This window comes from Giraffa tippelskirchi, chromosome 2, assembly GCF_054371585.1.
Source record: "Giraffa tippelskirchi isolate mGirTip1 chromosome 2, T2T-mGirTip1v1.2.pri, whole genome shotgun sequence".
NCBI classification, from domain to species: Eukaryota; Metazoa; Chordata; class Mammalia; order Artiodactyla; family Giraffidae; genus Giraffa; species Giraffa tippelskirchi.
The window spans coordinates 336,377-397,324 of record NC_137276.1 but is presented as its reverse complement, the minus strand read 5'-3'; the positions used below and the strand labels follow the sequence as shown (position 1 = coordinate 397,324).

General features: G+C 55.7%; 5 protein-coding genes and 1 pseudogene across 14 annotated transcripts; 4 read left to right on the top strand and 2 right to left on the bottom strand.

Annotated features, from left to right (window-relative positions):
- The first annotated feature begins 7,181 nt into the window (after positions 1–7,181).
- Positions 7,182–15,208, top strand: PAOX (polyamine oxidase). 4 transcript variants are annotated; one of them, XM_081572735.1, is made up of 8 exons: positions 7,182–7,398; positions 7,953–8,439; positions 9,081–9,280; positions 11,116–11,134; positions 11,279–11,374; positions 12,019–12,125; positions 12,591–12,748; positions 14,833–15,208. In XM_081572735.1, exons 1-8 carry the CDS (start codon positions 7,215–7,217, stop codon positions 14,974–14,976), a joined length of 1,395 nt encoding a protein of 464 aa, XP_081428861.1. In that variant the 5' UTR covers positions 7,182–7,214; the 3' UTR covers positions 14,977–15,208. The 4 variants fall into 4 exon arrangements, with proteins under 4 accessions (XP_081428861.1, XP_081428858.1, XP_081428860.1 ...); XM_081572732.1 differs by having other exon boundaries at positions 11,116–11,368; positions 12,013–12,125; XM_081572734.1 differs by having other exon boundaries at positions 11,116–11,368; positions 12,013–12,125; positions 13,163–15,208.
- A 2,529-nt stretch (positions 15,209–17,737) lies between these two features.
- MTG1 (mitochondrial ribosome associated GTPase 1) lies at positions 17,738–32,348 on the top strand. Of its 6 annotated transcripts, none has more exons than XM_081572728.1 (11): positions 17,738–17,873; positions 18,737–18,801; positions 23,795–23,899; positions 25,881–25,961; positions 26,428–26,484; positions 26,675–26,765; positions 27,929–27,990; positions 28,257–28,353; positions 28,579–28,660; positions 31,551–31,641; positions 31,885–32,348. In XM_081572728.1, the coding sequence occupies exons 1-11, from the start codon at positions 17,762–17,764 to the stop codon at positions 31,891–31,893; spliced, it is 852 nt and encodes a 283-aa protein (XP_081428854.1). In that variant the 5' UTR covers positions 17,738–17,761; the 3' UTR covers positions 31,894–32,348. The 6 variants fall into 6 exon arrangements, with proteins under 6 accessions (XP_081428854.1, XP_081428850.1, XP_081428855.1 ...); XM_081572724.1 differs by having other exon boundaries at positions 31,551–31,663; XM_081572729.1 differs by having other exon boundaries at positions 18,737–18,814; positions 23,808–23,899.
- Positions 32,349–32,697: 349 nt separating this feature from the next.
- Positions 32,698–36,113, bottom strand: SPRN (shadow of prion protein). 2 transcript variants are annotated; one of them, XM_081572731.1, is made up of 2 exons: positions 35,994–36,113; positions 32,698–35,258 (listed from the first exon to the last, which is right to left on the bottom strand). In XM_081572731.1, the coding sequence occupies exon 2, from the start codon at positions 35,240–35,242 to the stop codon at positions 34,811–34,813; it is 432 nt and encodes a 143-aa protein (XP_081428857.1). In that variant the 5' UTR covers positions 35,243–35,258; positions 35,994–36,113; the 3' UTR covers positions 32,698–34,810. The 2 variants fall into 2 exon arrangements, with proteins under 2 accessions (XP_081428857.1, XP_081428856.1); XM_081572730.1 differs by having other exon boundaries at positions 36,005–36,113.
- Positions 35,241–39,246, top strand: LOC145538383 (uncharacterized). The gene is made up of 3 exons (XM_081570331.1): positions 35,241–35,292; positions 35,739–36,672; positions 36,843–39,246. The coding sequence occupies exons 1-3, from the start codon at positions 35,241–35,243 to the stop codon at positions 37,231–37,233; spliced, it is 1,377 nt and encodes a 458-aa protein (XP_081426457.1). The 3' UTR covers positions 37,234–39,246.
- Positions 39,247–42,270: 3,024 nt separating this feature from the next.
- LOC145538382 (olfactory receptor 226-like) lies at positions 42,271–43,206 on the bottom strand. The gene has a single exon (XM_081570330.1). It carries the CDS (start codon positions 43,204–43,206, stop codon positions 42,271–42,273), a length of 936 nt encoding a protein of 311 aa, XP_081426456.1.
- Positions 43,207–58,912: 15,706 nt separating this feature from the next.
- Positions 58,913–59,876, top strand: LOC145538381 (olfactory receptor 287-like; annotated as a pseudogene).
- Positions 59,877–60,948: the final 1,072 nt, after the last annotated feature.

Genomic DNA, 60,948 nt, shown 5'->3' with positions numbered 1-60,948 from the left:
ATTTCAGTACTGTCCGTTTGGTGATGTCCATGTGTAGAGTTGTCTCTTGTGTTGTTGGAAGAGGTTGTTTGCTATGACCAGTGTGGTCTTGGCAAAACTCTTTTAACTTTGCCCTGCTTCATTCTGTACTCCAGGCCAAATTTGCCTGTGACTCCAGGTATCTCTCGTCTTCCTACTTTTGCATTTCAATCCCCTATGATGAAAAGGACATCTTTTTTTTTTTTTTGGTGTGGTGTTAGAAGGTCTTCATAGAACTGGTCAACTTCAGCTTCTTTGGCATCATTGGTTGGGGCATAGACTTGGATTACTGTGATATCGAATTTTTTGCCTTGGAAATGAACTGAGATCATTCTGTCATCTTTGAGATTGCACCAAAGTACTGTATTTGAGAGTCTTCTGTTGACGACGAGAGCTACTCCTTTTCTTCTGAAGGATTCTTGCCCACAGTAGTAGATACAATGGTCAACTGAACTAAATTCATCCATTCCTGTCCCTTTTAGTTCACTGATTCCTAAGATGTCGATGTTCATTCTTGCCATCTCCTGCTTGACCACATCCCACTTACCTTGATTCATGGATCGAATATTCTAGGTTCCTATACAATACTGTTCTTGCAGCATCAAATTTTACTTTCATCCCCAGACACATCCACAACTGAGTGTTATTTCTGCGTTGTCCCAGCTGCTTCATTCTTTCTGGAGCTGTTAGTAATTGTCCTTCACTCTTCTCCAGTAGCATATTGGACACCTTCTGACCTGAGGGGCTCATCTTCCAGTGTCATATCTTTTTGCCCCTTTCATACTGTTCATGAGGTTCTCACAGCAAAAACAGTGGAGTGGTTTGCCATTCCCTCCTCCAGTGAACCATGTTTTCTCAGAACTCTCCACTATGACCCATCCATGTTGGGTTGGCATGGCATGGCTCACAGCTGTATTGAGTTATACAAGCCCCTTCACCATGACAAAGCTGTGATCTATGAATGGGCATGATTCTATGTATAGTAAATGTCCAGAATGGGTGAAGCCATAGAGGCAGAAAGTAGACCGATGGTTGCCGGTAGCTGCAGAAGGGGCTGGGGGGCACTGCTAAAGGGCACGGGGTTTCTTTATGCAGCGATGACAACGCTCTAAACTTGACATGGTGATGCTTGCACAACTCTGTATACGTCTTGTAAACCAGTGAATTGTTCACTTTAAATGGGTGAAGTGTATGGCATGTGAATTATAATCATAAAAGCTGTTTATAGAAATGAACAGCCTGATTTAGTTAAGCCACAGATAATGTCACTGGGTAGTTACAGCCTCTGTTGCCATAGGTGGCCCTTGGGCATCAGAGGAAGCCCATGACTTTGTACTAGGCAGACTGAAATGAGGTGTGTGTGTCAGAGCTGCTGCTGGTGACCTGCGACCCAGCAGAATAGTCCAGCAGCTGGCCACGGCCACATGAGCAGGCGGGCCAGTGACGACAGACCAGCTGCAGGTCAGAGGGTTGGCTGTAGTCACTATAGCATTCAAGTGACAGTACTACACTGAGGAGACAAAAAGCATGCATGGCACACCCCTACAGCTCCTGGGTCCAAGGTGCTCCCTTCCCGGGAGTCAAGAGTGCTGCCCTCGCCCCCGGGCCGTAAAGTCAGTGTCACAGTTTTGTAACTCTGCCTTTCCGCCTATCACCAGGCCTTCAGTCCAGATGCGGTCAGGTATGAGTGGGACGAGGGCATTTCTACACCTTGGCCACCATGCGGGTACTCAGCCACGTAGTCCCTGCCTCCGTGGTGCAGAGTCCTGCCAAGCAACAAAAGCCTCCAAGAGGCTGAGCCAGAATTAAGTTCGAGCCCCCCAGACTCCTTCCGGCTGTTCCCACCCAGGGATGGTCAGGGCCGAATCTCGAATTTTCTAAATAGGCCTAGGTAAGCCCTGTCATCCTGACCTTTACTAGAGAAAGGCTGACTGGCAGAGAAGAGGGAGGAGGTGAGGAGGGCAGCGTGGAAAGATTCTGCTCTGACCATCCCTGGGTGGGAACAGCCAAAACAGGGTCAGGGGCCATTCACCTGGCTGGGCTTCAGCTTAGCTGACCCTTGGGTGAACATCTCAGGAGGGCGCTCTGCATGTCAGGTGGCAGAATGGGGGTAAAGTTCCCCCTGAATAAAGGGACACCTGGGCCAGGGTGGGGGCACCCCAAGAGGGGCTGTTTCATTAGACTTGCAGGGTCACCTGGCCCTTTCCTTCTTAGTCGCAGGATGTCAGGCTGAGCGACCAGGCCAGAGGTGCGGGCAGCATTATGGGCTGGGCTCAGGCCCGGTGCTTTAGCCAGCAGGTGGCACCCCTGAGCCCGGGCCGCCTCTGGGTTCCCGAGGTCACTGCCACCTCCAAAGGCGCGAATCTCGGCTCCCTCGCAGGCTTCAGGCTTCGGGCTGCGCCTGCGCCGCGGGGACAAACGAGGTGAGCCCCCTCCTGGGACCAGCATGAAGGTGGCCCCCCGACTCGCCGCGAGCGGGGGTGCTTCAACCGGGCGCTTTCCCTGCGGGACAAGCTTGACGCGAGCCTGGAGGGCACCAGCCTCTCGTGGTCCCCGGTAGGGGAGGGGTGCGGGGATGCGGAGCAGCTTGGAGAGGCGGGACTTAAGAGAGACAGGAAGGGCAGGGGGTGCTCGGCGGCGGGGCGGGGCGGGGCGGGGCGTGGAGTGTTGAGTGAAGAGCCCGGGACAGCACACGTACCGCAAACTCGCAGCAAAGTCATCAGGCCTCTCCAGAGCCGCCCTCCGCCCCTGCCGTCCCGCAGGCAGCGGGCTGTTACTGGCAGTCACGCCTTGATCTGCTTGGCAGCCTGTAAAGACCAGCCACAGAAACTGTTCAGTATCAGGAGCCGGTCAGCCTGTAGTCTGGGCACAGGTGGAGAGTTTTCAGAGCTTTGCTACTGGTCCATAGTGACACCTCTCCTCAGTTCAGTTCAGCTGCTCAGTCGTGTCCCATTCTTTGTGACCCCATGGACTGCAGCACACCAGGCTTCTCTGTTCATCACCAACTCCCAGAGCTTGCAAACTCATGTCCATCGAGTCAGTGATGCCATCTAACCATCCCATCCTCTGTCGTCCCCCTCTCCTCCTGCCTTCAATCTTTCCCAGCATGAGGGAGTTTTCCAGTGAGTTGGCTCTTCACATCAGGTAGCCAAAGTACTGGAGCTTTAGCTTCATACCTCTCCTAGATAGCTCTTTTAAAAGGCAGGTAAATGGCAACCCAATCCTATGGACAGAGGAGTCTCTCAGGCTACAGCCCATAGTGTTGCAAAGAGTAGGACATGACACGGCTTATCAATTAGATAGCAGTAGCCGCATCCCTTGCATGCATGTCTCACTGGAGGAAAAGACCACATTCAGTTCAGTTCAGTTCAGTTGCTCGGTCGTGTCCAACTCTTTGTGATCCCATGAACCATAGCAAGCCAGGCCTCCCTGTCCATCACCAACTCCAGAAGTTTACCCAAACTCATGTCCATTGAGTCAGTGATGCCATCCAACCATCTTATCCTCTGTCGTCCCCTTCTCCTCCTGCCTTCAATCTTTCCCAGCATCAGGGTCTTTTCAAATGAGTCAGCTCTTCACATCAGGTGGCCAAAGTATTGGAGTTTCAGCTTCAGCATCAGTCCTTCCAATGAACATTCAGGACTGATCTCCTTCAGGATGGACTTGTTGGATCTCCTTGCAGTCCAAGGGACTCTCAAGAGTCTTCTCCAGCACCACAGTTCAAAAGCATCAACTCATTGGTGCTCAGCTTTCTTTCTAGTCCAATCTCACATCCATACATGACTACTGGAAAAACCATAGCCTTGACTAGACGGACCTTGGTTGACAAAGTAATGTCTCTGCTTTTTAATATGCTATCTAGGTTGGTCATAGCTTTCCTTCCAAAGAGTAAGCGTCTTTTAATTTCATGGCTGCAGTCACCATCTGCAGTGATTTTGGAGCCCAAAAATAAAGTCAGCCACTGTTTCCACTGTTTCCTCATCTATTTGCCATGAAGTGATGGGACCAGATGCCATGATCTTAGTTTTCTGAATGTTGAGTTTTAAGCCAACTTTTTCACTCTCCTCTTTCACTTTCATCAAGAGGCTCTTTAGTTCTTTTTCACTTTCTGCCATAAGGGTGGTGTCATCTGTATAGTTATGTGACCATTTTCTGTCTTCCTCCCACTGGGCTCCCATGAGGGCTGGGATTCTGTTCCTGTTACTCAGGATTGAGTCCTCAGCACCTTTATTACTTGCATAGGTACTGTCTTCTCAAGTTTGAGAAGCAATTCGATCTTAAACCTCATTCCAGGCAGTGGCACTGGGTAACTGGCAGCAGCCTGGGAGGCATTCTCTGCAAACCAGGATCCCAGGAGGGAACAGCAGGTGGGAACAGCAGGCACAGCTGGAGGTGGGTCTGCTGCACCCAGTAGACGGACCCTCCCCACTCTTGTCCACTCTTTGGCTCCCATAATCCTGGCAGCAAGGCTTATATGCTCTAAGCAGAAGACTGGAAGACCCTTCCCAGGGAGCCTGACCAACCCAAGAGGAACGACTTAGAGACGTGGATGATCGGGGTTCCCCAACTAAAGCCCCTCCCAAGGAGCACCCCCGAGTCAAGCTCAAATTTGACAAGCCCCACTCCCAAACAGCCATCTGGTCTATCGTTCCTGTCACCAGGAGACAGACAAACATCACCTGACATCTCAGAGAGCCAAAAGAAACAGGAAGAAGGACCCAGAGCACAGCGACTGAGCAGGACACAGCACTCACATCCCCAGTCTGCCGAGAAGGTGAAGCATGAGGAGACCCTTCTTTTCTCTAGAAACAAGTACCACAGAAGCAGAGCAGTAAAGATGGGAAACGAGGACACGTGAGCATTCAAGGGCCGGGCTCAACCTCGGACAGCCTAAAGCAAGGACTTGAGAAAGAGCTAAGAGCAAACCAGTAGGGAGTTTGCTCAGGGACGAGTCATCAGCAGAAACGATTGATTGGTGCAATAATGACATCATTTGCTAGGACTGAAGTAGAGGAATTTCCAGATTGAGGGCCCTCTGAGTGGGGGGCACAATAAATAAAAACCATGGAGCATGGGAGCACCACATTGTGAAACTTCAGATCTTAATTTTTCTTAAAGTTTTTAATTTTTTTGGCCACGAAGCACAGCATATGCAATGTTAGTTCCCCAACCAGGGATTGAACCCGTGCCCCCTGCACTGGACACGTGGAGTCTTTTTTGTTTAATTAATTATTTTCGACTGTGCTGGGTCTTCATTGCTGCACACGGGCTTTTCCTAGTTGCAGTGAACAGGGTCTACTCTTCGTTACGGTGTGTGGGGTCCTTAGTGTGGTGGGTTCTCTTGTTGCTGAGCTCAGCTCTAGGCCTCAGGAGTGGCCCACGAGCTTTGCTGCTCCACGGCACGTGAGATCTTCCTGGACCAGGGGTCACACCCGTGTCCCCTGCACTGGCAGGCGGATTCTTCACCACTGGACCACCAGGGACATCCCCAGAACATCTTAAAAACTTCCAGGGAGGAAAACACCCCCATTGCTTGTAAGGGATTAGAAATTAGAATGGCATGGATTTCTTCACAGCACCCCTAGGAGGGAGGAGAAAGGGAGCAGTGCCTTCAGAGTCCGAAGGAAGAGGCTTCGGACTTAGAATTCTATGCCCAGGCAAAGTACAGATCAAGTGTGAGGACAAAGTGAAGGTATTTTCAGCTTCGCAAAGTCCTTTAAAGAATGATCCCAGACACCTCTTCTGGGCTTTACCAAAACACGAGAGTGAATGCGAGAAGAACAAGACTATATGACTGAGGAGGGCAACACAGGGAGAGAGAAGGGGCTCCGTGGAGATGGAGGAAGACTCCAGACTGAAGGAGAACCTGCCCGGACTGAAGCTAACTTCCCTCCCGGCCCATCCCCGCTCACGGAGGCACCGCGGGTAGCGGTGGGAGCCGCAGGACCAGGGGTGGGAGGATGATGTGCTTACAGGGCAGCCCGATGGCCCTTTTAGCAGAAAGCAGGCGCTTTCTAATCGCTGCAAGGCTGTAGGGGAGACCTGCCCGAACCAGAATCATTCTCCAGAAATGCCTGCAGGCTCGAGCTTGTTTCCGGCTCCTGGGGTCAGAGCGGTGGGCGGGGGCGGGCCTCGTTCTCCACTCACTGTTTATCGTGCACTTTGTACTTCACGTGTGTGGCACTCGGTGCATGGAGACACGTAACTGTGGACACACTCACACCAGGGTCGTCGTCTCTCCCCATCCGCCCTGACACCTCGGCACCACGCTCCATTGGCTTTGGAGATGAAGGCGCTCGCTCGCGCATCGGAGGCAGAAAAGAGGCTCCTCCTCCGCCTCCTGGCCGCCGTTCCCACGTCTCCTGAGGACCAGGACACGACCCAAACAGGCCAGTCGGCCGCCCCGATTCTCCCTCGGTAGGGACGCTCGCGCACACCGCCGGCACCGGTGGATAACACACCGACCCCTCCGCGCTGGCCCTCGTACCGCGGGCGGCCCTCCGCCACCTTCCCGCGTGGTGGGCCAGACCTCGCGTTCCAACCCACCGGCGCGCGCAGCGGAGCCAGACCCACGCGGGGGGCGGGCCGGGCCGGAACTCCTTGCTCCCCTCGCCCCGCCCCTCGCCCGCCTTCGCCCATCCTCCTCCGGCCCCGCCCCTCCTTTCCCCTCTGGCCACGCCCCTCGCCTATTTCCCCCTCCGGCCCCACCCCGCCCCTTTCACCTCTGGCCCCGCCCCTCGCCCCTTTCCTCCTCTGGCCCCGCCCCTTGCCCTCTTTCAACCTCCCGCCCCGCCCCTCGCCCATCCTCTTCTGGCCCCGCCCCTCGCCCCCTTTCACCTCCCGCCCCGCCCCTCGCCCATCCTCCTCCGGCCCCGCCCCTCCTTTCCCCTCTGGCCCCGCCCCTCGCCCCTCGCCCCTCGCCCCTCGCCCCTCGCCCCTCGCCCCTCGCCCCTCGCCCCCTTTCACCTCCCGCCCCGCCCCTCGCCCATCCTCCTCTGGCCCCGCCCCTCGCCCCTTTCCTCCTCTGGCCCCGCCCCTTGCCCCCTTTCACCTCCCGCCCCGCCCCTCGCCCATCCTCCTCCGGCCCTGCCCCGCCCCTTGTCCCGCCCCGAATCCCCGCCCCTCCTCTGGTTTCTTTCCGGCTCCACGAACCTCCTAGCGGCGGGGACTCTCGGGAACCGCCCGGGACGGCGCCAATGCAGTCGGGTGGTCGTCAGGCGGAGGCCCCGGGCCGCGGCCCGCGGGTGCTGGTGGTGGGCGGCGGCATCGCGGGGCTGGGGGCGGCGCAGAGGCTCTGCCGCCACCCGGCCTTCTCACATCTTCGGGTTCTGGAGGCCACGGCCCGCGCCGGTGGCCGCATCCGCTCGGAGCACAGCTTCGGTAACAGCCTCTCCCGGAACCCCTTCCCGGAGCCCAGCCGATGCCTCCGGAGCCCTGCTGTCTCCTGGCTCGGCCTACGTCCAGGGTTAGGCGTCCCGGAACCCTTATCCGGCCCCTTGAGCGAATCCCCGCTTTGCCCCACGTAATTACCGAAGTTCACTGCTCCCTGAAACTCAGCTGCCCGCAGTGAGCAGGGTCGGCCGCTGCGGCGGAGGGGAACCCGTGACTACACAGTGGCCCTGGTTCTGACCGCGGGAGATAGCCGCCGCCCCCAAGCCCCCCACCTCCAGCCTCCAGGTTGCTCCTTGGTGCCTCTTCTGCCCCGAGGCCTTCCTCCAAGTATCCTTCCCAGGCACGTTCAGGCCAGCACCCCCTCAGGGGGTGTTCCCCTAAGCCAGGTCTGACGGGCCCTGCCGCCAGAGCCTGTGGTCCTCTGGGACCGGGTGGCCCCCTGGCTGATTTTCCCAGCGTATCTGGGAGGGGCAGGGCTGAGTGCGGCAAGGGGAGGGACTCAGGGCAGGGAACCTCAAGGGGGCCTCTCCTGCCGCTCTCAGGTGGCGTGGTGGAGGTAGGCGCTCACTGGATCCATGGGCCCTCCCAGGGCAACCCGGTCTTCCAGCTGGCTGCCAAATACGGGCTGCTGGGGGAGAAGGCCCTGTCCGAGGAGAACCAGCTGATCGAGACCGGGGGTCACGTGGGCCTGCCCTCTGTGTCCTACGCCAGCTCCGGCGTAAGTGTGAGCCTTGAGCTGGTGGCGGAGATGGCCAGTCTGTTCTACAGTCTCATAGACCAGACCAGGGAGTTCCTGCAGGCGGCTGAGACCACCCCGCCCAGCGTCGGGGAGTACCTCAAGGAGAAGATCCGTCAGCACATGGCCAGCTGGACAGAGGGTGAGGAGACCAGGAAGCTCAAACTGGCCATCCTGCAGAACTTGTTCAACGTGGAGTGCTGCGTGAGCGGCACCCACAGCCTGGACCTGGTGGCCCTTGCACCTTTCGGGGAGTACACTGTGCTGCCAGGGCTGGACTGCACCTTTCCTGAGTATGTGCCTGCCCCACCCGGCCACAGACCCCTCTGTGCTTCCCCGGACTCCCTCCATGCACCCCCGGGGGTCCCTACCTGTACCTCAGGCCAAGCTTTGGGAGGCAGGGGATGGGGGGAGGGACAGGGGCTGTTTGTCTTCCCTGTTTTAGGGAGATTGGTCATTTATTTCCATAGTTTTGATCACTTATGAAAAAGAAAAGAATTCTCAAGAAAAAATGATTAAAAGAAGGAAATGCATCTTGTAATGCCTTGCTCCCCCCAGGTTTAGGAGGCCTCCTGCCTGTAAGCACTGTGGGGGCTTGGACCTCAGAGATGGGCAGACAGGCCTCCTCTGTGTTGAGGTGGCTGTCCCCTCACGTGGCCCTCATGAGACCGTCAGGACTCCCCTGCACAGGGAGGGCACAGATGCCCAGAATGAGAGCCCTGGGCTGGGTGAGGAGGGACCTGCTCTGCACGAAAACCTGGGGAGCTTTGCTCATGTAATCCTCCCGTGAGACCCCCTCACTCCCTGCCCTCCTCCCTGGCTGAGCTGGGACCAGAGCCCCCTGCAGCTCCCTGATCTGGCGTGAGCTTGGAGGGTTGCAGAGCCTCGCCTCCAGGGTCTGGTCCTGACCACGGGACACCTCTGTTTCCCCCAGGGGCTACCAAGGACTCACAGACCGCATCATGGCCTCCTTGCCCAAGGACGTGATGGTTTTTGACAAACCCGTGAAGACCATTCACTGGAATGGGTCCTTCCAGGAAGCTTCTGCTCCTGGGGAGACACTTCCTGTGCTGGTGGAATGTGAGGATGGAGACTGCTTCCCAGCCCATCACGTGGTCGTCACCGTGCCCTTAGGTAAAGCCTGCTGTTCTGGTCAGTTCCTCCAGTTCCCTTTCAGGTGCCCTGGCCTCTGGCTTTCTCCAGCCTCATTCACTCTGGGGCTCTCATTGGCTGCTAAGCTCACGTTTTCATTCTGAGTTTGAGTTACTCTACTGTGCTTTGTAGCAATTGTCTGCTTTGAAATAAAGTTCACAAGAAGGGGAAACACAGGTCAGCAGCTGTGTTGCTCATTTGGAGGTAATTCACGGAAAGGCTGGGACGCCGCCAGAGGCTCACCACACTGCTTTCTTAGCAAGGTGGAGAGGGCGGAAAGCCAGGTCTTATGTCCCAATGGTAATCGAGGAAGGAGTTGTGAGCATAATCCTCTTTAATCCTATTTAATTTCAGATCTGATGCTTTAGATCTAGTAGTAGGAGCTGGCAATCTGGTAAAAGGTGGAGATAACGGAAAGCAAGTTTGTGCCTGTTTATCTCATCTGCTCCTCTGGCAGCTTGGGAAATCTCTGCCCCACACCCTATTTGACAAATGATAACACAGAGAAGTCACTTAACTGCCCAAGTTCACAAAGCTGATGGTCGCCAGCATGGCTGGAAGGTGAAGGGCAAGGGTTTCCCCTGCCCCGATCCCACCCGTGGGCACGGATTCTGCCTGTCCCCTAGGGAAGGGTTGGCTGCGGACTGGCTTGCTCAGTGCCGGCTCCTTCTTCCCACAGAGGACTCACACCGCACGCGTTCTTGGCACAGTGCTCCGCTCCTCCGTTTCCAAGTCAGCACAGACAGGTCTGCCACAGTCCTTGTTCTCTTACACAGAAGGCCTTGTTCATGCACAGCTGTGCTGTGGGCTCACTGAGCCTGCTGCAATCAGTAGGTGCATCATTATGGCTGTGTCGTCACCGTTCACAGGGGGCCAGGCACCTGTCCCATTTGTTCTTTATAGCCACACTGTATTTTCTCATGTGTAGGTACCATTAATTTGGAGGAGGAAATGGCAACCCACTCGCGTATTCCTGCCTAGAGAATCCCATGGACAGAGGCGCCTGGTGGGCTGCTGTCCATAGGGTCGTGTAGAGTCGGACATGACTGAAACGACTTAGCATGCGTGCACACATTAGAGAAGGAAATGGCAGCCCACTCCAGTGTTCTCGCCTGGGGAATCCCAGGGACGGAGGAGCCTGGTGGGCTGCCGTCTATGGGGTCGCAGAGTTGGACACGACTGAAGTGACTTAGCAGCAGCAGCAGCAGGTAGCATTAATTAATCCTGACACAAACTTAGTTTTCATGTGTTCTGTTGCACACAGTGTGTTTGGATACAGATGTGTAGGACCAAGTCCAGTCCTGTAGGAACTGGTGGGTTGAAGCTCTACAGCGAGAGGGTGGCTGAGGGGAGATGGTCCCCTCTGCAGTGTTCACGGCAGGTGCCTTGTTTCCTGTCAGACTGTCGGTCTTTTTCTCATGAACTAGCGAGGTTGGCTTGTGCTGCGAATGTTTCCTCTCCTTGTGGTCTGACTTTGGGCTAAACGCTGATCAGTTTTCCTGTGGCTTCTGGGTGAAGCCTGTGTGTTTCACTGTTCTGCAAACTAACCCTGGGCAGCCCGAGAGGCAGCAGGCTCAGGCCTGCCCCGCAGAGCGGTCTGGGGCTGGGCCACCTGATCCTGCGTGGCCAGGTGTTCTTGGGGCCTGCCCGTCCTTCCACTGAGTGCTGGCTGTCGGGGCTCCGGCCTGCAGGGAGCCTGCGTGGGTCCCAGGATGCCTTTCTCTGACTCCTCTGATGGGCTCAGGGTCCATTCCTGTGGCTGTCGATTCCCATTTAAGAGACTGACATAGTGTAAGGTGTCCAATTTTGAATTTCAGGTTTTTTTAAGAAACATCTGGACACCTTCTTTGAGCCGCCACTGCCCACTGAGAAGGTGGAAGCAATCAGGAAAATAGGCTTTGGGACCAACAATAAAATCTTCCTGGAGTTTGAGGAGCCCTTCTGGGAGCCAGACTGCCAGCACATCCAGGTGGTGTGGGAGGACACGTCGCCCCTGGAGGATGCCGCCCCCGAGCTGCAGGATGCCTGGTTCAAGAAGCTCATCGGCTTTTGGGTCCTGCCTCCCTTCCAGTATGTGTTCTTTCTGGTTTTCTCCGAGGAGGCCTGGGTGTGAGCTCTCTGGGGGGTCCGGCACTGTGTTGATTCTCCTCGGGGCGTTTCTGGAGGGTTTAAATGAGGGGGGACCCCGGGGGTACCCTAAAATGGTGAGACAGGCCCCCTGGGCCCACTCCCTGCAGGAACAGACAGAGGCCACTGTGTGTGGCTCATCAGCCGCTCTCGGGACCTGGAATGTTCAGTAAATCCTTGCAGTTGTTTTCCTTGTAAGAGACACACTTTGCTCATTTATGAGACGTGTTTGCCGAGGACCCAGGGGTATTCACCCCTGGCAGCCAAGCTGGGGTCCGCATGGTGCGCCTGGTCCCCTCCAGCCCATCGTGTGGGTTTTTTTTTTTTTTTTTCCATGCGGGGTTTTATAAAGATAAGTAGAAGGGTCAGGACTTGATACAGAGTCCCCGACCGTGCTAGGGACAGCTGTCCCCACCGGCGTTCGACAGTGGACACAGCAGGAACCATCTTGGTGCCCTGAGAGTTCTGACCTTGCAGACCCCGTGTCGAGGGACCCCGGGGCTTCGAGGCCACACCGACGGAGCCACCGGCCACGGCCGAGCAGGTGGGTGGGGCGGGCCTGGTCCAGCTCTGCTTCTCTCCGGCAGGGCCAGCCACGTGCTCTGTGGTTTCATCGCGGGGCTCGAGTCCGAGTTCATGGAGACCCTGTCGGATGAGGACGTGCTCAGGACTCTGACGCAGCTGCTCCGCAGGGTGACAGGTACTGACCACAGGGGCCACGCTGCGGCCTCCCACCCGAGCGGCTGGTCTGTGACTGGGACCAAAGCTCCCCCAGAGAGGAACTGGGTTCGGCCCTGAGTCTCTGGGGACATCCTTCCCATATCAGCTGGCACTAAGAGTTCTCCTCCCTGGGGCACTGAAATGGCTTTGCAAGCACTTCCCACTTCTCTTTTCTAAAAATCTGCCACCAAGATGGACGCGAATGTCCGCAATCAGAGCTTTACAGGAGAGACGCCAAGGCTTGGGAAAGGCAGCCGTGTGTGTCGGCAGCCGTGTGTGTCGGGACGCTGCTTCAGGGGCCTCCTGAGGGGAGCCCTGCGCTCACACCCCCTGGGCTTGGCTCCCCAGCAGTGGTCTTGCTGTTAACTGCTCGATCTTTACGGCGGGAGGCTCCTTGTGGACGGGTGGGTGGGCTGCTGGCTAACCTGTGCATCTCTTGGCCCAGGGAACCCCCGGCTCCCCGCGCCCAGGAGTGTGCTGAGGTCCTGCTGGCACAGCGCCCCATACACCCGGGGCTCCTACAGCTACGTGGCCGTGGGCAGCTCTGGGGACGATATGGACCAGCTGGCCCAGCCCCTCCCTTCAGACGGCAAGGGGGCGCAGGTAGGAGGAAGCCGCCGGCGAGGGCACCGGGTCCCAGGGAGGGCTTAGGGCCAGGACAGGCCCCGCGAAGGCTGGGCTGCCGGCAGTCAGCGGGCCGGGACCCTGTGACTCAGAGTCCATTTTCCTTTTGAAACGTGTTATTTTAATCAGAATTATACATCCCTGTAGCTTGAAGTGTCAGCATTCTATAATGATGGCTAACAAAATAGAATAAAAACAAAATATAGCATTCTGGTGGGGACACACCGCTGACCCTTCCCAGGCTGTATTTCAGGCTGGTTCTGATTGCTAAATAATACATTAAGCTACTGCCTTTTTAAAATTGAAGTTTAGTTGATTTACAGTGTTGTGTTAGTTTCAGGTGTCCAGTGAAGTGACTCAGCCACTTGTATATATGTATGTATTCTTTCTCAGGTTCTTTTCCATTGTAGTTCTACTACTTTTTACAAAGGAGCTTCCCTGGTGGCTCAGTGGTAAAGAATCTGAGACATGGGTTCAATCCCTGGGTCGGGAAGATCACTTGGAGAAGGAAATAGCTACCCACTCCAGTATTCTTGCCTGGAGAATCCCATGGACCGAGGAGCCTGGTGGGTTACAGTCCATGGGGTCACAAAGAGTCAGACACGACTGAGTGACTAACACCTTCACTTTTTACAAAGCACTGAATTGTGGAAAACTTTCAACACTGCAAAGGTTGGCAGAACCTTTGGGTTCCTGTCTCCAGCTTCACAGCTGTCTGCTCCTGGCGTCTCCCGGCCCTCCTAACTCACCTTCTAGTAAGCATGTCCCACAGGTGATGTTGTTTTATCTGCAGCTGTTTCAGTGTGCATCTCTAAAAGATCGAGGACGTGTCTTAAAATACGTAACTACAGCACTGTTATCACCCCTCGGAATTCGCACATCCTCCAGCATTCCCTGTTCGGTTTTCTATGTGCCTTTCCCCCCATGCCTCACAGCATGTGGGATCTTAGTTCCGAGACCAGGAATGGAACCCGGGCCCCCTGCACGGGAAGCGCAGTCTTAACCACTCTACTACCAGGGAAGTCCTTCTAAGTGCTTTTTGATAACTTCTTGATGCTTCACTTTCAGGAAATGCTGATGGAATTCTGACCACAGCAGGCAAAGTTTTAGCTTTCTTCCACTCCCCCACCCACCCAGCCCTCAGGCCTCTCCCCACCCTCCCAGGCTTGACAAAGTGATTTTGTTAAGACTGCTGTTTGCACACAACCTTGCTTGCTGTGGGCACTGTCCACGCCTGAGCTGCCTTCTTTTTGGTGGTGGAAACAACCACTCCCCGGGCTGCTGAATTCTGTAGGTGGGCGCCGTGGGACAGCTGTTTCTGCCCATGGTGTCCAGGGCCTCAGCTAGGGGTGACTCAGGGCCGGGCTGGGTCATGCGGGCTGCTTCTCTCACACGTCTTCCCTGAGCAGAGCTGGCATGTTGGCCAGAGTGCCTGCCCAAGGCCTCTCTGAGCAGCCTGGGCTTCCTCACAGTGTGGCGGCCTGGGCGTGGTCACGCTGCCCTGCGGCTGCCTGGGGCGTCTGTGAGGGCCGTCTTTGAGGGCAGCTGCCTCGCTCCAGTGAAGCTGGAAGAAGAAGTCCCGCACTCAGGGGCTCAGAGCCCAGCTGTGCTGCCCTCCGGCGTGTATTCAGTCATCTGGGATTCTCCTGAATTATCTCATCATGGTTGTTTTTTTTTTCCCCTTTTTCTTTTTCTGGATTTCTGGTTGGATGGTGTATTTCTGAGCTGGCCCTAGAATTTTCTTATCTTTTCCCTGCTAATTTCCATCTCTGGTGTTTTGTTCTGTGTTTTGGGCGATGTTCAGATTTTCTCCAGGACTGCCTGAGGGGTCTTCCACTTTGCGATCCTGTTGGATCCGGGTGTGCCAGCTCTGAGGGGTCCTCACTGTTTTTGCTCCTTCCCGTGGCGGTGGCCGGGTGCCGGTCCTTGTTTCCCAATCGCATCAGGATGCTGGGTTAAGGCAGCAGCAAAGAGCCACATTTGCCATCACTTCTGCAGCCAGGGGACAGGTGTGGGGCTGGTGGCCGAGGCCTGGCATCCAGCTGACCCCCGCTTCTTTCCAGCTCCAGGTACTGTTCGCAGGCGAAGCCACACACCGGACGTTTTACTCCACCACGCACGGGGCTCTGCTGTCTGGCTGGAGGGAGGCTGACCGGCTCATGACGCTGTGGGACCCCAAGGCCCAGTGGCCCGAGCCCAGGCTCTGAGCCTGGCTCTGCGCTCCCACTGCTGGGGTGGGGGAGGCTGGCCCCACCTTGTCCTTTGACGGACAAGGTTCAGGCCGGCTTGGGATGTTGTCACCGGGGGTCAGCTCCCTCATTTCTCAAGTTGCTGGATTCCAGCCAGGGCTGAGCTTGAGCTGAGCGCAGTCTTCCTGGAGGAGGGAGATGTGGGATGCTGCCGCTGCCGCCGTTGGTGGCACATAAAGTGTGTAAAACAGCCTGTGTCCAGAGTCTGCTTATGCCTCAGAGCCGCAGCCTGGGTGGCTCTGTCCTCGTCTTGCCCCAGCCCTGGTCACTGCGGGGCTCTGTGCCCCCAGCACATGGCCCGCCTCCCTCGGACACCCTGGACCCTGGGTGTGTTCCCAGGTCCCCGCGTTCTCATTGTGGTGGCAGCGGAGCTGGTGGGCCTCCCCGGTGTGAGTCCACAGACCCTTCACCAGGCACCGGCTGCCCTGTGGGCTGGGTGAGGGCCAGCGAGTGGGAGACGGGAGTTCACGGGGGATGGGGGCACCCTGTTCTGATCTGCGGGCCCAGGGCTTTCTGGAGGAAGTGAACAGTGAGGCCTGAAGGGCACAGAGGGACGGGGTGCCCTGGGCAGTGTTGGGATAAATGTGGGAAGCCCTTGGGGGGCCTGGGTGCTGTGCTCAGCTGCCCCCATCTCATTTCACTGCATCCTCAAAGTGTCCCAGGGAAATGGCTGCATGGCCCCCATCTCACAGCCGAGGAAAGGTCAGAGGCCTCAAGTGGGGTTGGCAATGGCCAGTCTCACAGCTGCTATGGCAGAGTGTGGGCATCTTTCCAGGACTGTGCCCGGAGGTGGTGCAGCTGGAGGCTGGCCTGCAGAGGGAAGTGGGGAGCTGTAGAGGCTGGGAGTCCACACAGCAGGCATGGGGCCCCCTGGCCTGGTGCCCACCTCGAGGTCACTGGCTCCTGATCCTCCTCGGACCTCGGGCTGCATGGTGTGTCCTGCTTCGCGTGTGGCCCTGGAGGAGCGTGTGCGTGCCTGAAGAACCGCCACTGGGCTCCTTTCCAGCCCCAAGTGGCCAGACTGTCAGCTGTGGTGCTGGCCATGCCCTCAGCCCAGCACTTTCTCATCACCTTCTCATCTTAGGTCAAATTGCCCTCCCAGGGACCTCTGCCCCCAAAGGTCTGTCTGTGTGTCCACTCCCTTGTGTCCCTGGAGTTGCTTTGCTTGGGGCACCTGCCAGTAAGACAGCTGAAGAGAAATCCGGAATTTGGCAGGATTTTATTCTAGTCCTTTGGTCCTAGGGCCGTGGAAGGGCAGCTTCTGTCAGCACACAGCCCTGTGTTGTTGTCTCAGGTTTTGTGAGTCCGTGTGCAGGACTGAGGCTGTCTGGGTGGGGAGGGCAGCTCCGTGAGGAAGGTCTGGGAGGTTGCACAGGGGGCCCAGGTGGTCTCAGTCAGCCACGGGAGGGCCTCTCTCAGTCCTAGAAACAGCTCGCCCTGAGTATTAGGCTTAGGGCCATCAAGATGACAGTAATGATATCTTTGAGCTGAGAATCTAAGCATCTTTGGAGTTTTAGGAGCTTGTTTAAAAAATTCCATTCGCTTCATACTCTTACAACAAAGTGCAGTGAGCAGTAAGTAGCCCAGGCTTCTGATTTAAAGTTGAAATCTGGGGACTTCCCTGTGGCCCAGTGTTTAAGATTCTGGGTTTTCACCACCATGGTCTGGGTTCAATCCCTGGTTACGAAATAGCCCCTGCAAGCCCTGCAGCACAGCGGAAAAAAGAAAAAAAAAAGTTAAAATCTGACTACACCGAGTATTGGTGCAATGAAGAGAATTTCAGTCTCACTGTACTCAGAGATTTAATTTAGCAGAACTGCAGTGTTTGCAAAGGGCTTGTGCATTAAAACCCAGAGTACTTGAAAAAGAGGATCTTACACTTGTCAGTTAAATTTAAACTATCTGAAAAATTTTAACCAAATTTGTAAAAAGGACCAAATTGACAGCAGACTACTAAATTTTGTCACTCAGAATATGGATAAGGAAGAACCAGGATTTTTTAATTTAATGAAGACCGGACTCCTGAGAACTCCTGAACTGCGCGGGTGCGCCCCTGGCTCGTAGCCCTGCCCAAAGCCCGCCCGAGGGACCCAGCTCCGTCCTGCGTCCCCGGTCCCCCGGCTCCGGTCCCCAGCCCTGGTCCCCCAGCCCCGGTCCCCAGGCCCCGGCCCCAGCCCCGGTCCCCGTCCCCAGCCCTGGTCCCCTAGGCCCCGTCCCCAGCCCCGGTCCCCAGCCCCGGTCCCCGTTCCCAGGCTGGTCCGCAGCCCCGGTCCCCAGGCCCCGTCCCCAGCCCCGGCCCCCAGGCCCCGTCCCCAGCCCCGGCCCCCAGGCCCCGTCCCCAGCCCCGGTCCCCGTCCCCAGCCCCGGTCCCCGTCCCCAGGCCCCGTCCCCAGCCCCGGTCTCCGTCCCCAGGCCCCGTCCCCAGCCCCGGTCCCCGTCCCCAGCCCCGGTCCCCGTTCCCAGGCCCCGTCCCCAGCCCCGGTCCCCGTTCCCAGCCCGGTCCGCAGCCCCGGTCCCCCAGCCCCGGTCCCCGTCCCCATCCCCGGTCCCCGTCCCCAGCCCGGTACGCAGCCCCAGCACCGCCCGCTAAGCGCCTCCTGCGGGCCGAGGCTGCGTCGTGCGCATGCGCGGGCCGCGGCGGCCGCGTGGAGCGCCGGAACCCTTGTGCTGGGTCGCGGGCCCGGCGGACAGGTCCGTGGGCGGGGCGGTCCGTAGTCCTGCGCTGAGCCCGGGCCGCGGAGCCATGAGGTTGTCTCCACAGGCTCTCTGCGCCGCCGCGCGGACGGCCTGGCGGGAGAGCTTCCCTCTGGAAGGTCGCGACGTGGCGCGCTGGTTTCCGGGCCACATGGCCAAGGGTGAGGCGCGGCGGGGCGCGCTGCTCCCCCGGCTCCTCGCGGGTCCAGCGCGGGGCGGGCTCGTGGGGTGACCCCGGAAGGGCCTGTTACTCGGCTCGAAGCCCGTGTCCCCACCTGCTTGGAAAAGGACACAATTTCCTGGACATTATTTTGGGGACGGAATGAGGCAGGGGTAGGAAAGCACTTTCCAGGTTGAAGTGGGCTGTTTAATTACCTGAGCACCTTGAGGCGTAGATCGAGCTGGTGGTCCCTCGCCTGCACCCTCTGGGGTTCTTACTTTTCTCGGAGTTTGGCTCCGAGAGCGCCTGCAGGCCCAGCGCTGCCCCGTGTGAGGGTGGCGGCCCTCACCCCTCGGCCCGCGCCACCCCTCGGCCCCTGCACAGGGGGACGAGGCGCCCGCGGGCGAGAATCAGGCGGGGGAGGCGAGATGTTTGAAAAGAAAGAAAGAGAAGTCGCTCAGTCCTGTCTGGCTCTTTGAAACCCCATGGACTGTAGCCCGCCAGGCTCCTCTGTCCATGAAATTCTCCATATGAGAATGGAGTGTGTTGTCGTTCCCTTCTCTAAGGGATCTTCCCGACCCAGGGATCGAACCCGGGTCTCCCACATTGTGGGCAGACTCTTTACCCTCTAAACCACTTGGGATCCAGCCACAAGGATCCTAGCCCCAAGGGATGTTTGCGGGTGTGCCCGAAAGCCTGGGCTTGGCTGAGTGAGGGGACGCTGAGGGGCAGTGTTTTTGTATAGCTGATTCACTTTGCTTTATGGGGGAAACTAACAACGTTGTAAAGCACCTAATTGTGCTTCAGTATTACTTTATTTAAGGCCGCCGTCCTCCCCTGAGGAGTCCCTCTTCTGTTTTCCAGGGCTGAAGAAGATGCAGAGCAGCCTGAGGCTGGTGGACTGCATCATCGAGGTCCACGACGCCCGGATATCCTTCAATGGTGGTGGTCGTCACTTAGAATAAGCAGTACCTATTTGGTCTTTGTCCTCGTTCTGGCACAGAGCTCCTGAAAGTCTTCGAGTTTCCATAGTGAGGAGTGTGAGATGTCTCACACAGCAAGGTGTCTCTTGCTGTGTTAATGAGGTGATTTTGGAAAAGACCTTTGGTCACTTAAGGGGGGAGCTGGTTGCCGGGGGTACCAACCTTGCCATGGGAGGATTAGAACTCTCAGTCCTACCCCTGCCACCCCCGCCGTAGGGCCTGGAGGTTGAATTCACACACCAAAGGCCAGAGTCTCACTCTGTCCTGCCTGTGTAACGTTCAGTTCAGTTCAGTCCAGTCGCTCAGTTGTGTCCGACTCTTTGCGACCCCATGAACCACAGCACGCCAGGCCTCCCTGTCCATCACCAACTCCAGGAGTCTACCCAAACCCATGTCCATTGAGTCAGTGATGCCATCCAGCCATCTCATCCTCTGTCGTCCCCTTCTCCTCCTGCCCTCAATCTTTCCCAGCTTCAGGGTCTTTTCAAATGAGTCAGCTCTTCTCATGAGGTGGCCAAAGTATTGGAGTTTCAGCTTCAACATCAGTCCTTCCAATGAATACCCAGGACTGATCTTCTTTAGGATGGACAGGTTGGATCTCCTTGCAGTCCAAGGGACTCTCAAGAGGCTTCTCCAACACCACAGTTCAAAAGCGTCAATTCTTCAGCGCTCAGCTTTCTTTATAGTCCAACTCTCACATCCATACATGGCCACTGGAAAAACCATAGGCTTGACTAGATGGACCTTTGTAGCAAAGTAATGTCTCTGCTTTTTATATGCTGTCTAGGTTGGTCATAGCTTTCCTTCCAAGGAGTAAGCGTCTTTTAATTTCATGGCTGCAGTCACCATCTGCAGTGATTTTGGAGCCCCCCAAAATAAAGTCAGCCACTGTTTGCACTGTTTCCGCATCTATTTGCCATGAAGTGATGGGACGGGATGCCATGATCTTAGTTTTCTGAATGTTGAGCTTTAAGCCAACTTTTTCACTCTCCTCTTTCACTTTCATCAAGAGGCTCTTTAGTTCTTCACTTTCTGCCCTAAGGGTGGTGTCATTTGCATATATGAGGTTATTGATATTTCTCCCGGCAGTCTTGATTCCAGCTTGTGCTTCTTCCAGCACAGCATTTCTCATGATGTACTCTGCATATAAGTTAAATAAGCAGGGTGACAATATACAGCCTTGACATACTCCTTTCCCGATTTGGAACCAATCTGTTGTTCTATGTCCAGTTCTAACTATTGCTTCCTGACCAGCATACAGGTTTCTCAAGAGGCAGGTCAGGTGGTCTGGTATTCCCATCTCTTTCAGAATTTTCCACAGTTTATTGTGATCCACACAGTCAAAGGCTTTGGCATAGTCAATGAAGCAGAAATAGATGTTTTTCTTAAACTCCTTTGCTTTTTTGATGATCCTGCGGATGTTCGCAATTTGATCTCTGGTTCCTCTGCCTTTTCTAAAACCAGCTTGAACATCTGGAAGTTCATGGTTCACATATTGCTGAAGCCTGGCTTGGAGAATTTTGAGCATTAGTTTACTAGCGTGTGAGATGAGTGCAATTGTACGGTAGTTTGAGCATTCTTTGGCATTGCCTTTCTTTGGGATTGGAATGAAAACTGACCTTTTCCAGTCCTGTGGCCACTGCTGAGTTTTCCAAATTTGCTGGCATATCGAGTGCAGCACTTTCACAGCATCATCTTTTAGGATTTGAAATAGCTCAACTGAAATTCCATCACCTCCACTAGCTTTGTTCATAGTGATGCTTCCTAAGGCCCACTTGACTTCACATTCCAGGATGTCTGGCTCTAAGTGAGTGTGAGTGATCACACCATTGTGATTATCTGGGTCGTGAAGATCTTTTTTGTACAGTTCTTCTGTGTATTCTTGCCACCTCTTCTTAATATCTTCTGCTTCTTTTGGGTCCATACCATTTCTGTCCTTTATTGAGCCCATCTTTGCATGAAATGTTCCCTTGGTATCTCTAATTTTCTTGAAGAGATCTCTAGTCTTTCCCATTCTATTGTTTTCCTCTATTTCTTTGCATTGATCACTGAAGAAGGCTTTCTTATCTCTCCTTGCTATTCTTTGGAACTCTGCATTCAAATGGGTATATCTTTCCTTTTCTCCTTTGCTTTTTGCTTCTCTTCTTTTCCCAGCTATTTGTAAGGCCTCCTCAGACAGCCATTTTGCTTTTTTGCATTTCTTTTTCTTGGGGATGGTGTTGATCCCTGTCTCCTGTACAGTGTCATGAATCTCCGTCCATAGTTCATCAGGCACTCTGTCTATCAGATCTAGTTCCTTAAGTCTATTTCTCACTTCCACTGTATAGTCATAAGGGATTTGATTTAGGTCATATCTGAATGGTCTAGTGGTTTTCCCCACTTTCTTCAATTTAAGTCTGAGTTTGGCAATAAAGAGTTCATGATCTGAGCCACAATCAGCTCCTGATCTTGTTTTTGCTGACTGTATAGAGCTTCTCCATCTTTGGCTGCAAACAATATAATCAATCTGATTTCGGTGTTGACCACCTGGTGATGTCCACGTGTAGAGTCTTCTCTTCCAACAACACAAGAGAAGACTTGCCTGTGTAATGAAGCTGCTATAAAACCCCAGACTGTTGTGGGGTGGGGTGGGGAGAGCTTCCTGGTTGCCGAGAGTGGAGATGCAGGCAGAGGCACCTGCCGGGGAGAAGCTCCACGTCTTTTCCCGGCCTTCGTCCTGCACGTCTTCCATCTGGCTGCTCCAGTCAAAGTGAAGTTGCTCAGTCGTGTCCAACTCTTTGCGACCCCATGGACTGTAGCCCACCAGGCTCCTCCATCCGTGGGATTTTCCAGGCAAGAATACTGGAGTGGTTGCCATTTCCTTCTCCGGGAGATCTCCCGACCCAGGGATCGAACCCGGGCGTCCTGCACACATCTCCTGCATTGCAGGCCGATTTTTTACCTCCGAGCCAGTAGGGAAGCCAGATCATAACTCTGATCCAAAAAATAAAATGTTTCTCTCAATTTCTTGAGCCACTATCCAGACTAGTTTTGCTAGAACCCAGGAAGGGGGTTGGGAACCCCTGATTCGGGCCTGTTGGTGACAGGTGACAACCTGGACTTGGAGTTGCTATTTTTTTTTAATTAATTTTTTTTATTTTATTTATTTATTTATTTTTATTTTATTTTATTTTTATTTTATAATTGCTTTACAGAGTTTTGCTGTTTTCTGTCAAACCTCAACTGCAGTTGCTATTTGAAGTGAGGGGGGTGGTGGCATTCTTGAGCCCATACCGTTGGGTCTGATGCTGTCCCCAGGCAGATGGAGTCAGAGTTGCGCTGAACAGAAGGACCCCAGCTGGTGGTGAGAACTGCTTGGTGAGGGGAGCCCTCCCCCAACCCCCCTGGGACTGGGTGCAGATCTGTAGTGCAGGGGGGACCTGCCGGAGTCAGGCGGTGCACACGACCTGAGACGCGTTCCTGGCTTGTTAACCTTGTTTCCATCTGCCTGCTTCTCTGGTCCCTGCTCTGTGCAGTCAGCACCACAGTAGTCGACAGGGTCACCTGTCATAGTTCCTGACGATTAAAGCAGTGGTTCTCAATCCTTGTTACATATTAGAATTCCCCCGGGAGGCTCTTGAAAATACTGATATCTAGGCCCCTTTCCAGGCCAGTGAGTCAGAATCCCTAGTGTGGGGCCCAGAGGCTCCCCTCTGACACACAGGTAGCTCGTTCGTCTCGGGTTCCCGCCTGGCACACCCGTGCCTTCCAACGCACTACAGCAGTAGCAGTCTCCAGGTGGGGTATGAAACCTCCATTAGAAAGTTGCTGCCAACCAGGCTTTCTTCCTGTAGGAAAGGATGCGTCAGAAGAAGGAACGATCTCCCTCAGTGATGAGCGTGCTTTGCACACCCTGTTTTTGCTGTATTTACCTGAGCTGTGTTTAGAGGCTCCCTGTAAGACACAGGTGTTGGTTTGAAGGTCATCACCATCTCTGGTTGGAATTTCTGAGAAAACTCTCCAGTTTCTCTAGTGTAGGCTAAATGTTTCAGTTCGTACAATATCTCATGCCAGTCGGAAGGGTTTGCTGCCAATTACATGTCTGGTTGCTGAAAAGCCGGGAAACCTGCCGCTGCTGTCTGGGCTGAGGGGAGGCCGCCTCCGCTCCGTCCTCTGCTCCCTAGATGTTCCCATTTCCCCTCCAGGACGGCCCCTTGAGGGAGTCGGGAGGCTTGCAGTGTTCTGAATTAGTTCAGGCTTGGTTAACCTCTGAGGGCAGAGTGCTGTTTATAGAAAAAGTAAGTTGTTATTGTTGTCCCTGTATCGTGTGGGTGGGGACACAGCGGCTTAACTGGGTGCCTGGAGCCCGGGCATGCTGAGGGACAAGCGCCAGGTAAGGGCTGAGCACTCCCGACATGCAGGTACAGACCTCCCTCCTGAGGCTGGTGTCACAGTGGGCGCCGGGGGCCCTGGCGGAGATAGGAAGGGGCTGCCCCTGGTGTGAGGAGGTGGGCTCACTGGAGGTCTCCATGGCCCGGGGGTGGTCTGAGATACATTGGTTAGGACTCGTGGGAGGCCCTTGTCCTGAGTGACCAGATCTTTCAGCAACTAAACAGTGATCTAGTCACAAAACCTTCCATTGAGCTCTGTTTGTTTTTGCTGCCATCATTCCTGTTTGAGGAGCCACGAGAGGGCCACTGCCCTGCCTCTTGTCTGCAGGATGAGTCGGGGGCCTGCAGGGGCCCGGTCCCCTCAGGGCGGTGAATGCAGGACTCGGGGTTGGGCTTGGTCTCGAGGTTGGGCTGGCTGGAGCTCGCCTGCTCCCAGACCAGGCTTCTACACTCTGTCCTTTCCTTCTGAGGGTGTCCTGTTGTAGGCGGGTCCAGTCTGCATAACAAGACAAGGGAAAGTATGTCAATTGGCTGGTCAAGTTGATGGAATTTTGCCTTAATTTTGCCACATCCCACTTTCAGGCCGAAACCCTCTGTTTCAGGAAACACTTGGGCTTAAGCCTCACTTGCTCGTCCTCAACAAAATGGACCTGGCAGATCTAAAGGAGCAGCAGGTATGGCTCAAATCTGACCGGATCTCTGGTGGACGTGGTGCCTGTCTGCCCAGGCCTGCCAGCTTTAGCAAACTAGCCTTTGACTAACCTGTCATCCAGGTGACCGAAGAATTTGTATCCTCCAGCGGGGGTTCAGCTGTGGGCGAGGGGAGGCGCTGCTCCGCCACATAGCGGCTGCAGGACCCTCGTGGCCGCAGCTGTGCTGTGCACGCCTGCGCTTTGTTTAACTTTTACTTGCGAATGTTTCAGTTGCCTCCTGAGGCGAGTGCCGTCGCCCTGCTCAGTCCTCTGACCGAGAGGTCTCTTGGGGTGGCAGCGTGGGCTCCCAGTGTCCTCGCTGGCCAGGCCCATGGCCTCCCAGCCCCCTGGTCTGAGCTGCAGGCTGCCTGCTGCCCCCTGAGTGATCTGGAAGGTGGGAGACCCAAAGCAACTGGGAGTGTCCCAGAGCCCTGCTGCACGGGGACACAGTGTCCAGGGGTGATGTCTCCCATTGTCCCTGAGTAAGAGAAACGTAAAGAGTAGGTGTCAGAATCTTGAAATCGAGCCAACTTTTGTGTGCATAGCTTTTCCTCTTGCAGCAGCAGGAACGCTTTCTGGTTTCTTGGTTGGCTGTGGTACATTGGGTTCTTTAAACCCACCCACAGGCCTGTTTGCAGGGAAACCCAGGCACTCCAGCCACAGGGCTCTTTGTTCATTGAGTGCCTGAGGGGAAGGCGTTTCCCATCCGAACCCACCTCCCCGAAGGCTTCTAGCTGAATCCCTGCTGTCCTGAGGACAGAACCCCCAGCTTGCACTCTAGGGGCAGCTGTAGTTACTTACCATCACAAGCTTTCAGTTGCTTTTCTTAGTTAGACTCAGGTCTTAGCATCCAGCAGTTGCTTCTGCTCCAGAATGCTCGTCTGTGCAGTGTGGGCACGTTAGGCGGCCTGATGGGGGTGTTGGAGCTCACCTGCAAGAGGCAGCTGGGTCTGGGGGGACAGGAGGGGGCAGCCCCCAGCGGGGCCCGTATCTGCCTCTGCAGGTTGGGAGGCGATGTCCCATGCGGATTTGTACGCAGCCTGCAGTGTGACTTAAAAGTCTTTGTGGACCTGACCTTCATCTGCATCATCATAGCAAACAAGAAATCAGCAAAACTAACTGAATTAATGAGTGACTTTTTTGTTCCTTTAAGTAAATCAGTAGCTGATCAAACAATGTAGTTCAGTTCAGTTCAGTTCAGTTCAGTTGCTCAGTCACATCTGACTCTGCGACCTCATGGACTGCAGCGCGCCAGGCCTCTCTGTCCATCACCAACTCCTGGAGCTTGCTCAAACTCATGTCCATTGAGTTAGTGATGCCATCCAACCATCTCATCCTCTGTCGTCCCCTTCTCCTCCTACCTTCACTCTTTCCCAGCATCAGGGTCTTTTCCAATGAGTCAGCTCTTCGAATCAGGTGGACAAAGTATTGGAGCTTCAGCTTCAGCATCAGTCCTTCCAATGAATATTCAGGACTGATTTCCTTTAGGAGGGACCGTTTTGATCTCCTTACAGTCCAAGGGACTCTCAAACAATGCCGTACTGGTTGTAAAAATTAGAGTCATATGGTGATTTTGCTTCATGTTAAGGCCAGTAAGTCCACATTAACGTCAGTTTACTTTAGGGCTTTTAAAGTATTCCATATACTTTGTAGTTGGGTCTAAATCTTAGTTTAAATGGAGCTTGTTTTGTGGAACCTGGTTGGGAGGAGAGGAGCGATGCTGTGACTGAAGGGAGACCAGCGCTGAGCGTCTCCAGGGCTGCAGGTGGTCTTGGATGCCCTGGTGTGGCCCCTGGCCCCTGTCCTCCCACAGCAGGGGCGCCCCGGGGCCGGCCTGCCCTCCCCAGACGTGCCCTCCGGCCACCCGGCGGCCCAGCCCCTGAGCAGGCCCTCAGACTCTGGCTTATGATGCCGCCCGTGTCTTCATTGTGTGTATGAGATGGAAACGTCTTATCTCTTTTAGAAAATCATACAACGCTTAGAAAGAGAAGGCCTGAAACATGTTGTTTTTACCAACTGTGTGAAGGATGAAAATGTCAAGCAGGTGGGTCTATTCTGTTTTGTGCTCTGAGGCTTCTGCTTAAAATGGTAAAGAAACACCACAGATTACTCTGAGCTTCCACAGGGAGGAGAGTGTTGTTGGGTTTGGGGCACAGTCACCTCCCAGGCCGGGCAGACTGGGGGTGGGGACAGCAGGGCTGGGCCGAGAGAGGCCTTCGGTCCCAAGTAGGAGGAGCCCGTGGACCGTCTGGTGCCTGTGTCCCTGGTCAAGTTGGAGAGTTCCGCCGCTGTCTTTGGAAGGCGCGGCAGTGCCCGCTGTCCTTGGGCTCTCCTCATTCCTGGGAGAAGGACAGGGCAGGGCCCCGGCCACCCCACCCCTTCCCAGAGCACAGCCTGCATCTGATGTGTGCGGACCCGCGCCGGCCCGTGGTGGGACGCCGGTGGGAGCCTCCAGGGGCCGAGGCCGGCCAGGCTCCCACAGGAAGGTGCCTGGTGGTTGTTGGTTGCAGATCATCCCGACGGTCACGGAGCTGGTTGGGAGCAGCTACCGCTATCACCGAGGAGAGGTTGGTGGTGGGCCAGCCCCGGCCGAGGGCCCGCCCCTTCTGCTGGGACCCCGGGCCCAGCTGCTGAGCCCAGCCCGGGCACTGCCCCCTCGGGGTCTCGGCAGGTGGGGTGGGGCGGGCACACCGGTGGCCCGGGCTTGTGGGGGTGCAGGTCTGGGTGGGCGCCCAGCCCCTGCTCTTGCGCTTGCAGCATGTGGAGTACTGCATGCTGGTGATTGGGGTCCCCAACGTGGGCAAGTCCTCGCTCATCAACTCCCTGCGGAGGCAGCACCTCAGGAAAGGTACTTCCTGCAGTTGGGAGGGGGCAGGCACTGGTTCTCGTGCTGGGACGACCCTCCAGAGCCTGAGACCCCAGCTCGTCGGGGGGGCTGTTGAAACCAGGAGGCCCAGCTGACAGCTTGGTGTGCAGTCGGCTGGTGAGACGGTCATTCCCTTACACATTTCATACTTCATTCACTTTCTGTCTTTAAAATTAAATGTTTAATATATGTGATTTCTAAACGTGGGCGATTTTGTCCTTCCTGTCCTTTGTCTCGTGGTCCCGTTGTGCTCAGAGCGTGTGGGAATGTGGGTGAGACGTCGGGCCGGGCTCTCTAGGCCTGTGTCTCGTGCCTGTGGGCTTTGACGCCGAGTCCGTGTGGACTCGTGTTCTGCACGTGTCCTTTGGGAACCTCCCCCAGACAGGCCTGTGCTGGACCGCCACCTCAGGCTGCTTCTGCTACTAGCTGGAGCACTGTTACAGTCAGCTGTTGCTTATTTTTCTGTAATTGTGGCTTTAAAGACATCAGTGGTATTAGTACATTAAGTGCTGTGCAACCCTCACACTGTCAATCTCCAGACACAAATGGTCCTGCCCTCCTGAGCCCCCAGAACCTCAGGTCTACTTTCTGTTGTATGAATTTCATCCTCTGGTGCCTCGTACCTGTATTCACAGGATCTGAACTGTGTTAGGCTTATTTCATGGAACCTAACTCTTCAGGGTCCAATTGTGTTGTAGCATGAGTCATAATTTCCCTCCTTTTTAAGGCTGAATAATAGTCCTTTGTGTGGATGAAGCACATTTTGTTTACCTGTCCGCGTGCTGATGGATGTGAGTGTTGCTTCAGCAGAGGGGGTAGGGTCTGCCTGGGACACTCCCTGAGCTGGGACCCAGGGCTGGTGTTGAGAGCCCAGGCAGCTTCCTGGTCAGGAGCAGCCCCAAGGGATGTGCCATTGTGGGCGGTCCTGGGGGCGGTGCCGGCCTTGCAGGGAGGAAGGCGATGCCAACAGGCAGCCCTGGCCCAGCTGTCATGGCCATGCCTCAGAGGGTTGTGGCGCCTGGGAGGCGGTTCTCTCCCTGCAGTGGCCTCACTGGGCTCCACTAGGCTCCCATGTGCATCGCTGCTCATCTAGCGTGTCTGCCTGGGGGTTTGACAGACTCTGATGTCTCCCTTTCATCCTGCAGGAAAAGCCACCAGGGTGGGTGGCGAGCCTGGGATCACCAGAGCTGTGATGTCCAGGATTCAGGTAGGGCCTTGTCCTCACACCAAGCCTGGGCCAGGGCTCAGGTGTCTCCCATCCCAGGGGCATGCAGGATCAGGACAGAGCCTGTCCTCCTGGGGCAAGGTGGCTGCTGGGCTCCTGCCCTTATTCCTTCTCCTTCTCCACGTCACTCAGCAGTGACATCCTGTGGGGATGCTGAGAGCGTGGTGGCAGTGACGACTCTGGGGGGCAGGTTCCAGGGCCGCCTCCGGTTTCAGGCAGAAGGCCAGCTGACCACCCTCTGCCCACAGGTGTGTGAGCGGCCGCTGATGTTCCTGCTTGACACCCCTGGGGTGCTGGCTCCTCGGATTCCAAGCGTGGAGACAGGCCTGAAACTGGCCCTGTGCGGTGAGCCCAACCCCCACCGCCCAGAGCAGGCTCCTAGGCCCCCAGGCTCCCAGGCTGGGTGGCTTGTGCTTGGCCTGGCTGCTCACAGCTGACAGCCCTGGCACCCTCTGAGCCCGTCAGTCCTCCCGGTCCACCCTGGAGGGGGCACCCTCCTCCCACTTGACTGCTGGGGTAGGGAGGGCAGGGAGCAAGCTGGAGCACTCACCCTCCGCTGCCTGTTCCCAGGAACTGTGCTGGACCACCTCGTGGGCGAAGAGACCCTGGCTGACTACCTTCTCTACACCCTCAACAGGCACCAGCTCTTGGGGTGAGTGCAGGGGGCCTCCTCCCCATCCTCACCAAACGTAACTAGAAAACCAGCACCGTCAAGGTGCTGTAGGCAGCCTGTGGTCATTTAATATGTGTAGTCTGATACATTGTGACATGTGGGAACACCTGTGAAGCCGTTCAGTTCAGTCAGTCGTGTCCAACTCTTTGTGACCCCATGGACTGCAGCATGCCAGGCCTCCCTGTCCATCACCAACTCTCGGAGCTTACTCAAACTCATGTCCATCGAGTCGGTGATGCCATCCAGCCATCTCATCCTGTCGTCCCCTTCTCTTCCTGCCTTCAGTCTTTCCCAGCATCAGGGTCTTTTTCAACGAGTCAGCTCTTCGCATCAAGTGGCTGAAGTTATTGGAGCTTCAGCTTCAGCGTCAGTCCTTCCAATGAATATTCAGGACTGATTTCCTTTAGGATGGACTGGTTGGATCTCCTTGCAGTCCAAGGGACTCTCAAGAGTCCTCTCCAACACCACAGTTCAAAAGCATCAATTCTTCGGTGCTCAGCTTTCTTTATGGTCCAACTCTCACATCCATACATGACCACTGGAAAAACCACAGCCTTCACTAGATGGATCTTTGTCAGCAAAGTAACGTGAAGCCGTTACACTGTCCAGAAAACCCCCAGTTTCTTGTGCTGCTGTGTAACCCCCTCCCTGCCCCACCTGCTTCCTGCCACCTTCTCGTGTCTCACAGGTGGAGCCGCGTGGGCAGCCTTCCTGCCTGGCAGGGGCCACCTGGCTGGGTCGCTCATCTGTGGTTCATCCGTGCTCTCACGGTGGGCAGTGCGGGCGGTCACTGTGCAGATGTCTAGCTGGTTTGTCCTCGCCAGTGAGAATGGTGTGAGTGCCCGTGTCCTGCAGGGCCCCAGAGATGTCCTTTATGACCTTGAGGACATCAGGCCAGGTTTCTGATTGTCCCCACAGAACCGGCTTCTGGTTTCCCCTTTCTGATCTCGGGTTTTTGTTTTGTTGGTTGCTGTCCGGTCTGTGTTCCTCCCTGTTCCCACGTTGCTGACTGTCTTCCTGTTACTGCTGTGGGCAGGAGATGGGCTCTCCCTCCACCACTGGTCCTGCTTACGCGTTTCCAGCCGCCGCGTCGGGGGGAGGTCATTGTGTTCTCCTGGTGACTTGAGGACGTGACCTCCTTGATCCTGGACAGGATACTCCCTGCTCTGAAGCCTCCCCCGTATATTCCCCTCCCGTCGCTTTGCTTTGAGCTGCTGGGTCTTTATATGTAAACTGTGTTCATGGCTGCATGTGGTTGGCCCTTGTTTTTCACCGTCTGACTGTTTCTGCTTCTATTTTAGGTATTTAGACCATTCACGTCTGACGTGGTCACTGACGTTAGGTTTACATCTGTCATCTTGCCTTTGTGCCGACTATTCTTCGCTCCTTTTTTCGTCTCTCTCTTCGGCCTCAGACACCCTCCTTTGGTTCACTTGGCTGGGCCGCGTCTTACTTGCAGCTGCAGAACCTTCAGTCACGGCATGCGAACTCTTGTCAGTTGTGTCTTGTGGGATCTGGTCCCTGCCCAGGGATTGACCCCGGCCCCCTGCACGGGGAGTGCGGGGTCTTAGCCCCGGACCACCAGGGGAGTCCCTCAGACGCTGTTCACGATTCCCTTTTGTCAGCTTGTGACCTAGAACCTGGGCAGAGGTGGCTCTAGGGTTTGCAGGTCGGGTCTCGGTGGCGTCGGCACTGTGTGGCGTGAGGGCCTTTCCAGTCTGTGGACCTCACCTCTGGGCCGGTCTTGTGACACGTGTTGCTCTCTGGGGCAGACGTGCTGCTGCACTTTCTTAAAACACGGATGTGGAGTGAAGACTCGGTCTCGGCGTTCCGCTCTGGGCCTCGCAGGTCACGGCTCGTCTCGTCTGGCGTGGGCCCGCCCGCCCCCTGGCCGTCTTGCTGTCCGCGGGTTTCCTGAGAAGCTGCTGGCTGTGCTGCTCTTTGAGGATGTGTCCATCTCACCTTCAGTTGGAGGGGTGTTTGCTCTGCGGGTGGAGCTCTGGGTGGACGGACTGTCCGCAGAGCCGCGGTTCCTGATGAGAGTCTGCCCTCTGTTCCTCTCTTCCCCGTGCGTAGGGCGCGCTGGCTGCTGGTAGTCTCTGTCGAGCGTTTGGGCGGTTCATGACACCGGGCGCTGGCACGGCCCCTTCTTGTCTCCTGTGCTTGTACTCAGCCCTTGGCTCTCACAGCCGAGGCTGGGCAGTGGCGTCGCGTGTGGATGACTCCGGCCGCTGTCCTCGTCCATGCAGGGCTGTCCGCGGGCTCTGACTGCGGGTGCCGGACTGTCACCCGCTCTGGCTACAGGAGCCGCCGGCCCAGCGCCGCTGGTTCCCCAGCTCCCTCACCCTCTCCTGCAGAGTCGAGCTGCTTTAATTCCCTGTGTGTGTTTCATAGTGTTTTCTTCTAGATGTTAGATTTGGATTATTTCTTTTTATTGTCTTCTGTGTGGGTTCTTCGCTTTGTAACCACAGGAAATGCCGTTCTAATAACTGATTCAGTGTCTCTGTGGATTCCGGCATCTGGGGCGGTCCCAGCTGACCGGTTTTCTCCCACCGGGTCTGTTTTCCCGCTGTGCGCGCCTGACGGCTCTCGCCCCTGACTGTCGGGTGACAGGAGTCTTAGTATCCCTGCCCTGGGGCTGTTATCTGGAACACTCCGGTCCTTCCGGTTGTGGTCTGCAGAGAGACCCCCTCGAATGGCCAGCAGTCCTGGCAGCTGCACCCAGGGTCCCGCTGTGGGGCTGTGTCTCGGGGCAGCCGGCTGTGGCCACGTGGAAGGTGGGTGTCGGTGAGGCCCTCGGCTCTGCAAGGCAGTCACTGGCACCCACAAAGGGGTCATCAGAGAGCCAGTGACTGCCGCCCGCGCGCAGGTACGTGCAGCACTACGGCCTGGGCGAGGCCTGTGACGACATCGCCAGCGTGCTGAAGCGGGCAGCCGTGAAGCTGAGGAAGACGCAGAAGGTGAAGGTGTTGACGGGCACGGGTGAGCCGGGCAGCCCCAGGCCGGGCGGGGGAGGGGTTTCTGTCTGGGCTGCAGGGCGGGCCACCCCTCCTCTGGAAGCTCTGGGCAGCGAAGCCCTCACTCTGGTGAATTCAGGTGTTTCCCCAAATGTGCTATGCAGACGCCCACCTGCATGGGCCTGATGGGGGTGGACTGGGCCCCGCGTGGGGCTCCATCCTCACTGGAGCCTCCTGCCTCCCCAGGGGACGTGAACGTCATCCAGCCCGACTACTCTGCCGCCGCCCGAGACTTCCTGCGGGCCTTCCGCAGCGGGCTGCTGGGCCCCGTGATGCTGGACCGCGACCTCCTGCAGGGCCCCCCTGCAGAGGAGCCGTGAGCTGGTCCGGCGGGAGGGCCTGGCCCCTGCCCTGGGCTCCATGGCTGGGGTTGGACTCCCCGAGTCCCCACGCTGCTCTCCGCACTGGGTCTCTGTTCCAGGAAGGAGGCCGAGCCCTCCTGCTGCACAGCTGGCCCCTGGTCCCGGGGACAGGCCTGGGTGTGGCTGTCAGGGCAGCGGGCGTCCGTGTGCCTGGCCCGGGGGGGACACTCACTCGTATTCAGTGTCTCTCAGCTCTTCCCCTAAGGAGAAGCTGGTGTTTTCTCAGAAGGAGTTGAAACCATCATCTGTAATTTTAAAATTTTAAATTAAAAGGCCCATCTCTGAGCATAGCTCGGCTGCGCCCATCAGGGAGGACTGAGTCGCCAAGGAGCTCTCCTGATGGGCCCTCCTGTTTAAGACTTTCAAACGGTCACATTGCCTCTGAGGCCCTGGCTTGGGCTCGGTCAACCCCCACTGGTCTTGCAGAGCCCAGAGCTCAGTCTGGGAGGATGGAGGCATCTGGGAGCCGCACCCAAGAATGCTGGCAGTGTGGACACAGGAGGCTCCTGGGTTGGCCCTCTCTCCGTGCAGCCCCGCGGGCCCCTTGCCAAGAAAAACAACCAACACGAACTGCTCAGCACCCAAGGGCTTGTGTGTCAGGTTCCTGAGTGTCCCGGTCCTGCAATAAGGAACGGTCTGGTTGGCAGCAGAGTTTATTTCACCACTGAAGCGTGCACACACACACACACAGGAGGTCCCGAGGAGCCGTGGAAGAATCCAGCGGCCCCGTCCCCTTGGTGCCCAGGGCTGCTCTGCTCACAGCCTGGCTTGTGCACAAGCCAGGGTGGTCAGTGGAGACCCCAGGCCTTCCCGCCACCTCTGAGCACCTTCTAGCTAATGAGACGGCGCCCAGCGTTGCTGTGCTCACACCTGAGGGGCAGGAAGGTCACCACCACAGCCTGCACATTCTGGAGGAGGGCGGGGAGGGAAGGGTGGTGGGCGTGGGGGGCTGCATCTGGTCACAGCTCCAGCTCTCCTGTGTCCAGCTGTGGTGCGACCTTCCCGGAGCCTCTGCCAGGGTACCCCTCTTCCTGTAGGCGGCCCTCTAGGTCTTGCTGCTCCCGCCCAGCACACTCACCCGTGCGCCTGAGGCTGCCCACCCTGAGCGCCGCCTGCTTCCTGCCGGAACCCTGCCCCATGGGGTGGGAAGTGTTCAGGGATGTGTGGCTGCAGACGCCAGACGTTCCAGAAGTCGGGCTGTGGAGGGGAATCACTTGACGTGAGCAGTGTTTCCAGCACGTCCAATGTGCTGGCGGTGCACGCTGCAGAGGCGCGAGAGGGTCTGGACCAGCCGTAGTCCTTGTCCTCCTGGGCATCTGAGGCTGAGCACAGCTCGGCCGGGCCCATCAGGGAGGACTGAGTCACCAAGGAGCTGCCCTGGTGGGCCCTCCTGTTTTAAGACTTTCAAACATTGCCTCTAAGGCCCTGGCTGGGGCTTCGCCACCCCCTGCTGGTCTTGTGGAGCTGGGAGCTCAGTCTAGGAGAATGGAAGGCATCTGGGTGCCGCACCCAAGAATGCTGGCAGTGTGGACACAGGAGGCTCCAGGGAGCTGTGTCCTGCAGCTTGGCGCCTGGGTCTTTGGAGAGAAAGGCTTGGTCCAGGCCTGTGGATAATTTGAGACCCGGACTGCAACCAGAGCCGAGGGCCAGCTGGGAAGGCAGAGGCGGCAGGAGATGCTGGTCTGGACACGCATCTGTCAGCTGAGTCCAAAGGCCTTGCGGTGCAGGGCAGGCGAGGGCGGATTCTGGAGGCCGGCCTGTGGCGCGCGAGGCTCCTGCACCTGCAGCAGAGCCCGACCGACCAGGGGCTGGGCCGGAGCTGTCCTGCGAGGCCCGGGGGCTCCTCCAGCCAGAGGACGCGCCAGCAAACCTGGGCCCAGGCTGGGCTCACGCCCATGGAGCAGGTCGGCAGCTGTCGGGAAAGGCACCTGAGAGGCAGGGCTGCCTTACCCTGGGTGTTGGGAGCCAGAGGCAAGCCTTGCGTCTTCGGAGGCGGCTGTGGGCCGTGTTCCCCCGGCTCCCCCAGCAGTGGGTCTCGCAGGGTCTGCCCAGAGAGGGCTGTGGCCCCTGGGTCCACAGGCAGGGCAAGGCTCTGGGCAGGCCCTGGGTGAGGGTGTTCTGGGAGTGTCCAGAGAACATGGGGCCACGCTGGGCTCACAGATCCACAGACACATGCCCCTTCTTTCTGGATGGGTGACCAGCCCTTTTCCTCAAGTCCTTCAGTCCCTGGGGCTGCCTCTGGGGGCGGCGAGCAGGGCACCATGTCCTCTGGGCTGTGGCAGAACCAGCCCAGCCTGAGGGCCCGGCTCCCTGCCGGGTGGTCAGCACTGTCCACAGCTCTCAAGTGTCCAGGGTGGGCTCAGAGGAGCTGGGGTGGCCTGAACAGCCTGTGGAGTGGTGGGCGCCCAGCTAGCATGGACCGGTGCGGGGATCTCAGGACACCTGCTGTCCTGACTGGGGGGACCCTAACCCCAACGGGAGGCAGGGTATCCTGGAGCTGCTGGGCCGCTGGCCCCCTGGAGCTGCTGGGCCACTGGCCCCCTGGGAGGGTGAGCTGGGGAGGGGCTCTGGCGGGAGGTGTCACAGCTCCGGGCAGACAGGCCAGAGGTGCCCACGCTGCTCTAGGCTCCTGGCTGTGGGCAGGGGAGGGAAGGGGTGATTGGGGCTGGGTAGCCTCTGAAGTGGCCAGCCGGGCCTGGGAGGAGGGCACAGGCTGGGGGCAGCTCTGGCCCGGACGCGCCCAGCCCAGCCTAGGGCCGCAGCAGCCGCAGGGCGCCCAGGGCCCCGCCCAGCAGTGGGCAGAGGTGCCTGTGGCCTGTGGGCCCTGCGCCCGAGGTCCACGCCCAGTAGCTGTAGACGCCTCGCCCCGTTCCGTTGCCACCGGGCGCCCCGTCCTCCGCATCCTCCGGGCCAAGCTCCGCTGGCCCCGCGGCCCTCCTCCAACTCGAGCCCGACGCCAGGCCTGCGGCTGCCCCCGCCGCGGCCCCTGCCGCTGCCCCCGCGGCCACGCGCATCGAGGAGCCCGCGTAGCGGGGCGCTGGCCTCACACGCACCCTCGCGGCCCCGCGCCCGCCCCGGGCGCTGCCACGGGCCCCACCGCGGCCACCCTTGCCCGCGCTGCCGTCGCAGAGGAAGGTGGCCGCTAGCAGCAGAGCCCAGCACACGGTGGCCGCCCAGTTCATGTTCCTGGAGCAGAACCTGCAGAAGGACGGAGGCGGGGACCTCAGCTTCTGTGAGGATGGAGCGCTCAGGACCTGGGGAAGGGGGACTTGCGGAGGCAGGGAGGCGCTCGGGGCCTGGGCACGGGGAACTCAAGGGTCAGGGGCGGACTCGGCACTGGGTGGTACGCGGGGGCCTCGCCTGCTGGAGGAGTGGGCTGGGGTGGGCTGGGGGGAGGTCTGCCTGAGGATGAGGGTCTGGGGATGGGGGTCTTGTTCAATAGCTGGGAATGGGCGGGTGAGGGTTCTGCAGCGGGGTTATTCTGTGGGGCGTGGAGTGGGGGCAGAGAGCGGGGCTTGTGAGCCCCCTGCGGTTGAGGGCGCTCAGGCCTGGGGAGGGGCTCCGTGTGCGGGCCGCTCCGGAAGGACCACCTCGGGCCTCCAGCGATCGCAGGCCCACCGGCCACTGTGGGGTGAGGCTGCGTCTCCAGGCTTGAAGGAAGCAGGTGAGGGTCTGGAGGGGGGCCAGCAGGGAGCCTCGGTCGTCTCTCCCAGGCCTCTCCCGGAGCTCCGGGGCCGGGGCCGGGGCCGGGGTGCGAGCCCCACCCCGGGCGGGGTCCAGCCTCGCGCCCCCTCCCGCCCGCTCTGCCTCGCGCTCCGCCCCTCCCGCTACCGCCTGGCTCGCAGCTGGGCCGGGAACCAGAGGCGACCCCCGGGCGGCGGCTCCACCCGCCTCCCGGCCCCAGACGCCCCCCCTTCCCCGTCCCGGTCTTACTCGCCGCGGACCTCAGGCAGAACCGCGGCGGCTCCGAGGACCGCGGCCCCAGCGGAAGGGGGCTGTGGCGGAGACCCGGCGGGCGCCGAGCGGAGCCTGGATGTGCGTGCGGCCTCCGCCCTCGGCGTGGGGCGGGCAGACGCGGAGGCTCATCCCCGGGACGGGCGGGAGGGGATAGGGGCGGGCCTTCGCAGGCGCAGCCCCCCTCTGCCCAGCACCCCCTTACTCGCTGCCCGGTCCTCCATCACTTGCGCACCCCCATCCTGACTAGTCCCCGATACCAGTCAGCCCCGCTGTCTTCAGCAGCTTGCAACCCCAGCTCCACCGCATCGGTCCTCCCCCCAGCTTCGCACCCCCCGTCCCCACCCCACCCCCGCCCCAGTTCCTCTTTCCATCCCTTTCCCGGGGGTGTGTCCACACGGGCTCCTGCCGCGGGGCCCAGAGAGGAGAGGACGGCTGAGCGTCCCAGACCCAGAGCAGCACCGGCCCTAGCAGGCCCCCTACCAGGCCTGGGAAAGGGGAGCCGGGACCCCTCTTCCCACCTCCAGGGGCTGCTGCTCAGGTTCCTCCAGGGCCCCGCAGGCGGCCCCACCACCTGTAACCTGGCTGCTGAAGCTAGCGGGCCTCCAGGTCCCCGTCGGGTCGGATCCCTGGGCCCGGCTCCGTCTTGCTTCCCAAGGTTTGTCTGTCTTCGAGCCTCCTTCCGGCCCCCTCCCAACCCCAGAGTCTAGGCCTCCCCTGAGTCGCTCCCCCTGGGGACACCGGCCCTCTCATGGTGTCAGGAGTGGGCACAGGGGCCCCCGGGCTGCAGAGCGCCTCTGTGACACCATCTCTCTCCGCTTCCGTCAGGTCCTCGTGGTCCCTGAAGGCTCAGCGCTGCCGCGTCCCACGCTGTCCTGGGCAGGCTCAGGCCCTGTTGGGTTCAAATGCCACCTGGGCCAGAGGGGCTGCCGCTGAGAGCCTCCTGCTGGCCCCAGGCCTCGGGCTGCTGTGGCAACGCTCGGTGGGAGAGGCGGGGCTCGCCCAAGGCTCCATCCTCTGGTGGACTCCCTGGTCCCACGCACAGAACAGCCCCAGTGAGTTGCTCACCTCCAGGAAACAAGGGCGCTTCTCTGATGAGATCAGGATGCCATGTGGGGCCTGCGGGGACGGTCACCGCTGTGGCCTCTCAGCGTCCTTCCGCTGCTCCACTGTGTCCCCTGGGAGCCCACCTTCTCTTATTTTCGCCCACGGGGTCTGATTGTGACTGCCTCCTCCCTGGCCCTGTGAGGGGACGTGACAGGCCTTCCTGGTCACACGACCTGCTTCCCAGGCAGGGCCCGGGCCTGGCCCCTCTCCTGGGGCACTGCGAGTCGGGAGCGGTCGCACATGTGGCTCCACGGCACAGAGCCCGGAGTGAGGGGCCCGTGCCCCCTCGGCCACCCGGGCCGGGCAGTGCCACAGCTGACACCGGGTACTTTCTCTGTCACCTATGCTCAGAGGGCCCCCAGCTCAGGGACATCCCTGCCCCTCGTTCTCAAGGGTCCTGCCAAACAGCTCCCAGACAGCCTTCGTGTTCAAGTGTAAATGGCAACAGGCGTTTATCAGACATTTGAGGAAAGCCTGCAACACAATGAAGACCACGGCAGAGAAAAGGGGAAAAAGGCTCAAGAAGTTTGAGGAATTAGAGAAAAACCTAAAAAGGCAAAAATAATTCATAGGCTCAGAAAGACTGGGGGAGATACTGTGTTTATATAAGAACAGGCTGCTGTGATGAAGGTCGAGACTGAGAACTTCTGAAAACAAGGCTGCAGGAAGCCGACAGGAGGACTGAGTTACCAAGCGATGGACAGGAATGAGACGGCAGATATAAGACAGAGGGCATAGTTTTGGACTCTGAGTCTGATGGACTCCCCCTTCAGAGGAGGAGAGTCAAGGGCACTCTGTAAGAGGAGCCGTGGAGTGAGGCTAATGAACCCTTTCCTGAGGCACTAAGCCTTTTCTGTTAAGAGATGTGAGGGAAGCACAGGAAAAAATTTAGACTGCTTTATGTTTAAATATTAACATGAAAAATTCAAATAAACTACTAGCCACTGGGACTTCCCTGGTGGGAAGACTTTGCGTTTCAATGCAGGGGTGAAGGTTCGACCCTTGGTCGGGGACCTGGGACCCCACATGCCTCATGGCCAAAAAACCAAAACACAAAAACAAATATTAGCCACTGAGCCCAACAGTACATTGAAAGCAGGTCATCACTGCTCAGGTCCAGGTGGTTGCAAGTCTGCAGACACATTTTACTCATTGCTGCACAAAGGGGGAAAAACACTCATGATTTTCTCAGAAAAAGAAGACAGCACATTTCATTTCTTTTTTGTTTGTTTTGGGGCTTTTGAATATGGAAATGTATCGCTATCGCGCCTTCACGATCAACGCACGACCCTGGTCCTTTCTTCTTCCCTTTGTTATCATTGTTCAGTTGCTCAGGCGTGTCTGACTGCCATGCTGGACTGCAGCGCGCCAGGCCTCCCTGTCCTTCACTGTCTCCAGAACTTGTTCAAACTCATGTCCATTGAGTCGGTGATGCCACCCAGCCATCTCATCCTCTGTCACCCCCTTCTCCTTCTGCCTTCAGTCTTTCCCAGCATCAGGGTCTTTTCCAATGAGCCAGTTCTTTGCATCAGGTGGCGAAAGTATTGGAGCTTCAGCATCAGTCCTTCTAATGAATATTCAGGATTGATTTCTTTTAGGATTGACTGGTTTGATCTCCTTGCAGTCCAGGGGACTCTCAAGAGTCTTATCCAGCACCACAGCTCAAAGCATCAATTCTTCAGCACTCAGCTTTCTTTATGGTCCAACTCTCTCATGCATACATGACTACTGGAAAAACCATAGCTTTGACTAGATGCACCTTTGCCAGCAAAGTAATGTCTCTGCTTTTTAATATGCTGTCTAGGTATGTCATAGCTTTTCTTCCAAGGAGCAAGCATCTTTTAATTTCATGGCTGCAGTCACTGTCTGCAGTGATTTTAGAGCCCAAGAAAATAAAGTCTGTCACTGTTTCGCCATCTATTTGCCATGAAGTGATGGGACCAGATACCTTGATCTTAGTTTTTTGAATGTTGAGTTAAGGCCAAAAGAGAGACGTTGGCTATTTGATGACCTTCAAGCCGACTCCAGGAATGTCACCAACAGCATGACCTTTGTGACAAAATCTAGCAACCAGCCCTTCATTGTTTTCCTCAATAAAACCAAACAACCACCATTAAGTATAAAAGCTGAGAGTTTTTTTTGCCGTTCTTCATTAACTGAACCGTGACATGCATCCTGAGGGCAGAATCTGGCTGTTGGACTCCAGCCCTGCTTTCCGGAGCACAGTCCCCTTGCTCGCGGAGGTGGCCCTCCACTGTGCCCCAGTGCGTTTCCTTGTCCTGTTCATCAGGCCCTTCTGGTCTCATCGGTGACTACAGAGCTTCCTGGAAGGATGAAGATGTGCCACAGGCCTGAGCGAAACAGAGCACTTTCTTAATTTTTAAATGTCTTTTTTTTTTTAACTGAAATATATTTGACACATGAAAAAGTGAAGAACTAAAGAGCCTTTTGATGAAAGTGAAAGAGGAGAGTGAAAAAGTTGGCTTAAAGCTCAACGTTCAGAAAACTAAGATCATGGCATCTGGTCCCATCACTTCATGGCAAATAGATGGGGAAACAGTGCAAACAGTGGCTGACTTTAGTTTGGGGGGCTCCAAAATCACTGCAGATGGTGATTGCAGCCATGAAATTAAAAGACGCTTACTCCTTGGAAGGAAAGTTATGACCAACCTAGACAGCATATTAAAAAGCAGAGACATTACTTTGCCAACAAAGGTCCGTCTAGTCAAGGCTATGGTTTTTCTAGTGGTCATGTATGGATGTGAGAGTTGGACTGTAAAGAAAGCTGAGCGCCAAAGAATTGATGCTTTTGAACTGTGGTGTTGGAGAAGACTCTTGAGAGTCCCTTGGACTGCAAGGAGATCCAACCAGTCCACCCTAAAGGAGATCAATCCTGGGTGTTCATTGGAAGGACTGATGTTGAAGCTGAAACTCCAATACTTTGGCCACCTGATGTGAAGAACTGACTCATTTGAAAAGACCCTGATGCTGGGAAGGATTGAGGGCAGGAGGAGAAGGGGACAACAGATGATGACATGGTTGGATGGCATCACCGACTCAATGGACATGGGTTTGGGTGAACTCCGGCAGTTGGTGATGGATAGGGAGGCCTGGCGTGCTGTGGTTCATGGGGTTGCAAAGAGTCGGACACGACTGAGCTACTGAACTGAACTGACATGTAACATTTTGTAAATTTAAGGTGTCCAACATGTTGATCTGATACACTTACATATTGTTATGTGATTTGATTTGATTTCCATCAACATTCATTTGTAAGGAAAAATGCCAAGAAAGCTAGCCATAGAAATGACTTTTTAAACTTGATTAAAGCTGTATCAGATTAACCCTCAGCAGATATCATATTTAGTGCACAGCCTTTAAATATGTTTTGTCAAAAAATATGAGCAAGGAACACTTCCTACCTTCACCACTTCTGTTGATCACAGGCCTGAGCCCAGGAGACAGCCGTGCCCTGAAGAAGCTGTGGACTCTGTGGTCGACTGTTCACCCCCAATGCCCGGAACTGGGGAGCCCTTGCCTGGGCAGAGCCGGGGAAGCGGAGTGTGCTCTGAGGGTGCTGGGTGGGGCTCTGCTCCCCAAGGAGGGGACCGGCGGAGCCTGCGTGTCTCCCCTCCCTTCGTCCACTGGGGACTTCGGCCACGGTGCTGGGAGCTGCTGCTGCCCTCTGAAAACTGCAGGCTGGACACGCAGGCCTGAGGGTGGGTAGAAGGTGGGGGAGGGGCATTCTGGGTCCGGGAAGCCCAGTGGGGCCGCTCCGCTGGCCCTGCACTGCCCACAGCCCAACTGTTTGTCCCCGTTAGTGCAAGAGATTGCTACCTGGATATTTTGTGACTGCAGCCGCATGAGTGTCTTACGGCAGGTAAAACAGAAAGTCTCTACCAAAACAAGAAACAGTAGAAAATAAAATGCCATTCACAGTAACAATGCACTCTATAAAAAACCTCCCAGAATGCAAAGGATCTTTATGGCAAAAATAAACAGATCATTAAGGAACATAAAGGAAGACCTGCATAAACGGGAGAAACGGGCAGCACAGCTGGGTGCCTCGCCTGGGCCTCCTTCACACTCACCCCTAAACTCAATGCGATTCCAGTAAGAATTTCAGCAGAGTTTTTAAAGGAACCTACTGTTGACTGAGCTGTGGCCCCACCATTCATATTTTGAAGTCCTGTCCTCAGCACCTAAGAATGTGACTGTATTTGGAGATGGGTCTTTACAGAGGTGGAAAAAGGTTAAATGAAGTCATCAGGGTGGTCCTGACCCAATGTGACTAGTGTCCTTATAAGAGGAGATAAGAGGAGATTGGATCACAGGCATGCACCCAGGGATGACCACATAGGATGCAGGGAGAAGATGGCTGATTACAGCCCATGGATATGGGCCTCAGAGGAAACAAACCCTGCTGACACCTTATCTCAGATTCCAGGCTCCCGAATTGTGAGAAAATGAATTTCTGGTGTCTAAGTCAGCCTGTCTGTGGTACTGTTTTTTGCCTGTGCCTTATAGCTTGTGGGATCTTAGATCCCCAACCAAGGATTGAAGCACAGAGTCTAACCACTGGGCTGCCAGAGGCGTCCCTGTGGTACTTTGTTATGGCAGTCCAAGCAAACTAAGGAACTCAGGGCCTCATACAAAAAGATAAAAGTCAAATTTAAACAAGTTTTGAAAAAGCAGTTCAAAGAAGAGGGATTCACCGCGCCAGATATTAAAAACTTGCAGCCACCATGGTGACAAAGCAATCTAGACAAAAAGAAGGCTATCACGGACAGAACGCAGGGGCTTCTACATGTGCACAGGAAAGAAACAAGACTGGGAATTTGATAGAGAAAAGGGAAACTGTGAGAAGAACCAGACAGAAACGCTAAAACTAAAATACATCAGCGAGCCGAGCCCGCTCCCGCTGGCTGAGGAGCTGTCCCCCTGCTCTGGTGCTGAAGTTCCCTGAGCACGGCAGCTGGCGCCTCTGGCATTTGGCTGCTGCTACTGTGTCTCAGGGGGAGGGGGGAGGAGAGGAGCTTTCTGGCTGTGCTGGTGGGAGAGAGCTGTGGACCCCCTGGTGTGTGGGCTGGTGGCGGTGAGCAGATGACAGGGTGGGGAGGGTTTGAAGTTCCTCCTCCTGCTGTTGGTGCTAGGAGGGGCCGGGAGCCTGGTGGAGTTTGCCCAGGGCCTCGCGGATGTCACGGTTCCGGAGGCAGTAGATGATGGGGTTGAGCAGCAGGGTCACAACAGAGTAGACCACGGACACCAGTTTGTTGAGGTCAAAGGAGCTGATGGCATGAGGCCGGGCATACATGAAGATGGCGGTGGTGGACAAGATGGCCACCACGATCAGGTGGGAAGCGCAGGTGGAGAAGGCCTTCTGGCGGCCAGCCTCTCCTGGGATCCTCAGCACCGTGGCCACGATGTGGGTGTAGGAGATCACGGTCACCAGCAGGGAGGTGGCAAGCACAGCTAGGGCTGCCACGAAGTCCAGCACTTCGATGGTGGCGGTGTCGGAGCAGGAGAGCTGCAGCAGGGGTGAGATGTCACAGAAGAAGTGGTTGAGGACGTTGGGGCTGCAGAACCTGAGGCGGGAGAGGAGAGCCGTGGACACGCAGGAGGCCAGGAAGCCGCCCAGCCAGGCGCTGAGGGCCAGGCGCAGGCAGAGCCTCGAGTCCATGATGGCTGGGTAGTGCAGGGGACGACAGATGGCCAGGTACCGGTCACAGGCCATGGTGGCCAGGAGGAAGCACTCGGAAGAGCCAAGGGAGAGGAAGAGGAACAGCTGGGTGAGGCAGCCTGAGAAGGAGATTGTCCTTGCAGAGGCCAAGAGGCCAGCCAGCAGCTTGGGGATGGGGACTGAGGTGTAGAGGGTCTCCAGCACTGACAGGTCGGCCAGGAAGAAGTACATAGGTGTGTGCAGTTGGCGGCTGGCTCTGTTGGTCACCACAATGACCAGGTTCTCCAGGATGGTCACCATGTAGATGGTGAGGAATGATCCGAACAGCAGCCCCTGCACGTGGCACAGTTCTGGGAAGCCCAGCAGGATGAACTCTGTCACTGACGTCTCTGTGGAGTTGCTCATAGCCCTCTTGGCAGGGAGGTCACTTCTGAGCACCTTGGAACAGTGGAGAGAGGCAGGTGTGATGTGTGCTGGGCGGAGGACTGGGTCCTGAGAGTTGGGTGGGGGCACTATAACCCCTTCTCAAGGTTGCTGCAGCACTGATCCCCCATCCTTAACCCAGCACGCACCTCGCCCTGAGCAAACCCCTAGTGGGGGCCCCGCCTGCACACCAGTGAGCACAAGCCCACCTCTCACGCCCACTCTCGTGTGGAAAGTCTCAGGTGTGCACTGCTGCCTGTCCCAGCACCGTGGGCACAGCCATATGTGGGAGTGTGCATGCCCGTGCACACACACCCAGGCACAGGCACACGCACACACAGGTCCACACTCACCCCCATGCACATGCACACTCACACACAGGTCCACACACACCCCCATGCACATGCGCACTCACACACAGGCCCACGTGTGCACACCGCAGGGGTGAAGACCTGTTCTGCCTGCTTGGTGTGCTGTCTTAGCTGTGTGTCCGGGCACCTCCCTGGCTTCCTCCATGTGCGCCCCAGAGGACTACTGCTCCTCGCTGCTCTCTGGCCAGGGCCCCTCATCCTCAGGAAGGATGCCACTTCCATCAGAAGGCCAGCTGGATCTCCAGGGGTGAGCAAAATCTGGGGCTCAGATTTGTGGGCCTGGGGCTGGGTGGGGGTGGGGGGGAAGATTCATCCCCACCTTTGGTTTCCCCATGTGGACCCGTCTTGAGCCGGCCTGAGGTCTGTATCCTGTGTTTTCTGAGCTTGAAAGTGGTCTTTGGGAGACGGTGGAAATGGTCCACTCAGAGCCTTAGAGGGGGCAGGTGGTTTGGGACTTTCAGGCCAGGACACCCAGGAGCTGGGTGTCTGAAGAATGGGTGGGCGGCAGGGAGGCGGCAGGCTGGGGCAGAGCTGGTTCCCGGCTCGCAGGCCAGGCATCCTGGGCTTCCACGCCTCCTCAGCCCCTCCCCTCACCAGGACCAGGGAGCCCTGCGGGAGGTGGAGGGGATTCCCGCGGGCAGCTGGAATTCTTGGGTGACCCTCAGCCTGTTCCTCCTACGTTTACCTGTGCTGCACAGAGGCTGAACTGGGGTGCTCCTGGCTCACCTTGAAGGGGCTCAGAGACCCCCATCAACAGCAGAGGTGCTCAGCCCTGTGGGAAGGGGCTGCAGGAGGGCCCAGGGCTAGGGGGTTGCAGGGGGAGCAAAGTGGACGGAGGGCTGTGCCCTAGTCTCTGGGTATGTGAGACCGTCAGCGACGCGGCAGAAGAGGCTGGGCCTGCAAAGGATCTGCAGAACCTGGGTTGGTGCCAGCCTGGACCCAGGGCATCAGGGCTGGGGCTCCAGCAGCTTGGCGGTGTGTGTTGGGGGAACTCGGAAAGTGCTGCCCTCCTAGCACCCCCAGGCCCTTTGCCTCAAGACCAGGCTGTCACCTCCAGCCTCCCTTCTCCTCTCCGCGCTGAAGGTGTGCCTCCACGTCTCTGCAGGCCTCCAGCCAGGGCCTAGAGAGGCACGCCAAGTCTCCCTGGGTCCCTGGGTCCCCCTGCCTCGTGGCTGGGTGGCTTTTACGGTGCTCATTAGTGGTCTTGCCACCCCCTGGCTTCCTGGAGGACTTTAATTGAGATTTCTCACCCCTGTGGGACCCTCAGAGCAATCTGCAGGGTTCCCAGGGGGAGTGTAAGAAGGGAATTGAGGTAAGGGGAGGGGGCTTCCCGCCTTCCCCTCGGGACAAGCAGAGTCTGGCCTGCGGCCTGCCCTCCGGGTGCCCTGGCCCTGGTGAGGCCCAGCCTGAGCCGGCTCTCAGCCTCAAGGCCCTTCCCTGAGGTTCAAAGGAGAGTGGATGCTACACAATAGTGTTCATTTTATTTCCTTCCCACACATGGCGTTTATTTATTCATTTAGTTGTAAAATAATGGAACTATTGCAAACCTGCTCTCAACTCGAGGCCTAGGCAGTGGCTGCTAAGTGACCCCAGCTTCCCCCTCCCTCTCCAGGGACCACTCATGGGATTCCCCTGCTGCCTAAAGCATTTTAATTATAGATATTGCTTAGTTTTGCTTGTATTCAAACGTTATGACAAAGGGTATTATGCTACATGCTGTCTTCTGGGTCTTGCTTTTTTGTACTAAGAGTCTTTCTCTTCTTGGTAGCTGTTCTGCATTCGTCCTGACACCTGAGCAATAACATTCTGTCACGACTGCCTCTGCATCACAACTGGTGACTCTGTCCTTGTGCTCAGCTCCTGAGCGCCACGCACCAGCGTTTCTCTTGGAGCTACACCTGTGAACGGGAGCGCTGGGGGTGAACTTCACAGGCAACTTCACAAGAAAATGCCAAGTTCTCACCTCAGCGTGGCTGTATGGCTTACAGTCCTACAGTCGAACTACATCCTTTCCAACAGATGGGGTGCTGGATTTCCTAATCTCTGCGGACGCAGAGGGTAAAAATAGTGCTGCACTACGAACTGTCTTTCTCTGCTGCTCTTGGTGTGGTTGATATCAATGAGCGTTTCTGCTTCTGTGAGATGCCTGTGAGTGAGTGTGTGTGTATGTCTTTTGCCCATTTCTCTCCACATTTTACTTATTGATTTGCAGGAGTTCTTTCAACACTGCTTTCTAAATTTCTTTATTGAGGTGTAATTTACACAATGAAGTGCACAGACCTTGGATGCTAAGTTTGATGAGTTTAATGAATGCACAGATGCGTGAACCTGCCCCTCATCAAGACACACGCTTCCTTCACCTAGAAGCACTCTGCTGCTTCCCCGTCAACCCTTCACCCCCCACTCTGAGGCCACGCTGTTCTGAGTCCTTTCTTCATAGATCACTTATCTTCTAGAATGTAACAGGATGGAACCATCCAATTTCCCCTCTTTGTCTCTGGCTTCTGTCAACATGTTTTTGAGGATGTGTGTTCTATTATATGGGTAGACCATGGTTATCTGGGAGAGTGTTTTAAAATTTTCAAATGTTTGGAGACTTTCTGGAGATATTTCTGTTATTGATCTACTTTAACTTCATTGTAATCAGAGAGCACACTTGGCATAAATCTGAATCCTGTAAGTGTGAGATTCATTTTATGCTCGAGAATATGGGCCTGTGTTGCTGAATGATCTGTGTTCACAGGTCTATTTCTGGGTGAATGATCTGTGTTCACAGGTCTATTTCTGGGTTCTGTTCTGTTCCATTTGTCTCTAAGTTTGTCATCGCTCTGGTTCTGCACTGCCTTGATTACGACAGCTTTATAGGTTTGAAACCAGCTGGTGCGAATGCTCTGACTATTCTTGTTTTTCAAAATAGTTTTGGCTCTTTTAGTTCCTTAGCCTTTCCACAAATTTTAGATTCAGCTTGTTGATTTTATGAAGTATTCTGTTGTAATTTTTACTGGAATTGAATATAATCTAGATCAGTTTGGGGAGAATTAACATCTTTACAATATTAAGTCTTCCAATCCATGAACGTGGTCTGTCTCTTCATTTTTTGGTTCATCTTTGATTCCTTCCATCAGTGTGTTATAATTTTTATGATGTTTTGCAAATATATTTTTTCCAGTTTATAGCTTTTCTCAGTTTCTTTAAGATGACTTTTGATGAACAGAAGCCCTTAATTTTTCAAAATTATTTTAGAACAATTTTAGATTTATAGAAAAGTTGCAAAGATAGTAAGATAGTTCCCATACATTCCATACAGTGTTTCTCCTAATGCTAATATCTTACATTAGTGTGGGGGTACATTTGTTACAATTTATGAACCAATATGATACACTATCGGAGAAGACAACGGCACCCCACTCCAGTACTCTCGCCTGGAAAATCCCATGGTTGGAGGAGCCTGGTAGGCTACAGTCCATGGGGTCGCTAAGAGTTGGACACGACTGAGTGACTTCACTTTCACTTTTCCCGTTCATGCATTGGAGAAGGAAATGGCAACACACTCCAGTGTTCTTGCCTGGAGAATCCCAGGGACGGGAGAGCCTGGTGGGCTGCCGTCTATGGGGTCGCACAGAGTCGGACACGACTGAAGCGACTTAGCAGCATGATACATTATTATCAACTACAGTCCATACTTTATTTGGATTTCCTTAGTTTGTACCCGATGTCTTTTTTTCTGTACTAGGGTCCCATCCAGAATCACACTGATTTAGTTGTCATGTTTCCTTAGCTTCCACTTGGCTGTGGGTTTCTCATACTTTTTTTTTTTTGATAATTTTGAGGAGTTTGGTAATCTATTTGATAGGATGTCCCCAAATTGAGGCTTGTCTCATGTTTTTCTCATGATTAAACCGAGGTTATGGGTCTTTGGGAGGAAGACCGCAGAGATAAAGTGCCCTTCTCATCACGTCGTGTCTAGATCCACACCGTCAGCAGGACCATCACTGCTGTTTGACCTTGATCGCTGGGCTGAGGCCACGAGTCTCTCTCCTGTCACATTACTCTCCTGCATCCACACTGTTCTCTCTGGAAGGAGGTCATTACATCAGCCCACATTTAAGGGTCATACTCTCCCTCCTTGAGAGACAGATATAGAGTTAAGTGACTTACAGTTCTTCCCCATGGAAAATTTCTTTTTACCCATTTCTTTACTTACCCAATCATTCCTTTATATCAATATAGACTCATGGACATTTGTTTCATATTTTGGTTTATAATTTGATACTATTCTAATTATTTGTTGCTTGAAATATGATATGTAGCATTTTGTGTCTGGCTTCTTTTGTTTAGCCTAATGTTTCCAAGGATCATCCATGTTGTGGCCTGAATCAGCGCTTCACTCCTTTTTATGGCTGAATCATATGCTATTGTAAGTGTATACCACCTTCTCTTTCTCCGTCCATCTCTTAGGGTTGTTTATACCTTTTGGCTGTTATAAACAGTGCTACTATGGACATTTGTATACAAATACTTGCTTGAGTACCAGTTTTCAGTTCTCCTGGATATATATCTAGGAGTGGGATTGCTGGGTCATGTGAGAATTTTATGTTTAACTTTTTGAGGAAATGCTGAATTATTCTCCACAGAGGCTGCACCATTTTATATTCTTATCAGAAAAGTACAAGCGTTCCAATTTCTCTACATTCTCACCTACACTTGATAATTTGTTTTGTTTTTTTTTTTTTTAAATATAGCCACCCTAGTGGGTGTGAAGTGGTATCTCAGTGTGGTTTTGATTTGCATTTCCTTGATGACTGATGACATGGAACATTTTCCCACTTGGCTATCTGTACATCTTTGGAGAAGTGTCTATTCAAGTCCGGGCTCATTTTTGATTGGATTCTTTGTCTTTTAGTTTTTGAGTTGTAAGAGTTTTTTATGTAGTTTACATACAAGACCCTTATTAGATATATGATTTGCAGTATGTATCCCATTTTGTATGCTTTCGCTTTCTTGATAGTGTTCTTTGATGCACAAAGTTCTTGATTTTTATGAATTCCGATTCATCTATTTTTTTTTCTTCTGTTGTTCTTGCTTTTGGTGTTTTATCTAAGAATCCTTTGCCAAATCTAAGGTCCTAAAGATTTACTCATGTTTTCTTCTGAGAGTTTTATAGTTTCAACTCTCCTATTTTCATTCTTGATCCATTTTGAATTCATTTTTGTATCTTGTGAGAGGTGGGAGTTGGACTGCGTTCTTCTGCAGATGGAGATTTGTTGAGAGGCAACTCTTTCCTCATTGAGTGGTCTTGGTATCCTTGTCAAGAATCAATTGACCATAGATGTATGGGTTTATTTCTCAACTATTAAGTCTATTCTATTGGTCTATAGTCTATCCTTATGTGAATCCCACAGTTTTGGGTAATAACTTTGTAAGTTTTGAAATCAGGAAGTGTGAGTCATATAATTTTGTTCTTTTTCAAGATTGTTTTGGCTTTTGGAGCCCATTGTTATTCATATTAATTTAGAATCAGTTTTTCCAATTTTGAAAGAAAGGCCATTAGGATTTTGATAGGTATTTCACTGAGTCTATAGATCATTTGACATAGTGTTGCCATGTTAGCAATATTAAGTCATTTAATCCATGAACATGGGATGTTTTTCCATTTATTTAGATTTTTGTTAATTTTTCCACAGTGTTTTGTAGTCGTCAGTAAGTCTTTCCCTCCTTGGTTAAATTTATTTCTAGGTATTTTATTCTTCTGGATGCTACCACTTTGAATTGTTCATTGCTATTTCAGGAACACAGCTGATTCTGTATGTTGATTTTTTACTCTGAAACTTTGCTGAATTTATTTATTAGTCCTAGTCGGTTTTGGGGTATAGACTCTGGGATTTCCTAATAACGAGTCTTGCCGTCTGGAAACAGAAGTGCTGTTAGTTCTTCCTCCCAGGTTGGGTGCCTTTCTCTATTTTCTCGCCTCGCTGCTCTGGCTGGAGCTTGCGGGACGGCGCTGAACCGCAGTGTGAAGGCTGCTGTCTCACCTGGTCCTGCCCCAGCAGGGCTTCACCACCGGTGACGATGTCGACTGTGGGTGTTTCGTAAGTGTCCTTTATCGTGTTGATGAAGTTCCTTTCTATCACTAGTTTTCTGAGTATTTTTATCATGAAAAGATGTTGAATTTTGTCAAATATTTTCCTGCATTGAGTTGATTATGTGTCCTTACCCTTTCATTCTATTAATGTGGTATAAATGCTGATTTTTTATATTGAATCCCACTTGCATTCCTGGGATAAATCCCACAGTGCGTAACCTTTTAATATGCCATTGGATTTGGTTTTCTTGTATTGTGTTGAGGATTTTGCACCTGTATTTGTAGGTATTGGTGTGGAGTTTTCTTGCAGTATTTCTGTCTGACCTTACTGGATCATGCTGGCCTCACAGAACACATTAGGAAGTGTCCTCCCTTTCTGTTTTTTGGAGAATTTTGAGAAGTGTTGGTGTTGATTCTTCGTTAGCTGTCTGGTAGAATTAGTGAAGCCATCTATCTAGTCCCGGGCTTTTCTCTGTTAGGGGGAGTTGAATTACTGATTCAGTTTCTTTACCTGTTGTAGGTCTGTTCATCTTTATGTTTCTTTTTGGGTCAGTGTCGGCGTTTGTGTGTCTAGGGATCCGTGCCACTCTTCCGGGCCCTCTGACTGCCTGGCACAGTGCTGTCCACAGGACCCCTTGTTTCCTGTTTATTTCTGTGGGGACAGTACCGATGTCCCCACTCTCATTTCGTACTGAGTCAGTCGCACCTGTTTTCCCCTTCGGGAAAGGTTTAAAGTTTGCTGACTTTGTGGATCTTCTTGAAGAGCTGATGTCGGGCTTTACTGATTCTCTCTGTTGTTTTCTGTTCTCTGTTCCATTTATCAGTTGAGTTCCATTATTTTCTCCACTGACTTTGAGTTAGGTTTGCTCTTCTTTTTCTGGTTCCTTACTGTTTTAATTTTATTGGTTTAAGATTTTTCTTCTTTTAAAAATGTGGATGTTTACTCCTATGTATTTCTCTTTAGGCACATTGCTTCTTCTACGTCCCATAAACTGGTATGCTGTGCTTTCATTTTCAAAGACTTCCATCTTTCACAAAACTTTATATCTGAAGTTTATCGTTGAGCATGGTTTGAGGTGGGCACTCATCCCGCCTCAGTTTTCCAGTTTGAACAGCGCTTTCTGTTCTCCGTTACCTGCTCAGCTGCCTCTGTTCTATGTGACATTCTCTGAATGACTGACTGTGTTTCCCAGGTTCCGTGTTTGAATCACACTTGTGAATAAGCAGTTCGGGTGTGGATGTGCCCTTTCTGTCCGGGCACATTGTCAGTACTAATTCTAACCGGTTTCTGTTTTGAGTCTTTCACTTCTTGTAAAACTTGTGGTTTCCAGGCTCCATCTTCTCCACCAGCTGGAGCCTGCCTGACCCAAGATTTTGTCTTTAATACACCGCTGTCCACAAAGGCAAGAGGCCACCCTCCTGTCCTTCTCCCTCTGTCCCTTCCTCCCCATCCCCACCTGGAAGTCCCAGGGGAGAGGCCAGGCTCAGCGAGGAGAGGCCCAGGACCACGCAACCTGGAAGAAACCCGGCCTCCTTACCCCCGGCCGTTGCTTGTTAAGCCACACAGCATCTTGAGGGAGACGTCTGGCTTTAGGCAGCTGGAGGTCATAGAGGGAGGTTCAAATTCTTTGAGGTTCTCAGGCAGAAGATCAGCAGAGTAAGGTGGGCTGGACCCGAGTTTGACTCTGTCAGAACCAGGCTCAGAAACTCAGGAAGAGTCCAGTGTGGGACAACCATGGTGTGTGTTCCCAGGCGTGAGCCAAGCCACAGGAGCCCCGGCGTACCCTGAGGCGAGATGGAAGCATCGTTGTCCCGGGCCCTGAGGGGGCCGTGGGGCCTTGAAGGTGGCTGGGAGGTGCTCTGTCGGTGCTGGTTATCAGAGCCACCGGCACCATGGACAGCGTCACCCTGCCTACCCTAGAGGGTTTTCCTGGCAGGGCCCTGAGTAGCCAGGGGGAGGGCAGATCCCCAGACAACCGCTGCTGTGAGATGTGCACACGCATTGTCACACAGACACTCACATGTCTGACTCACGTACAGCGTGGAGACAGTCACGATACGTGCACACCATCTGCACAGGCGGGGCGGGCTGGGCCGGACACAGTTACGGGTGGGCCGTCTTACACACACATGTGCAGGTCTGCCCCAGGGCACCATCAATTACTTCACTTAAAATGAAGCTCCCAAAACTCAGCTAAAGCTGAAGCGCGTACATACACAGACATACGCACGTGGATGATATCTGCCCACACTAGATTCATACCAATTGCTCTAGTGATCAATATTCCCAATGACTAATAACCTAAAAGACACAATTGAAAACAATACTGTCACAAGTTACATATGGTTTCAGCACCTTTGAGTTTAAAAATTCTATTGTGTGTTTCTGCATTTTGCCTACTTCAGGGCATATCCAAGGACTCTGCATGTCCACGGAGGAAGTTCTGTCTAAGTTCATGTGTCTGGTGAGTACGTTCACTAGGCACTGACAGCATTTCTGGCATCTTGTTTAATAGCCACTTCCCAGTTTTATCTACTTTCCAGCATCTCCGGGGCGTGAGCGCGCCTTCACGGGTGGCCGGCACCCTCTCTCACCGCCCCTCCCGCTGTGTCTCACTTTGTTCTCACACTGCACACTCAGCGGCGACTCCTTTCAGAGAAGGAGTGTGAATCTGACAGTGAGAACGGGTGGGCTTGATGGAAACGCAATGTGGTTTATTCAGCAACTTTATCAGCATGTCAGCATCGGAAAGAAATGCTGCGCTGCAGAATCTTTCAAAGGGCAGGTGGTGGCATCATTATTTTTGACCCAGGAGTCCATGTCTTACATGACTTTACAAGGAGCCACACACAGGACTTCACGATTGCAATCAGACAAATTGGAAGCAGCCCGCGCGCCCGCTGATGGGATCCGGGTGGAGGGCGCTTGCCTGGGCAGGGATGCAGACAGAGGCAAGTTATGAGCAGGGCCTGGAAGCGTGTCCTAGTGGTGTGAGCACATCGTGTTAAAAGAAAACACACCCATGAAAAATGTCGGACGAGTTCCTCACGAGACTATTCTAAGCAGTGACTTCTGGGGAGTACAGTGGGACTTAGACTCTGTATATACTTCTGTGCCGTTAAAATTTCCTAAAAAGCATAAACTTATGTATCACTTTGAAAAATAAAACCAGTGATCATAAAGTAATATGGAAACATGTAATAGCAATTATGATGCAGAATTATTTTTTGGATGACTGCTTAAAAATAAAGATTGTCATTACAACTGCCTGTCACAAGTAAAACATGCCTCTCCTTTGTCTCCAACTGTTCCTTAAAATGCATTCAGATGGAAACATTTCCAAATCGTTGACTTTGCTGACGACTGTCAGATAAGGAGAGGCCTCCTGTCACTTTGAGCTGCATAGCAGACTGTCCTGGGAGGTGGGCTGTCTGGACGGACAGTCATGCGGGGCATCCCACCCACGTCCAGTCTGCGGTTAGCACAGAAGCACACCCCTCCCCAACAGCGTCCACGTGGTCCTCCTGGGTCCTGTGAGAGTGCTGCGGCACTTGGACAAGGGCAGTCAGAGCCGGGAGCCCCTGGACGGCCGGAGTGGGCCCCGTGTCATCACAGGGTCCCTAACGGTGGAGGAGGGGGCCGGAGGAGACAGGAGTGTAGAAGAGTGTCAGTGAGATGCTGAGTGACTGGCTTTGGAAGAGGAGGGGCCACAAGCCCAGGAATGTAGCCGCCTTCAGGGCAGAGGCGAGACAAGCAGTCTCCCCCAGAGCCTCCAGAGGGAACCAGACATTCTGGTCCCTGGAATTTAGCCCAGAGAGACCTGCCTGGAACTTCTAAGGTATAGAGCCTAAGATAACAAATTTGTGTTGTTCTAGGCCACTTGTGTGCATATATGTGCCAAGTCGCTTCAGTTGTGTCTGACTCTTGGTGAGCCTTTGGACTGTAGCCCACCGGGCTCCTCTGTCCCTGGGACTCTCCAGGCAAGAACACTGGAGTGGGTTGCCATGCCCTCCTGCAGGGATCCTCCCAGCCCAGGTCTGGAACATGCGTCTCTCACATCTCCTGTGTCGGCGGGCAGCTTCTTTTCTACTGCTCCACCTCTAGACTGCTACTTAGTGGTAGTTTTTTGCAGCAGCCACAGGAAACTTATGCATAATCCGATTTCTTCTTCCTCAACTCAGGATGCAGTGAGGGTGGGGACATGTGGGTGGGGGGGGTACCTGGGAGCCAGCTTTGTGCTGCTTTTGGGCCTGGCAGTGGGACCGGGCCCTTGGGCCCCTTCCTAGTCTTCCCAGGCTCCTCTATGGACCCTGATGCATTCCCAGGATGTCCTGGGGTGTCTTCTTGGGGGTTCTGGTGCCCCTGGGGGCTACATCAGCCCAGAGGAGCTGCTACCTCCCTTCCCTGGTGAACTCACGACAGCCCCCACCCCCACCTCCCTGCTCCAGGGCCCTCCCTACCCCCCACTCCAGGGTTCCAACCATACCGGCAGACCCCTCCCCCCACAAAAGAAGAGCGTCTGACAAACCCCTCCTCTCTCGGCTCTTTATTAACCATTACCATCCCCCTCCACCCCCACCGGGTGAGAGGTCCAGACCCCAGCCCAGGTTCCGACACCGTGGAAGATCTGTGTGTCTTCCGGGCCCTTGTGTGGCATCTGATTTCCATCACGTCAGCGACAGAGCTGGAGAAGGCAATGGGATCCCACTCCAGTACTCTTGCCTGGAAGATCCCAGGGACGGCGGAGCCTGGTGGGCTGCCGTCTCTGGGGTCGCACAGAGTCGGACACGACTGAAGCGACTTAGCAGCAGCAGCAGCAGCGACACAGCTGGAACGCGGTCAGGACAAGCCCTATTCTAACACTAAGTCACTATTTTCACTTGTCTTCTTTTAAACACGTTGCTGCAGGAGCATTTGTCGGCATCATTACAGGTCACTAGAATGAAATACGCTCATGGGCCCTCAGCTTCTTCCACACCTCCTCACATTCACCCCCAGTGCAGGGGCAGCTAGGCGAGACCAGGGCCCCATCATGGAGAAGGCGCTCGTCATCAGACCACAGCGGGGGCCAGACCTGCAGAGGATCTGGGGGCACCCAGCCCAGCATCAGGGTTGGCCTTTCTGGAGACAATCCTGCTGGGCCTTGTCACTTCTTGAGTGGTCTTGTCAGTGGAGATTATGGATTTGAAGTGCACTTCTTTTTCATAAGGAAATTATTCAGAAATACAGGCAAACACTTCTGGTCGATGTGTGTTTGCAAGGGTTTTAGTTATAATAAGAGGAATGGGAAGTCCGATCTTCGGACCTGGAGTAGTTGGGGGAAGAGAGGGCAGTGAGCTCGCGAAACCGTGGGCCATGTGTGGCGTAAGGTGTGAAGCAGGAGGTGCATCTTATGTCGAATGTTTCATCACACAAAATGGCACAGGGACTTTTAGAGGCAATGGAGAATGTTTCACAGATGGATAGTTATCTCCAGACTCATCAAGATGTGTCCATTACACATGTACGGCTGTTTTGTTTGTCAACCATATACCTCAATTTAAAGACAAAAAAGAAAAAACGAGAACTCAGCAGTGTTTCTCTAACATGAGCCCTGAAAGTGGACGGGGGAAAACAAAAACCCAAGAGTGGGCACGCGTGACACACCACATCTCCACACTCATCTGTGCTTTGAAAAGCCTTTCTTCTGCACCTTCCAAACTCCCCGAGTGTGGTTAGAGTTGGGAACATTGGGTTTATTGAAGCAGAAAGGGGCCCTCTTGTTCTCCCAGACAAGTGGCAGCCCTGCATGGTGCCAGCTGACGAGGCCATGCTCCCACCCTGGGGAGCCTGCCACCAACGTTTAATGAGCTTCCAATTGGGGACAGACAGACGCCTGTGTGGCGGTGGCCCCACGGTGGTGCTGGGGTCCCCAGGGCAGATGACACTTGAGGCAGAGCACAGGTGGCCGAGGTCAGTGGTCTGTGCATGTCCTGGCGGCCAAGGCGCCCCTTGTCCCATCGAGTGCCTCTGGCTGGTGCCCACCTGCCAGATGCTGACGGGAGGGGGTTAGGCTGGGGGTAGGAGCACACTCCCGCCACCTCCCAGACCCCTGCCCCTGGAAGCCGTGTCCTGCCCCCGGGCTCAAGCCCCTGGTGACCACCAGCGCACAGCCTGTCTGCGGCCGACCCCACACGTCCCAGGTGCGCCCCACACTTGTGCTCGCAGAGCCCCAGGGTGGGCTCTCCCAGCTGGCCCATGGCGGCTCCTCCTTCCAGCCACAGCTTCCTCCCGTCCTCCCTGGGCTGGGTCCCTGCCTCGGGGAGCATGAAACAGTTGCCAGCTAGGGTCTCGCTGGAGCAGCTATTCTGGAAGGCTTGGGCAGTGGTGGAGGTGGGTTGCCTATCAAACCGTGGGGTGTCATCACCCATTTCCAGAGAGGAAACTGAGATACGGAGCACCTGCCAAGAGCACCCAGAGTCCACTGTGCCCTGCAAGGGGCTGGGCCCTGCAGCAGACACAGCGGGGCTTTGGGCAAGAAGCGGCTCCCAGGAGGAGCCCAAGGGCAGGAGGCCCCTCAGGACGCTGGGTGCTGCCAGGGACCACCCTCGGGCCCCTTGCCAGTGCCCGGTGCCAGGATCTTGCTCCTGTGTAATTGGCAAGAGGGTCCTTGCAGGCCTGAGCCCCAGGGAAGCCAGAGGGAGGGCAGAAGCATCTGAGAGCAAGAGGGCTGCCTCTGGGCTTGGCTCTCCCTGCTGGTGGTGGCACCCAGGGAGTCAGGGAGGACACCCTTCTCACCGCCCTGAAGCAGGTGCCTCCGCTGCTTGGGCCATGAGCCGGAGTGCCAGCGGCCCTACCGACGCCCAGCGGGGCTCAGGGGAGACGCTGCCCTGGAAGAGCTGGGGCTGCAGGTGTCTGCGGCCACGATGAGTCGAGTCTGGCAGCCCCAGGCGCAGGACGATGGCAGGGGCGCCTCTACTTCCTTCCCCCAAGGCTGAACTGGTGCTGGCCACCCTGAGTGACCAGAGTCAGCGGTCTGAGAGTCCAGTGTGGGTGGCAGGCCAGGGCACCTTCCCTGGCACCTGAGAGCTCCTTCTGGCCACTGCCATGAACCTGCCGGGGCAGCATGAATGTTTTGGCTGCTCCCTGGGTGCCCAGAGCAGCCCGTGATCCCATTCCTCTGGCCACGTCTCCAGAGGAGGTGGGCAGCAGAGGCAGGTGGCTCAGCCAACAGGGGGCCTTCAGCCAGCCAGAGGCAGCCCCCAGGGGCACAGCCCAACCCAGAAGGTCCTTGGGGTCCTATGCTCAGCCTTCTGGTCTCCAGGCGGCTTTGGGGGCACGTGTCCTGGAGCCTGCTCAGACCCCAGGTGAGTGACCCCTCGTCATGCCGTGTCTCTGCGAGTGGACCTGCAGGGAGACGTCCCCCTTCCCCATGGTGGGCTCAGAGTGGGGCTCTCATGTAGTCCCATCTTCCCAGCTTCAGGGGATCCTTGAGGATGAGGACTCTGAAGGCCCTGGGTGTCCTCGCCGTGTGCACGCACACTCCCAGGCACACACAAACGGGAGGGCAGCCCTGCTGTCTTCACCTCCAGAGCACAGCAGTAGCCACAAGCCACGGGACATTCAGAAATTCAGGCTGGAGGATTCTTAGAGCTCCAGGCGGGGCAAGCTTGTCAACTCTGTGTGGTTCTGTGCTCCCTGCGGGTTGCGGGGCCCGGGCTCATGAGCAGCGCAGGGGTCCAGGCCCCGGTGCCGCCCACAGGGATCTGTGCCCACCCAGGGGTCTGGCGGACAGCCGCAAGCAGCACTCTGGCCCTCAGGACACGGCCCAAGGGGGCCCCACCTGGGACCTGGTGGGTATGCTGGCCTTGTCCACATGACTGCAGACCCTCTGAGGTTTGCCTTTGTCTGGACACCACCACAGGGCTCTCGGGCGTGTCTGTGGACGTGTCTGGAATGTGGGCCATCTTGCTGGGCTCTGATTAAGGTCAGCTGCCCTGGCTTCACTGTGGGGCTGGGAGAGGGTTGCATCCAAGCACATCAGGGCTGTGGCACAGGGCTTCTTGCTCTCAGCCCCCAGAATAGAGGCAGTGAGCGTCTTCCTGCCCAGGTCTCCAGTGGCAGTAGACAGGGAGCAGGGAGCCAGAACCTGCTATTTATAAGGTGGCTGGGGTGGCCGCCCTGCCCCTGCTCAACTCCAAGGGGTTATTTTCAAGGTGCTCCAGAAAAGCAAAGCGGGACTTGGGTAGGACTGCTAGACTGGTTCCTGATCTATGTCCAGACTCAGGTGTGAGCAGGGCAGTCACTGTGAAACACCGAGGGATCCCAAGTCCATCAGGAACGGGGCTAGTGCTCCAGGGGCAGAAGGCTGGTCCAGGACCAGGCCTCTGAGAGTAAGCGGTGCCCATGTGTGTGCGGAGCGAGTGTGCGACCTGCAGGGGGCGGGCGGGGACAGTGGGCACCTCAGGAGTCACCCTGCGCCCAGCAGTCCAGTGCGTGGATGCGTAGACCTCAACCTGCCCGGCCCTGCCTGCTGCGCCGTGGCCGCTGGTTCTGGACTCTGAGCTCTTGTCCGTGGGGTCGAGGCCCACGGAGGGTTCCGAGAAGTGGTGGGCGGCACCAAAGGACTGAGAACTTCTCCGTGGACCTCCTGCCCCACCCAGCGACCTCAGCTGCGGCTGGAGGGGCACTGGTGACAGCCGTCTGCGCCCGTGCCTCCTGGCTTCCCCAGGCTGCCTCCGAGGTGGTCGTCCTCGGGGATGGGGTCGGTTTCATGGCGCACTGCTATAGGAATGCTTACTAGGAATCAATCCGCTTTATTGGATAAAAATGCGCTAAATTGGGCCATACGTAATTTCACTTGTGAAAAGTTGACACTGCTTTTTCCCAGCTTCCTGAGTCTAGAATAAGGAAACGCCGCCCCCCCCCATGAGGAGTCTAGAATAAGGACAGCCCCAAGGAAGGAATCTAGACCAAGGATCCCCCCCCACCAGCAGGTGACAAGGAGTGTAGAACAAGAACTCAGGTGACAAACAGCCGGATCCGAGTCCACGCAGCGCTCTGGGCCGCTCCGCTGCAGCGGCTGCTTCCCACCCACCGTCCCGTCCAGCCCGCCCGGCCTGGGCCCTGGGGTTAGAGGGCAAGGTGAGTGGATCCAAGAGCGGGGAGGGGGCCTCTTCTCCCGAGCCCCCTGGAGGGCTTCTGGCTGGCGGTCCCTCTTGCTGGCCTCACGGGGCCTGTGTCCTGACTGGTGTCATGGCCTGGGGCCGCAGGCAGAACCTGTCCGCTGGGGGCCCTTTCATCCTGCTGGGCTTCCCGGGGCCCCGGGGCCCCGGGGCCTGCGTGTGGGGCTCTTCCTGCTCTTCCCGGTCATGTACGTGCTTACGGTGGCCGGAAACCCGGCCATCCTCTCGCTGGTCGGGGCACACCGGCGCCTGCAGACGCCCGTGCACTTTTCCCTCTGCCTCCTCTCCTTCAGGAGATCTGGTTCACCGCGGCCTGCGCGCCCAAGATGCGGGCCGTCTTGGCCTCGCGCAGCGGAGCCATCGCCTCCTTAGGCTGCGCTGTGCGGATGCACTGTGTCTTCTCGCCGGGCTGCACTGAGGACTTCCTGCCGGCCGCCACGGCCTACGGCCGCTACCTGGCTGTCTGCCTGCCGCTGCGCTATGGCAGCAGCATGACGCCCGGGCTCTCTGGCCTCCCGGCCCCGGGCTCCAGGCTCTGCGGCTTCTCGGCCATCGCCGTGCACGCGGCCCTCATCGGCTGCCTCTCCTTCCGTGGCTCACGGGTCATCAACCACTTCTGTGACATCGCGCCCTGGATCGTGCTGTCCTGCAGCGACACACGGGCAGGGGAGCTGGCGTTTTTCGGCATCGCCTTCTGCGTCAGCCTGGGCGCCTGCGTCATCACACTGGTCTGCTGCGTCATCACGCTGGGCGTCCTCACGCTCGTCTCCTACGCCCACCTCGTGGTAGTTCCGTCAGGATCCGCTCGGCGCGGGGCTGGCGCCGGGCCTTCTCCACCTGCTCCTCCCGCCTCAACGGTGGTGCTCATCTGGTTTGGCTCCACCATCTTCCTGCACGTGAGGACCTCGGTGGAGAGCTCGCTGGACCTGCCCGAGGCCGTCACCGTCGTCACCCCGGTGCTGAACCCCTTCATCTACACCTTGAGGAACAAGGATGTCAAGGAGGCTCTGCGGGGCGGGGTGCGAGGGACATGAGGCCCTGGGGCCTCTCTGCCCTGGAAGTGGCACCCCAGTTTCGCCGTGCGCAGGGCCCTTGGGCATGCCATGGAGGCAGCGCCCACCCCAGCCTCAGGAGCTCCTCTGGGGCTTGAGCCCCTGCTTGGTCTGGGCCTTGGGGGCTGACGGCCCTTGTCAGGAAGGAGCGGGCCGTCTCACACTTTGGATTTCTCTCAGCTGCCAATGCCTGCACCGGGTGAGCTGTCCCTCAGTGGAGGCTGGCGAGATTGTCCAGGAAGGGGTTGGAGGCTGGCGAGGTTGTCCAGGAAGGGGAGAACCCGGAGAAACAGGGTGTAAATCTCTGCGGAAGCCTGGCAGCCTGTGGGGGCTGTTTGGGTCAGTGTGCAGGTGTGGCTCGCTTTGGGGAGCCTCAGAGCAGACCACCAGGTCTCACACCCTCCTGGGGGTCGGGTGGTGGAACCTGCGGGCCTCAGACGGAGGGGACTTGGTGAGGTCTCTGAATGGATAAGCCACAGAAGACCCTCGGGGGCCCAGAGGCTCAGTGAGGGGCCTGGTCTGGCCTGGCAGCCCATCAGGATGTATCCTGAGAGCATGCGTGGAATTAAAGCTGGCTCTGAAGCTGGGTGTCTGGATGCACCTGTCTGTCAGCGTGACTTATGCAGGTCACATGGCCACTCTGAACCTCTGTGTCTTCATCGCGATGTGGGGATTGTGAGAGTGTGATCCCGTGGAGCCCTTTGAGTACTGAAGGAGTTGGTGTGTCTCCAGTGCTGAAAACAGGGCCTGACAGGGAGGCTGTTGTTTCTTTTCATTCAGACAGCATGATGGACTGAGCTCCCCAGGTAGCTCTAGTGGTAAAGAACCTGGCTGCCAATGCGGGAGACATAAGAGACGTGAGTTAGATCCCTGGGTTGGGAAGGTCCCCTGGAGAGGAAAACCACAACCCACTCCAGTTCTTGCCTGGGAAATGCTATGGGCAGAGGAGCCTGGTGGGCTGCAGCCCATGGGGTCGCAGAGTCGGACATGACTGAAGTGACTACACACACACACACTCACACACATATGGTGGACTGGTGCCCTCCACCAGTGT

What these genes read in the sequence shown, in the direction of transcription:
- PAOX (XM_081572732.1), top strand. Translation starts at nt 7,215, where the DNA reads ATGCAGTCGGGTGGTCGTCAGGCGGAGGCCCCGGGCCGCGGCCCGCGG. An exon ending in CCGCTCGGAGCACAGCTTCG is followed by an intron (nt 7,399 to 7,952) that starts GTAACAGCCTCT and finishes TGCCGCTCTCAG; the next exon opens with GTGGCGTGGTGGAGGTAGGC. An exon ending in CAGACGGCAAGGGGGCGCAG is followed by an intron (nt 12,749 to 14,832) that starts GTAGGAGGAAGC and finishes GCTTCTTTCCAG; the next exon opens with CTCCAGGTACTGTTCGCAGG.
- MTG1 (XM_081572724.1), top strand. Translation starts at nt 17,762, where the DNA reads ATGAGGTTGTCTCCACAGGCTCTCTGCGCCGCCGCGCGGACGGCCTGG. An exon ending in TCCGGGCCACATGGCCAAGG is followed by an intron (nt 17,874 to 18,736) that starts GTGAGGCGCGGC and finishes TCTGTTTTCCAG; the next exon opens with GGCTGAAGAAGATGCAGAGC. An exon ending in GAAGGTGTTGACGGGCACGG is followed by an intron (nt 31,664 to 31,884) that starts GTGAGCCGGGCA and finishes CTGCCTCCCCAG; the next exon opens with GGGACGTGAACGTCATCCAG.
- LOC145538383 (XM_081570331.1), top strand. Translation starts at nt 35,241, where the DNA reads ATGTTCCTGGAGCAGAACCTGCAGAAGGACGGAGGCGGGGACCTCAGC. An exon ending in AGGCGGGGACCTCAGCTTCT is followed by an intron (nt 35,293 to 35,738) that starts GTGAGGATGGAG and finishes GAGGGTCTGGAG; the next exon opens with GGGGGCCAGCAGGGAGCCTC. An exon ending in GCTCCGTCTTGCTTCCCAAG is followed by an intron (nt 36,673 to 36,842) that starts GTTTGTCTGTCT and finishes CGCTTCCGTCAG; the next exon opens with GTCCTCGTGGTCCCTGAAGG.
- SPRN (XM_081572731.1), bottom strand. Translation starts at nt 35,242, where the DNA reads ATGAACTGGGCGGCCACCGTGTGCTGGGCTCTGCTGCTAGCGGCCACC.
- LOC145538382 (XM_081570330.1), bottom strand. Translation starts at nt 43,206, where the DNA reads ATGAGCAACTCCACAGAGACGTCAGTGACAGAGTTCATCCTGCTGGGC.